The 72089-nt window shown below is 39.0% G+C and overlaps 1 protein-coding gene and 1 non-coding gene across 4 annotated transcripts; one reads left to right on the top strand and one right to left on the bottom strand.

The window, feature by feature from the left end:
* The first annotated feature begins 5366 nt into the window (after positions 1–5366).
* On the top strand, positions 5367–8438 carry LOC114323026 (REF/SRPP-like protein At3g05500). The gene is made up of 3 exons (XM_028270482.2): positions 5367–5686; positions 5811–6038; positions 7739–8438. Exons 1-3 carry the CDS (start codon positions 5648–5650, stop codon positions 8228–8230), a joined length of 759 nt encoding a protein of 252 aa, XP_028126283.2. The 5' UTR covers positions 5367–5647; the 3' UTR covers positions 8231–8438.
* A 41200-nt stretch (positions 8439–49638) lies between these two features.
* LOC114271708 (uncharacterized) lies at positions 49639–70841 on the bottom strand. Of its 3 annotated transcripts, XR_014361181.1 has the most exons (5): positions 69660–70828; positions 68841–68943; positions 68167–68270; positions 67802–67874; positions 49639–50247 (listed from the first exon to the last, which is right to left on the bottom strand). It is a non-coding gene; the product is annotated as an uncharacterized LOC114271708 (transcript). The 3 variants fall into 3 exon arrangements; XR_014361180.1 differs by lacking the exon at positions 68841–68943 and having other exon boundaries at positions 68084–68270; positions 69660–70841; XR_003632409.2 differs by lacking the exon at positions 68841–68943 and having other exon boundaries at positions 69660–70841.
* Between the last annotated feature and the right edge of the window lie 1248 nt (positions 70842–72089).

Below are 72089 nucleotides of genomic sequence, written 5' to 3'. Positions count from 1 at the left end.
CACCTAAAGTATGTTAAGGCAAAAATGTGGCATTACAAGACATGTATGCAAAGCATGCAAGGTGTGTCCAAACCAACTGAAAAGCGGAGCTATATTATGACATAATAAGCACAAAAATCAGCTAAGGCATGGCCAACACACACTTAGACTAGATACTCACTAAAGAGGCAAAAATGGCCCTTTTCAAGGACAACAAGGAGAGGGGGCCCTCTCCTTCCTAGGACCTCAAGGCATCATCCTCACCTCTAAAATCCCTCAAGATTTCAATGGTGAGGAGGCCCAAACACAATGGTCCCGGAGTTCAACCGAAATGGCACAAAACAAGGGCCAAACAAGCCTTAAGAGGGGTCAAACAACCCCAAACCTTAAAACACCCTTAACAAACTATTTAGAGCACTAAAAATCATAACTTTTATATGTTATACACTAAGCTCAAAAACGGATGCAAGATAGGAAAAACAAGCTATGAAAACAAGACTTAAAAGAGGTAAAAGCTCACCCTTGAAGCACAGCAGCAAATCAGCAACTTTTGGACCAAAAAAAGGCTTCAAATCACCCCAAAAATCACCTCCAAGGACCTCAACTCAATAAAGGGAGTAGAGAACTAGGTGTTTGTATGCAAAAGTGTAAAGAAAATGTACTTTTGAGCACAAACAAACCCTAAACCTTAGAGAGAAAGGCAGAAAATGTAGAGAGAGAGAGAGATTTTTTTTGCTCAAAGTTGTATTTCTCTCTTGTCATATGATGAGAGAGCTTGATTGATATAGATATATATCAATCTGCAGCTCATCAGAACACCCACGTCCAGGTATGGGCTAGGATATGGCCTGGAATGACAGCTGCCAGCTGTCTACAAAGATATCTGTTGAAAACCACACTTGGCCGGCCGGCTATCAAAGTGGTCGACCGGCAGTCAAATTGGTCGGCCGGCCATCACATTTGGCCGATTGATAATCAAGGTGGCCGGTGGGCAGTAGACTTGGTCGACAGGCTACCCCCTTCCCTCGGAACACATCCACAAGCTCTTGGTACAACCAAGCACAAAACAGAGAAGTTAAGAGATTCTAAGGCAAGGCGCGCAGTCAAGACTTTTCGAAACTCAAAACAAACACAAACATAAATAATCATCGCGTGTTCAAACGATGACGTCCAAGCCTTGATGACGGTAAAAAATGGGGTGTCTACAGTCACCTTCCGTGTTGTACACCCTTTGTTATGCTCTTGTCATGTCATTCAGTCACCTTTTTAAGGAAACCCAATCCGGTAGTGCCACATGTCCCAGCAGAGGGTTAAGTCTACTGGCAGTAGAGAAACCCACATAATTTGTCATATCTTTGCCTTGATAGAGAGATAAGCTCTAGGAAGTGAGGAAGAGGAGTTCTTAAGAGAAAAGTAGATTTCCAAGCTTGATCTTCACACCTTGAACCGTTAGATCCGTGTTTTGAGGTTAGATTCTTGATCTACTCTTGTTATTCTTTATGTTGATCCGATCACATTGCATGATCTAGCACGATTCATGAGCCATGCATTGATTTAAAGGTTGTTTTAGAAAGAGAAAATGATGTTCTTGTGTTCTTGAAATAAAACCATATTTTGATCCGAAAGTTTGAATCAAGATCCATGTTTTTGTGTTTGTTTTCATAAGATCTTCAAGTATGGGTACCCAAGTCCATGTTTTTGAACTCATCTCATGAAATCTCAGATTTTGAATAAAGAAGTTATGATTTTAGCATTCATGTTCTTCAAGGGGGGAAACCCAGATTTCCAGACTTCATTTCCCTAGGTGTGATCACCGAGACCACTCTTGCCTAGATCTCACACCTAGGCCAAGCATCGTATCTCACCTTGGCCTATCTTGCATGATCACTTGCACCTTAGTCTATCTTGCATGCACACCTAGGCTAACCACTGCACACCTAGGCCGACTATGGTACACCCTTGCCGGCACCTTGTAACACCTCGGCAGACAGCTGCACACCGTAGCCTAGGTAACCACATCTCGGCCAAGAGGTGTGGAACCTCGGTCAAGACCCCCCGGGTTCACCCAGCTAAGTCATTTTTGCCTAGATCATTTCTGTGCATCCATTCCAAGACCTGGTTAGTACCCAGCACATTTTCTCTAGATAAAAAACAGTGTTTTTACACCCAACATGTTTTCCCTAGATGAAAAACAGTGTTTTTACACCCAGCATGTTTTTCCTAGATGAAAAACAGTGTTTTTACAACCAGCATGTTTTCCCTAGAAGAAAAACAATGATTTAACTCCCAGCATGTTTTGCTTTGTCTTGACTTGGTTTTGGAAAGAAATGCTGGGATCATTTTCATTCATGTAAAGTTTGTTTTTAAGAATGCATTGCATAGCCATCTTTGAGCATTCTTTCTTGTCTTCTTGAAATGCATTCAATAGACTTTGCCATGTATTTGTAGGTCTGGGATCCTTGCCTTAATCCCTACACCCGAAGAGCAATGTGAGTGGTATTTTTAATAAAACTATGTTATAAAGTTTTGATAAAGCTTTGCTTCGTTTTGGAAAAGTATTTGATCAAGCATGAATGATTATTCCTAGTTTTTGTATCAAGTATTATCTTATTTTGATGACATTCTTGGAAAGTCCTTCCATGCTATGGGACTTTAAGCCCATGTAGCACCATGTTTGAGAGATCTCTGCCATCAACGGTCTTGTACGGATGGCCCCACCGACGGCCTTGTGCGGGTGGATTTGTCTAATCGATTTCGGGTCGATTATTCCCTTGTTTTGTCCGGAATGTCATCCCCCATGTATTATGTAGATGTTATTAAACATTCCAAAAAGATTTGAAAGATTTGATTGATGAACTTGATTCGTCTCATGTTTTGTTACAAGCTATGATTATGTATTGTTTTGATAAAGATCTCGGATATCATTCATTTAAACCTTTATTACTAATATCATTCACTGAGTATCCAACCTCACCCTCCCCTTCATATATATGTAGGCGGCACACAAGAAGGCGGTGAAGCCTAAGATGTTATTTGCAAGTTGTTTTGGATTCATTTTGCTAACCTCTTGAAGATTATGTTTCTTAATTTTAATTCACTTCTTTTGTATATGTCGGCTTGAGAAGCCTTTTGATCAAGATGTAATATGTATTTTATTTTATTTGTATTCAAGTTGTAAACCATGTTAAGATGTATGTCATTTCATTTGATCTATGCACAATTCTTATAGACTACTTAAATTTAGATTTATTACTTCCGCACATGTAAGCCCCATATGTATACTCTGATTGTGTGTGAATCTTTGTAAGTTAGTCTTTGGTAATCTCGGATTATTGGCTATCACGGCACCATTCTACTATGGGCGGAATGGGGTCGTGACATTACCTTTGTTCTGTTCGCAGCGAGTCAGAGTTTTGTTAAAAGAGACAAGTTTGGTAGCAAGGCGTACGGAAAGCGACAGATTTTTCCTCCCCGTACATATTATAATTGAAACCATCTACCCATTATTTCTTTGGTTGCATCACTAGCAATTTATGTTCTTTCCTTATCTCTTTTTCTTTTTTTTTATTATTATTTTTTAACTAATGTTATATGTATTAATTAGTACAGTAACTAGTGTACTAATTGATGATGTGATATAATTTAAAATATTTTTAGTATTTATAATTTATATAATGAGTGGGATTAATAATAATGTCATAACTAATATTAATACACTAATTAATACAGGTAACACACTCTTAATTTTTTTCCTTTTTTGTCACGAAAATTGCTATGGCTGTCTCGGAACCAAACTAGGTAGGAAGACCACACATGGCTATATATATATATATATATATATGTGTGTCTTCTGCGACTATGCTCAAAATTAAAGAAAAATGTGAGAGAGGAGATAATGGGTACTGACAAGAAAAAAAATAGAAGGAAATGGTAGAGTCGGTTGACTGCTATTGTACAGCAATGAAAGGCAGAAGAAAAGAAAATGAAAAGAAAAGATAAGGATAAAAATGTCATTTTATCAATTTAATTTGGACCCAATATTTGCCCCCATGCATTTAAGTTAACAAGCACAGTTAACTTAGCCGGAATCCGTTACTTTAGACTTTACCCCAAATAACAAGAGAGTTAAGTGGCCTTGCTCAGTTTGTTTTTCAAAAAAAATTTTGAAAAAAACTCTCCATAAACAAATTTTTAAAAGTTATCAAATTAAATAATTTTTTTTAAAAAAAATTTTAAAATTTTTTTTAATTACTTACTTTTCAAAATCACGCATTTTCTCTCATATACATTAAATCAATCACTTTTTTTTTAAAACTCTCTCCTCAAAATAATTTTCTAAAATCATTTTTGAAAAAAGACAAACTAAACAAGTTTTTATACTTTTTATTTCAAAAACTATTCTACAAACACAAATCAAAACTATAAAGAGATAAAATGTAATTAATTCAAATAAAAAAAGATAATTCTTAAGTGTGTAAGTGCATACTATATATATTTGTGTACGTTTTTACACACATATAAATATAAATAAGTTATCTCAAAAAATTATATAAGTTTTCACAAATATACGTAAATTAACTTATAAAACTTTAAAAAATCACAACTTATATATATTTGTGAGACTTACGTGGTTTTATGAGATAGATTATATACATTTATAAAATTTACACAAATATATATAATAGGTGTCTTACATACTCAAACACTTCTAAAAAAAAGAAAAAATACTATGAGTTCTAAATTTCTATCAAATAAATAATCAAATGTCAGATAATTATTCAGTAATTCCGAAGTATGGACACATGGTATTCGATAATATTATGATTGGTGGAGAAGGTGGGTATGTGAGATATTGTATTGGGTGATTGTGAAACATGATGGGACATATTGAATACTAGTTAGTTAGGAAGTACAGACACATGGGGTGTGTTTGGTTTAATTTTGGGAGAAAAATTTTCAAAAAAGATTTTAGGGAGAGAGTTTAGAATTTTTTTAATTTGTTTAGTTGTATATTTTGGAAATAATTTTGGAGTATGGAAGTTTGGGATGATTTGATATTTTGTTGTAATTGAGTAGATGTGTGTGAGAGAAAAAGTGATTGATTGGTGTGTAGAAGTAAGAAAGTAATTTTGAATTTTTTTTTCAAAATCACTAAACCAAACAAAATTTTAAATTTTTTTTTTTCAAAATTTATTTCTCAAAAATAAACCAAACAAGGCCATTATACTCTAAAAATATTTAATAATTTTACCCAAATATCTTACATACATGTAAAGTCTACAAAAATACAGACCGTACACCTATATAAAATATTTAATCATTTATTAGAATAAAATTTGATATCCTAGCATGCAATTCATTTCCACGCGAACCCTTAGAATGTGAGTGGGGGCCATAATAGGGCATAAGCCATGGACAATGGCGTCATCGTTTCGAGATGGTGTACTAAAAGTAAACTTAACGGCGAAGTTACCAGCGACTGGACGTTGACTCCAATTTTGTCGTCCTCCGTATAAATCGTGTGATTGGTCACACGCTAGCCGTTCCTTCTCCCTCCTATATAATACACACCCGACCAGATTTCTTATCGTTCCCATCGAAAAACCCTTTTCATTTCTATATCGTAACCTTTTCTAAAAGCATCTTTTCTAAAAACATATTCGCGTTCATGGCCGAATCAGATCTCCCAAACATTCAACCCCAAATGGTACGATCAATCATCCCTAAATTCAATGATTCGTTATCAATTTGATCGATTTCGATTTCTATTTCGATGTTCATGCTTTTGTTGATTAGATTTCTGATTATGTTGTGTTGTTGTTTGTATTTAGGGTGAGAGAGAGGAAGAAGAGAGGTTGAAGTATTTGGAGTTCGTGCAAGTTGCTATGATTCACGCTTTGATGTGCTTCGCGAGGCTGTATGACTATGCCAAGGACAACTCTGGGCCTCTGAAGCCTGGTGTTGAGACCGTCGAAGGCACCGTCAAGACTGTCGTTGGACCTGTCTACGATAAGTTCCATGACGTCCCTATCGAACTCCTCAAGTTCGTCGATCGCAAGGTTCGTGATTTCCCTTTTCTTCTCTTCTTCTTCTTTTTTTTTTTCTTTTTATTTTCTTTAATTTTTTTTTTTTATGTTGTGTGTTGGTATGATCGATTCTGGATAATTGGAGAATTACATTAATGCCTAATATCTTGTTACGAATAATAGGATTGATTATGATGATGATCATTTTTTTATAAATTTAAAAAAAAAAAAATTAATTTAAAGTTTATGTTGCGATTTAGTCAGCATAGAATTCATGCCCTCTGTCCGGGATTGGAGGTTCTAATTCAAAAAGTTCAATTTTTATTCATTGCTAATTCAACATAGAATGAGCCATTCATTAATCTTATGAACGCTGGAGGATGACATATATTTGAATGTGGTTAACCTAGGAAGTATAGACATGGATACGAGACACAGAAAATTTTTAAAGTGTAACATGTCCCAAACAATTGTATGTTGATATTATATTATATAGTTATTTATTTGAGTAGATCTTGCATCTAACAATCATATAATTGCAACATTTTTTAAGAGTACAAGATATTTTTTTCAAATTCTTTAACTTTGAATATCATACGGTAGCAAATGTACAAGAGGTGCTAATCTCATGTTTATATTTTAGTGATTGACATGGCCAAGAAGAGACGGACATGTCGCAAAATGAGTATCAGATACATATTCAAAATTAAGATTTTTTTTTCAAAAAAATTATGAACGCGTAAAAAAGATTGTCCAATACGTGCCCAACATGGACACGTCACCTTCTTAGAAGTGTCCGTGCTTCTGAGATTAAGTCATGTTCTACAGGATACACATATTGATAAATTCCACATTCTTTGAAGTGTTCGCGCTTTTGAGGTTAAATCATGTTCTGCGAGATACTCATATTGATAAATCGACAATTATTAGATTGTATAGTTGTTACGAGATCCAAATATTTCTTTACTTAAATGATCAAATATGATAACAAGTTCATAATATTTGGGAGCAAAAAACTGAGATTATGGTTACTTTGGAAAGGTCAAAGGCCAAAGCTTTGTTACACAATTGTTGTTACATCGAAAATTCGCTTATTATATTGTCTTACATTAAGGCCAATGCATTAGTTAGTAAATTTATGTGATCAACCTTTTGATGTGTGTGAATAGAAACAGAAGGAGCCTATTTGTGCAGTTGCTTCTATTGCTATGATTGCTAGGCTTACAATGATTATATTAGAGCTAAACCCCTTTCCATTTGGCTGGGGTGATTTGAAGAGAAAAGAAAATAAAACAATATCTTCTCCCAAATTACTCTTTTGGATGAGAGATTTGGAAAGGAAAGGAAAGGAAAGAAAAGAAGTTAATAATTACTGCCTTTGACCTTTATTTCTATGAGAAGTGATTCCATTTTTGTCATTCTTACCCATCATTTTCTCTTATGGTGTGTTTGGTTGAGGGATTTGGAGAGGGATTTGGAAAGGGAAATAGAAAAGGTGTGTGAAACTATGTGAAATATAGGCATGATTTATTCACATTTCACCTACCTTTTCCATTTCCCTTTCCAAATCCCTCTCCAAATCCCCCAACCAAACATAGCATTAATTTCTCTCTTAAATTATCCAAATGAGGAGAGAGAACAGTTCATTCGTTTTTTTCTCTTCTGCCCAATCATTTCTTTTATTTTCTTTCCTTCTATTCCATCAGACTTAATTTCATTTAGCATTAATGCAGGTTGATATGTCTGTGAACGAGTTGGATCGCCGCGTGCCACCACTTGTGAAAAAGGTTTCAACCGAAGCGCTATCAGCAGCTCAGAAGGCTCCATCGGCTGCCCGAGCTGTGGCTTCAGAAGTCCAGCGTGGCAACGTGGTTGACACTGCCTCAGGACTCGCAAAGAACATGTATACCAAGTATGAGCCTGCTGCCAAAGATCTTTACACCAAGTATGAGCCCCTAGCCGAGCAATATGCTGTGTTTGCTTGGCGTTCCCTCAATCGTCTCCCTCTCTTCCCTCAGGTGGCCCAGGTTGTGGTTCCAAGGGCTGCTTACTGTTCTGAAAAGTACAATGAGACTGTCCGTTGTAGCGCAGAGAAGGGATACAAAGTTGCATCATATCTTCCATTGGTGCCCACGGAGAAGATTGCCAAGGTGTTCACTGCTAACAATGATGGAACCGGGCCATTAGTCACTGGCGCAGGTGAAGGACCTGTTGATGCTCATTGATGGCTTCTGTTGTGTTGATGTGTTTTGTTGCTAGGTCCATCCAATATCCTATATATTTATATACAGATTCACAAGTGAAAACATAAGGATTATAATCTGTTTGACAAGGTTACTTCTTTTTTATATACATAAGAAAACGTAAGGATTATAATTTATATACAGATTCACAAGTGAAAACATAACAAAAGGATTATAATCTGTTTGATTATTTGAAGCTTTTCCTTTTTTCATTCTTTTTTTTTTTTTTTTTTTTTTTGCTAGAATGCAAAGCAATTATTGTCTTATGTTTGATGAACTGCACTCTTCAAATTCCTTGGTTACAAGGTTTACTTCTATGTGTATTTTTGTTGAATCTTTCATTGATTCTCATGATCCTAATTTATTGCAGTTGGTTTGTAGTGTAAAATTAGTAAAATGATCTGACAGTGCATTTTGATGGAAGAATTTGCAGAGGAAGAACAAGAAAAACTAATTACGTTTGATAGTGTAGCCAAGTTTCATTTTCTTTCACAGTAGAAAACATGAAAACATGAAGTTCTAGGTTATCCAAAAATATGTTATTTGTGATTTAGGGGAACTGTGAGAAGAGGGGAAAAGGCAGAGAGAATGAGGGAGAGATTGAGTGGGGTTGATAAAGCTTAAAAGCTATGTCGAGCTTATCAAAGAACTTATCAAAGGCTACGGAGAATAGTAGGTTTGGGATGTTAGCGTTCAACACTCTGAGAATGAGGGAGAGATTGGATCGGTATTGAATGGATCAGTGAAGGTGCATTTTGATGAAGGTAGGGCTGTCAATTAGAGAACACCATGGTTTGGATAAGCGCCTGAATTGGAGGAGTGGTTTCACTGGTAGTCGGAGTGGTTTCACCGGTAGTCGAGAGAGTATGTTGGCGATGATCTCCGACGGAAGGTCCACCATTGTTCTTTGCTTTTCACCGGTAGTCGAGAGAGTATGTTGGCAATGATTTCCGATGGAAGGTCCACCATGGTTCTCTGCTTTAGGGTTTTGTGGAGGTTTTGGAGAGATGGAGGAGCAATCTAGTGTTTGTCACCGGATAAGAGCATGAAATTAGTTAAGAATTAGGTCAAATTACAATGGTAGCGTTGTATGTTGCCCTTGTGTATTTTACCCTTCTCTAATTTTAATTGGTTTAATTTTGATTCTGAATTTATAATTTTGTTTTAATTTGATTCAATTGATTCTAACTCTTACCCATTTTTTTATAGAAAATATACGCATAAGTGTTATGTGTCATATTTTTAACCGTATAATTATAAACTTACTCAACTTAATGGATTAATCTCAACAAATTTAATGATAATTTTTTTAAAAAAAAAAAAACACTAACAATATTATCAAGAGAAAATTGATAAAAAAAATCCACTCTACCGATTGTCTAAGGCTAGTGATTTTATTTTATTGATGAAAAGTTCACACTTTGTAAAATAATTTGGTGAGAAGTTTTAGAAGACATTTTGTTTTCAATTTTAGCCCTTGACTTTTTTTTATCTGTTTGACTTTTCGTTGACCTTCTGTTCAATTTTTTTGTCTATCTGTGTAAATTTTCTATCTATCCAAATTTTATCTGTGCAAGTTTTCTATCTGTACAAATTTTATTTGTCCAATTTTTATTTGTACTAATTTTCATTTGTGTATAATTTTATCTGTACAAGCTAAGTAATCTTCCATTATATCTTTTCTTTCATCCTTATCTATTCAACACAAAAACAAAATAAAAAAATTACTGTTTCATCATCATCAACAAGAAGATCTTGGTGGAGTGAGAAACCCACAAATAAACATAAATCAAATTAACCAAATAAGCATAAACCAAAATAATGCAAAGCACAAATAAACACAAATCACGTCTGCTAAACGACAGATAAGCACTTTAAACATTTTCTAAATCAAAACCCCCCATGAATGAAAAAGTTAGAGAGAGAGAGAGTGATCGATGTTTGTATTTTGTTGTTCTATACAAATACACAAGCATGTATGTATATGATTTGCATACAGATCTAACAAATCTCTATTTTGGTTGAAAGCTTTCTTAAAACTGCTTCATCAGATTGGGGTGGTGATTGCGGTGACGTAGTCTATGTGCTACAGATCTAGATCTCGCGGCGAAAAAGGAACGACAATGGAGGAGGAGGATGAGTGACAGAGAAAGAGCAGCGATGGAGGAGCAGCAACAATCGAGAAGAGAGAGGAAAAGAGAGAGAGAGAGAGAGAGAGAGAGAGAAGCTACAGATCTAGATCTCGCGACAGAGAAGGGCGGCGAAGCAGCAACGGAGGAGAAGCAGTAGCAACGGAGCAAGGCTCCTGAGTTTTCGGGGGCCTAAGGCGAAACCAAAACGGAGGCCTATATTCATAAAGAAAAAAAAAATACCCTGTTTAGTATCGCTACTGTCGATTGATACCAAAATAGATATCAAAATGTATTCATTCTAGAGTTCCAAAAAAAAAAAAAAAAGTTACCAAAATTAGAAAAACTTTATTCAATAAAAATGTATTTGGATATGTATTGAATTAATTATTGTTTACTGAATATGTTTTTTACGAGTGTAGTTGCATTATTATTTATTGAATATGTTGTTTATGAGTGTGACTGAGATTGAATTAATTGTTCTACGTTCAGCTTCTTCTTTCTCTTTTCATTTCCAGAACTATACTTCCTAGGAAACATATGATAGAATCATAATACAATCCACAAATCACAATCCACTAATTATCTTGTGGGAACGTATTTTGTGAGGGACAGCACATGACCAAGGTGACGCCGGAGTGTTAGCCAAGGTGCCACGTGACCTGGTTCTGACGCCAAGGTGATCTCGGCTAGGCCGAGGTTATCTGCGGAGATATCGAAATCCGGGATAAGCGGATAAGGGACAAGAGTCCTAGAACATGGAAGGATCTTAGTCAGGATAAAGATAAAGCTCTTAGGGAGTTTGTCCCTTTCTAGTTGAGTGTCCAATATGAGCATTGAGCCTGAGTCCATAGGAGTGAGGCTTCTGCAAGGATCAAGTTAGTGCTAACTATAAAAGTAAAGCACCCTCATAGGTCTCAGGTATGTGTGATATACTATAAGCAGTAAGTTCTTTCTTGTGAGTTAAGCACAATTGGCTATCTTTGAGACGTAATTGCTGACTTGATCGTCGGAGTACCCCTTGGTGAACGAACCACCGCCAGATTCTTATCTTTCTGTGACATGTTATTCAGACTTAATCTATTCTGCTGGTGCTCTTCTGCTGAGTTTCCCTGTTTAGTTGTGTGGTCAAAAATCAACACCCACAATTTGGTGGCATCTGTGGGAACGTAAGAAGAATAGATGGCCAACGACGGGCAAAAAGAAAAGATCGAAGACGACATCCCTAGTGGGAGTGGTAAGCATGTTGACCCAAACATGGAGGAAGAAAACCATAACAAAGGAACACGGGATCAAAATCCCGGGGAAAAGGACGTTGGGAAAAGGACGTTGGCCAAGATGTAGACGCACCGAAGAAATCAGGCCGAGACGAGTGTTACAACGAAAGCGACGTCCAGGTATGGAAAGATAGATGCCTGAGAAGGGACGGCGAAATGAAGGGAATGGAAAACAAGTTGGCAGACCTACAATTGGTTGTCAACTTCATGATGTAGAACAACGTCATGCAGCCACCGTTTCCATTGAAGGACACGTCAATTCCAGCGGCCAAGAACGACGCCCAAAAAAGGAGGCAGAAAGTAATCCCAGCAGTCCTTCAGTATGACAAGGTGAAGGAACGTTCACATCGGCCTTCGCGGGATGCCGGGCGAGCAGAATCAATGAGAGGAGATTCTCAAAGGATGCCTCGTACCAAGGGAACTTATGTCAAGAAACATCGGCACGTTCAAGAGAAAGAACTTTATTTTGACACGGTGAATGAAGAGAAGTCCAAGAGGACGCATAACGACATCGGGAGTAGCGCACCAAAGAGGCTAAAGTCTGTTGACAGCTGAGCTCCTGATCGGACTAAGGAGGATTTGAGGACTACCTCTAGAGGAAGCGACAGAATGCCAAGGTCACATCACCCGTTAAGTCGAGAACACCATTCTCAGTAGAGTTAGATAGGTTTGAGGTCCCAAAAAGGTTCCATATACCGAGGTTCCAGATATATGATGGTAAGTCATATCCGAACTTTCACGTCGGCTTATACCTGAATTCAATGGCCTTATATACTGGGAATGAACCGTTGATGTGCAAGGTGTTCCCCTCATCCTTTGGGGAAACTATATCGGATTGGTTTCACAAGTTGCGAAAGGAACTGTGAAGAGTTGGGAGGGCCTGGTCGAGATATTCGTGGCCAGGTTTGTCACAAACAAGTTGCAACCATTAAAGGTAGACTCCCTGATGGCTTTGAAAATCCGCGAAGGTGAGAGCCTTAGGGCTTTATGCCAAAAGGTATTATGAGGTGTTCAATCGAATACCAGGATGCAACTAGGAGTTGGCGGTCGTGTCTTTTAAGAATGGCTTGGAGGATGACTGCATGCTTCGAAAGTCACTGGCAAAGACTCTGCCAAAGAGTATGGAGAAATTCATGGCAAGGATCGAGAAATATGCCAGAGCAGTAGAGGATACATCAGGAGCAAAGGCACCAAAGCTTAAAAAGAGAACCAGCTTGCCGAAGTGAGGCTAAAGTAATACTGGATTTAATAGACAAGAAACAAGACTAAGGGCTGCACAGGCAGTCACCATAGTGTTCCGGATCCCGGTTTATAAAGTTCTATAAAGGATTAGGAACTAGCCGTATTATAGAGCGCCGGAGAGGATTCTTGGTGAATATATAGGGAGAAACCTTGGGAAGCATTGTGCCTACCACAATGAGGATGGGCATCTGACTCAAGGGTGCAGAGCCTTAAAGGCACATTTGGAAGATCTGGTCAGACGAGGTCACTTAAAAGAACTAGTAGATGAGGCCAAAACGAGGGAAAAGCAGGCAAAGCTGCATCAGGCACCGACAGCACTACTTTCACCAGCACTACAACAACAAGCAGATGGACCTCGAGCAATCAATGTGATTCACTCGAGGGTCAATGAGAATAAGGTACGTGGAGAGACTCAGGGGGTGAAGCACTTACAGCATGTGTATCAGGTCTAGCAAAATAGGTCTAGGACAGACGGGTGCCAGGGACCAATGGTGTCCTTTACTGAAGCAGACCTAGACATGGTGCAACATCCATACAACGATGCTCTGGTAGTAACCCTCAAAATTGGAGAATGCTAGGTAAGGCGCATTCTAATTGACTAAGGTAGCTCATGTGACATCATGTATGTCAGATGTTATAATGAGCTCAGCCTTCACCGAGATGATTTGAAAGCAGTCCAACAACCCAATGGTTGGGTTCAATGGAACGCCGACATGGCCCCTAGGAGCAACAAATTTGGAAGTGCAGGTAGGCACCAAGAAGGTAAGCATAGAGTTCACAGTAATTAAAACTCCCTCCGCTTACAATGTTATCTTGAGGAAGCCATGGTTACACGCAATGAGGGTCGTTCCCTCGATACTACATCAGCTATTGCGGTTCCCAACGAAGCATGGAATTGAGGAGGTTAGAAGAGATCAAGTGCAAGCAAAAAATTGCTCTATGGCAACAATGAAATCTACCTGCAACGTGCGAGAGGCAGAAATAGTAGAGATTGAAGATGAGGACATGCAAGTCTTGGATGACGTCAGCAAAGAACCAGCCGACAAAAGCAAGGAAGCCTTGAAGAAAATTCTGGTCCAACAAGTGGATGAAGAGCGCTTCTTCCTTCTCAGCTCAGGCTTGGCCGAGGAGGAGGAAAGGGAGTTAGAAGCTTTCTTATAGGCCAACATAAAAGTATTCACCTAGACGCCACACGAGATGCCAGGCATTAACCCCGAGGTTACGTGTCATATGCTCAATGTAGACATGTCGGCTAAACCTATCATCCAGTGAGCGAGGAGGCCGATGTTGATGCATGTTGAGGCCGTTGAGGAGGAAGTGGACAAACTGCTGGAAGCCAAGGCCATTTGCGAGATGAACTACCCTACTTGGCTGTCTAACACTGTGGTGGTGAAAAAGAAGTACGGCAAGTGGAGGGTTTGTGTTGATTTCATCAGCCTAAATAAGGCTTGCTCCAAGGACAGTTTTTCACTCCCCAAAATTGATCAGTTGGTGGACGCCACTTCAGGGCATGAAAGGATGAGCTTCCTAGATGCTTACAAGAGATACCACCAGATAAGAATGTATCCTCCTGATGAAGAGAATACTGCATTTATCACCCCAAAGGGCTGTATTGCTACAGAGTGATGCCTTTCGGGTTGAAAAATACAGGAGCAACCTACCAGAGGTTGATGACCAAAATGTTCAGACATCTGATTGGAAAAATAGTGAAAGTGTACATTGATGACATGGTCGTGAAGACCAAAGAACCTGAGAATCACCTGGCCGACTTAAAGGAAGTTTTTGACATCCTGAGGACGTATCGGCTCCTACTCAATGCTTCGAAGTGCGCATTTGGAGTCAGGTTTGGTAAGTTCCTAGGATACTTAGTTACCAGAAGGGGCATTGAGGCAAGCCCAGATCAAATCAAGGCTATCCTGGACTTGAAAAGCCCTATATCGGCAAAACAAGTGCAGATGTTGACTAGAAAGGCCGTAATCCTGAACAGATTTATAAGTAGAAGTTCAGGTAAGTGTAAACTATTTTTCAGTTTGTTGAAAAAGGCCACATATTTCTTGTGGACAGAGGAATGTGAAGTCGTCTTGGCCGATTTTGAAAAAGTACCTAACAACAGCTCTAGTTCTATCAAATCTAGTACCTAGAGAGGAACTATTCTTATACTTGGCCGTTTCAAAGCACGCAGTGAATGCAGTGATAATCAGATAAGAGAAATGAGAACAAATGACAGTATACTATGTGAGTAAAACTTTAGCAAATGCAGAGACCAGGTATTTATCCCTAGAAAAATTAACACTAGCCATGGTGATGGCTTCGAAAAAACTGAATCATTACTTCCAAGCCCACAAGATTGTGGTATTGACTGAGCATCCCTTGAAGTCCCTGTTGTAACAAAGAGATCTGACAGGTAGGGTGGCCAGATGGGCAGCAGTGTTGGGCCAATATGACTTAGAGTTAGGCCCAGAACGGCAATCAAAGGCCAGGTTCTGGCTGACTTTGTAGCCGAGTTCGCACCCAGTGCCCTCTTACGTTGAGCTTCGGTGAGCCGCGGCTTAGGGTGCCCAGGGAAACAGGAAGAGATCCAGTTGAGAATGAAAAACCCCACAACAGAGCAGAAGAAGGTAGAGAAACCAAAGCCCTGTAACATCTACATCAGCGACTCCTTCTGTCTGTTTGTTGATGGAAGTTCAAACCATCAAAAAGAAGGGGTAGGAGTAGTGTTAGTATCGCTAGATGGGCGGATGTTAGAACAATATATTCGTTTGGGGTTTAAGGCCTCAAACAATGAAGCAGAATATGAGGCACTGATCGCAGGGTTGAAGTTAGCAGCAGTAATGGAAGCCGACAAGGTGGTAGTCTTCTACGACTCCCAACTTATTGTGAACCAAGCAACAAACGAGTATGCAGCCCAAGATAAAAGAATAATAGCCTATGTCAAAGAAGTTGTTAGACTGCTAGCCTTGTTTCAGGATTATCGACTACAGTAGGTTAGCCGAGATGACAACAGCCATGCCGATGCCTTAGCTAACCTGGCTAATACAATGAAATTAGGGGAGGCAAGGACAGTAATGGTTGATTATTTGTCAGGCCTAAATGTGGAACCACTAATCACAGAGTATGAAGTAATGTGTGTGGAGATGGGTCCAAGTTGGATGGATGCAATAGTGATGTTTCTTAGGGACAGCAAGCTACCAGATGATCGTAAAGAGGCCCATAAAACCAGACTGAAGTCGACAAGGTTTAGCCTAATAGCAGAAGGACATCTCTACAGAAGGTCTTTTACTGGTCCCCTTTTAAAGTGTATACATCCCTCCCAGGTTGAAGACTTCTTGTATGAAATACACGAAGGGGTATGTGGAAGCCACGCTAGGGGCAGATCACTTGCTCACAAGGCCATTACTCAAGGGTACTGGTGGCCTTACATGCAGAAGGATACTGAAGCCTATGTTAGAAACTGCGAGAAGTGTCAAAGGTTCGTACCTTTGATACATCAACCAGCAGCAGATTTGAATCTAGTGTCCAACCCTTGGCCATTTGCCCAATGGGGCATGGATCTTGATGGACAACTGCCCTAAACAACTGAGCAAATGAAGTTCCTACTGGTAACAACTGATTATTTCACGAAGTGGGTAGAAGCTGAATCCCTTGCGAAGATTCGAGATATAGACGTAAAGAACTTCATATGGAAGAACATCATCTCCAGGTTTGGGATCCCAAGAGCAATAATAGCAGACAATGGTACACAGTTTGACAGGAAGCTAATCCAAAAACTTCTGTGCAAAGTACAAAATCAAGAACAACTACTCTACTCCAAGTTTCCTTTAGAGTAATGGTCAGGCAGAAGCGTCTAATAAGACTATCTTAGATGGGATCAAAAAGATGTTGGAAGCAGCAAAGGGAAAATGGGTAGAGGAGTTGCCCAATGTACTATGGGCATATCAGATTACGCCGAGAAGATCAACTGGAGAGTCTCCATTTGCCATGGCTTATGGCACTGAAGCAGTTATTCCACTAGAAGTCGGCATTCTAGGGATCAGAACCCAGGGAGTGAAAAATGGTACTAATGAGGCATTTCTAGCCCGAGATCTAAACCTATTGAAGGAGAAAAGAGATAGAGCAGCAATTCGGCTAGGGGCATACAAGCAACAACTTGTTAGGGGTTATAACAAGAAGGTCGACCCAAGAGAGTTCAAAGTGGGGGACCTTGTGCGGAGGAAAGTGGTCGGCAACAAGAAAGATCCTAGAGATGGCAAGCTAGGCCCAAATTAGGAGGGGCCTTATAGAATTATCTCGGTCGTCGGTAATGGAGCATATTTGCTTGAGGACAGTGATGACAAAGAGTTGTCAAGACCCTGGAACACTTGTAACTTGAAGTTTTTCTATCATTAGATTTTTTTTTCCCGAAGTTTATGTCATAATTTTATTAGCCGAAGTAATAATATAATTTTAGTTTGATGAATTTGAAATTTGTGTGATAGGACTGACCAGTCCCATAGCGATGTCTCTGAATGAAACATGACGAATAACTTAGACTTATTATATAATAGAGTTGAACTAAGTTGGCAATGTTTCTGAATGAAACATGATGAATAACTTAGACTTATTATATGGCAGAGTTGAATTATACTTGTATAAAATAGAGTTGAACTAAGTTGGCGATATTTCTGAATGAAACATGATGAATAACTTAGACTCATTATATGGCAGAGTTGAATTATACTTGCATATAATGGAGTTGAACTAAGTTGAAATTAACTTGGACTTGCCGTATCGGCAGAGTCAAACTCAGAATGGAACTAAGTTCATTAACAGAGAAACCAAGGTTGAAACATCTTGGGAAGTCTTTGTTTGAATCTGACTTCGGCGAAAGACCATAGACACATGCTTAATGTGAACTTAAGTGGAACTTAGGTTTACATTAGAGGGCAAGGAGCTAGGAATGATAAATAAACTTAAGAGCTTGGGACTTGTTGAAATTTTCAGAGAATTTTCAAAAAAAAATTTACAAATTGGAGTTAGCCGAGGTAATTATGAATAAAGTATCCGAGATACATATTACACGAGGTAACCAACCAAGTTGTCCAAGCTTGGAAAGGGTGAAGTCTTAATAGAAGATAGTATATGAAGGTAAAAAAACAATACTGAATAACACTTGTAAAAATATTTTGATATTTTTAAAGTGTTAGCCGAGGTATGCTAATGGTTGGCCGAGGAAAACATTCAAGGTTTATATTCGAGGTATTATATCCAGAGTTATTATACAGTTAAGGTATACTTTAAAGAAATACAAAAATATTATAAGTATGGAAGCATGAAAGGCATGAAAGAAAGCAATAAATATACATAGAAGAAAGGAAGGCATACATTCAACACTTGGAAGAAAATATAAGACTTGCATTCAGAAAAAGACAACTTGTTCAAGTACATAAGTTGGCACATCGGCCCGACAAAAACAAACACTATTCAAAACAAAGGAAAAAGTACAAACAAAGAAAATATTCTAAACAGACTATTCTACATCGGCAATTGGCTGTGTTTCGGCCTTAGTAGAAAGCTGAGAGAGCTTCTCGACCTTGATCTCGGCCTCGATCTCTAGAAGAATCTTGTCAAGGCTCTTCTCGGCGCTTTCAACCTTGGCTTCAGGCGTGTTCTTGGGGGCTTCGTCCTCGTCGTCCTAAGTTAAGTCCACGGCTTGCTTATTCAAAGTTGGGGACTTGGCCCCAGCAACTTCAGTCTTCCCAACCTTATTGACCTCAACTTTTTCATTATCCTCAGCCTCATCCTCAGATTGTCTTGGAATGAGAGGGAATGGCATGACAAGTCGGCTCTCGTCCCAGAGGGGCGAGTCGTTAGGGAAAGTCAACTCCTTCAATCCAACCAATTGTGTAACCTCTGTTGCATGCCTGTTTGACTTGCTTTTTATATTCATCACGGACGTTGGCTGTCCCTTCGACATAGGCTTTCTTATCTACCTCATTTATCTCAGCCGCCTTGGTAGCAAGCGTCGCTTACAGCTTGGTCTGGGCTTGAGACCCCTTATCTTTGGCCTCTTTTGCCTCAGCCTAAGCAACCTCGGCAACATTTTTCGCAACCTCGGCGCGGTCTTCAACTTTCTTCAGGGTCGATTCAATAGCCTTGGCCTGATCCAAAAGACCTCGGATATGAGCCTCGTCTTTGTTTAGTGAGGTAAGGAGTTTGGCTGCCTTCTTCATTTTTTGGGTTAGTTCTTTCTTGAACTCATTGGTCTTGACTGCAATGGAGTGACCCTGCTGGATAGCCTGCAAGAATGCGAAGAAAATTCGTTAAGTATGAAAACAGGAGTTGAAATTAGGCTAAAAGTTACAAGTGTTGGCACTTACTAAGATACAATGTTGCATCATCATCGCATAATTTTCGTACTCCGAAAGCTCGGCCATTCGATTGATGTCGGCTGGGAGTAGAATGGCGGTGGAAATGGCAGCACCGACTTCCAGACTGTCGAGAGCACTGTCCCCAGCTACAAAAGGTCAGTCTCCGACGTTGATAAATGGAGTCCAGGGAGAGTCGGTGCGAAATCCAGAGGGTTCAGAAGACCCGCCGGACCTCGGCTTTTTTTATTGAGGTTAATCTGATGCCTTGACCTCGGCAGGCCTCTTCTCGACAGACTTCTCTACTTCAGCCTATTTTGAAATTGGCACTATGTCTTCTGACTCTACCTCGGTGGCACTAGGCTTGGCCTTGGCCTTTTTAACCCTCTTCGCTTTGGGTTTTGGCTGCGATTAGGAAGGACTAGAGGAGTTGACTAACACCACGCCTGGGATGTCGGCAAGAAGATCATCCGGGATGATTTTTACACGACCCATTTCTTCGGCGGTAGCGACAACGGTAACTTTGGTACCGAAGCGGATTGCTAGTAGTGCAGTAGGTGGGTTTGCTTGGTCGTAAGCCGATGCCTCAAAGTTTTGGCGTTTACGGCTACAAGTTTTGCCTGTAGGAAGGAAAATTGGAGCTCGGCATCAGCGTTGGCATTGGGATGGAGGAATTAGTTGAGGGGTAGAAGTGGTTGGCTGCTCAATTGGGTCAAAGGTGGAAGCCTGGTCTAGCCTTGGAGATGAAGCTGTTGGAGGAGTTGAAGCAGATGAGGAGTCTTGTTGCGCTTAGGAATGTCGGGTAGAGCTGACTTGTATGTGGAGATATAGTTGAGTAGCAAGGGAGCTTTGTGGACGTCAATAGGCAGGCCCAGTAGCCTCTTCAAGTCTTTGCTAGGGAAGAAAGATTGGCGGAAGTCCTTTAATGGTTGGGGAAAAGCTACAAAAGGTAGAAAATAGACATTAGAACAGATAAAGGGAATAAAGTGGTAAAGTCTTAAACAAAGAAGTTGACACTTACTTCTTACCCTTATCCTATTTAAACACTAATCAGCGCAGAGGGAATAGATGAAGATCATCATCTAGAACAAATTCCCAATTACTCGAGACTATCAAGTAATCATCTCCAGCACCCTTAAGGTAGTAAATATAGCCTTTTTCAGACTTTAGGCCACACATAGTATAACAAAATTAGATGTCAGCTAGTGTTATCCTAGTGTTTTCTCGGTGAGTTAGGGCAATTATACCATTAATGACCCTATAGGAGTTAATGGCCAGCTGCATAGGGTTGAGTTTGTAGTAGTGGAGGATTTCCCTAAACAGGATGTCTAAGGGAAGCCAAAGTCCACACTCGATAAATGCTACCACAGGAAAGGGCATGGAGTCCCTAACTGGCATGATAGAGTCTTCCTCTCTAGCTAACCTGATCTGAACGTCGACTGGAATGGAAAACTCTTACCTAAAGTACTCCAGCTTGGCAAGGGTGTCAACTCTCCACCTAAACATTTCCATGATGTTAACTTAGGGAAGATTGGTACAAAATTTCAAAAAATATATATATATATATATATATTTGGTATGGGTTTGAAAACCTTGGCTAAACCCTAAACTGGCACTAGAGCTAGGATTTTGAAGATCTAAAGGGATCTTGTTTTAGTTTTCCTAAAGAACAAGGTTCTAAATCAAATCCCAAGCCGAAGTCTATATAGAAACAAGAATCAAAGGCAAGAATCTAGAAACAAAGCAAGAAAACCAGAAAAGAAATGTAATTCAGAAATCAGGGGTGAAGCAGAAAAACAGATGTGTATATCCAAAACTTCAAGACACTGAGTGAGTTTGTGAAGAACAGTGTGCAAATGTCTCAAGCAAAAAACATGATTGACATTTTTGAAAGACTAAACAGATTCAAGATTCAAGAATAGGAAATTGATTCATACTCAAAGAAAAAACAGAGTGCAACCATGAAAACAGATTCAATAGCAACATAATAGACATATGGTAAAGAAGGAACACATTCAGAATAATGGAGGGCTGAAACTGAAATTGAAAGAAACTAGGAACTCACCAGTTGGGTCCGAGGTCGAGGACACCTGTTTGAGGTTTGCCGGAGTCAGACGATGGAGACAAGTGGAGCAAGACAGTAAATGCTTCGCCGGAGAAGGTGAACGGAGCACGGTTGCAGACAGCTTTGAAGGTATGAAAATGGAGGTTTTCGTAGAGAGAGAGAGAGAGAGAGAGAGAGCTTGAGACAAAGAGGGAAATCAAAGTTGTAAAGTGAGAAGACGAAGAGAGAGAGAGAGAGTTTTGTTGAAACTCGAAAAGGCGACAAAAGGAAATGAATATGCCTTGGACGACGTGTCTGTTAGGCGGCGTGCGCAGAAACAATGCGACTTGATGGCGCGTGTCAAGTACGGACTAATGAGAGAATGACACGTGGCGGAAACGGTTGAGAAAACCGTGCGTGACAGCTCATGAGCAGATAAAACTCTTAGAGTTCTTGATTTGTAGTGACCCTAATTTGCTTAAGTCATTACTTATTATTATTGTTATTACTTTATTTTGCTTTTGACTTTATTAATTGTGTGAATACATGGGAATTTAATGTGATATTTAATTAATTTAATGTGTTATTTAATTAATTTAATGTGTTATTTAATTAATTTAATGTGTTAGTTAATTATATATAATTAATCTGAATATTCATATTTATATATTTTTATATATATATATATATATAAAAAATTATATAGATTTTATATAAGATATTTACATTTATATATGTTGTATCTTGGTTGAATTTGAAAAATATAGTATAATATAAGAAGTCGATTAGGTTTAGAAGTTCACTTAGATAATAAGGAAACAAATAAAAAAAGAAGAAGGTGGTGTGCTGTGAGGCGGAGAGCAGCCAAAAGAGAGAGAGAAAGAGAGAGAGAGAGAGTGATCAAAGGAAAAAAACAGAGAAACAATGGGGGGAGAAAAAAAGAGAGAGGAGAGAAAAGAAAGAAAAAAGAAGAAAAGGGTTAGGGTTTTGTTTTGGTGACTTCATTAATTCTCTAAATATTTCTTTGATCTTCAAAAAATTATTGTGAGTACAAAACCTACTTCCTTTGATTTATGTTTAATTCGTTGTTTTTATTTATTTATTTGATGTTGCTTGGATTTTGTATTTGTATGTAGATGATAGATTGATTTTAATTATTTTGATTAGTTCTGTATGTTAGGTTTAAGGTTTTTATGTGTATTTGGTATTTGTGTGAAGATGATGGTTTGATTTTAATTACTTTAGTTAGTTGTGTATGCAAGGTTTAGGGTTTTTGTATATATTTATTTTGTAAATGTAATCACACTCATGAATATATGAAATTAAAATAAACTTAGAACCCATAGATAAATTCCTTATACTCTACCATGACTGTATGGATTGTTGTTTTATTTGAGTGTTGGTGAAAAAAAGTGTATAAAAAAAAAGTGAGGATTATGAGATTTATTTGAATGCCTTAGGCTTTGCATTATTATGTTTGTTCTCATGGGTAGATGAGAGATTGTGTGTATATATTGTTGTCTCGTTCTCATGAGTGGACGAGTGCTTTGATTTACGTATATGCTAACCATCCAGGGCGTGTGGGTCAAACTCGGGACGATATCCCCGTGCAAGTTTGGCTTTGGAGCGGTGTTAGGTATACGGGAGGCACATAGGATATATGTGTAGGCCGGAAGTAAAGGGCCGAAGTGGTGGAGTTAAGGTACAAAGAATTTAATTATGAGTTTATTGTTATAGTGTGAATTGTATTGATTTGTACATCTTGAAAAATAGTAAATGGCCTCAATAAATTATGAAATTTGAGCAGATGCATGTATATATGAGTCTAGACAACTTATGTGTTTTAATTTTTTATTAAAAAGATTGATTAGAACTTATAACCGGATGATCTTGGTTATACTAGTTTTGATTCATTTTAGCAATGAAGATTTTAGAAGCTGTTTTAACTCACGAAACGGGCTCATTTTTATTGGTTTCGAGTAAATTAAAGTAAAAAATTATTCTGAACACTTTTCATGTTTTGAACTTTTCCGAAAAAAATCATCTTACAGCAGTTTCTTTTTGTTTTCAGTTCTAAATTTTTCGATCGAATTTCGTTTAGGATTTTCTATCAAGTTTTTCTCTCAACCTGTTCAGTTTCTACTAAATTTGTTTGCATTACCTTTTAGGAAATTTGATTCTGTACAACTTTTATTCTTTGAGTTTTGGTCATTCGAATTATTTAAGTATGAGACGGTGCATTTTTATACTTATTCAGCAAGTTACTTATGATTAAATTATACTAACTTTGTTTTTTTTTTTTTTGCAGAATGATGGGTCTTACTAACTTTTTATGCAAGGCTGACCTATCATATTTTTATTTCTATTTTGTTTATTTTATACTCAATTTATATTTCGTTGTGTACAGATGGAACTACTTGTCTTGTCCCGTAACAAGAATTAAATGTATTTTGTTTGTGTTTGGTGGACACGTAGGTGTTAAATCTTGTACTCATACCAGTATACCTGTATACTGACTCGTTTTGTCTCTTGGCTACTCGGGTGCGTTATGTTTGAGCACAGTCGAGCTTTCTTTGCAGGATTAGTTGGGACTACGGTGGTGAAGAGAAATAACTAAAATTATTGGACATGTCGTTTGGACTTCTTTTATTTTCTTGAGCTTGGAGCTGATATTAGTTTGTGTATTTATTATTTTTTTTATGACCTTAGTATTCTGATAATTTGGCATGATTTGTAACTTTACATTATTTAAGTTATTTTGACTATTTATTACTACTTTAATGTTGGAGGTATTGGACAGTTATGAATTTATGATAGATAGTTTGGTTGGCGTTTTGTTAGTTTTTTTTTTTTTATCCCTTGTAATATTTTGAGTATGGAAATTTATTTAAACCTTATGGAGACGAGAACGTTTAGTTTTTTTTTTGTTTCACCCCTAGGATTTGGATGATGGAATATTGATTGGAGTTTAGTCATAATTTAATATTTAATTGTCCAGATTTTGGGGCGTGACATGATTTAATAAAGCAAAAACATTAGTTAGAGGAACGATCTTAATTAAGATACTTAAAGAACTTGGTTCTTGGTTCTTGATCCCTGATAAAAATGGACAGTTAAGTTGGGTACTTGAAGCTAACGAATAATGATCTTGGTCCATCGGAAGGAACGAATTTTAGCCGACATAATATTTGAACAAACGATGTAGATTCCATCATCTCAGGATGTCGAGGTAATAGAACCTAAGGGGCAGTTGTGGGGATGTGTTTTGTGAGGGATGACACGTGGCCAAGGTGACGCCGGAGTGTCAGCTGAGGTGCCACGTGGCCTGATTCTAACACCAAGGTGATCTCAGCTAGGCCGAGGTTATCTACGGAGATCTCAGAATCCAGGATGAGCAGATAAGGGACAAGAATCCTAAAACATGGGAAGATCTCAGTCTGGATAAAGATAAAGTTCTTAGGGAGTTTATCCCTATCTAGCTAAGAATCCAAGATGAGCATTAAGCCTGAGTCTACAGGAGTGAGGCTTCTGCAGGGATCAAGTCAGTGCTGGCTATAAAAGCAGGGCACCCCCGTGTGTCTCAGGTATGTGTGATATATTGTAAACAGTAAGTTCTTTCTTAGGAGTTAAGCACAATTGGCTATCTTTGAGAGATAATTACTGACTTAATCGTTGGAGTGCCGCCGGGTGGACGAACCATTGTCGGATTCGTATCTTTTTGTGACAGGTTGTTCAGGCTTAATCTATTCTGCCGGTGCTCTGCTGCTGAGTTTCCCTGTTTGGGTGTGTGGTCAAAAATCAACACCCACATATCTCATATATGATAGCAAAGAAATTATCAAACACAATTTAATAAAACAAAATTAGGGCAAAAAACAACGAAAAAAGTATTCAATTAAAACTGATACAGACCTAGGTAAAAAAATTGCGAAAAAATTATTAATTCCACTAAAATCTGATAAATGGAATAAATTAGGGAAAATTTTTTCCCTAAGTGCTTCCGATTGAGATTGAATAAATTGTTCTACTTTCAGCTTCTTTTTTATCTTTTCATTTCCAAAACTATATTTCCTAGGAAATATGACTATAATCACAATTCAATTCACAAATCATAATCCATTGATTATCTCATATCTGATAGCAAAAAAATTGTGAAAAACAATTTACTGAAACAAAATTAGGGCAAAAAACTTAGGGAAAAATTATTCAATTAAAACTGATAAAGACCTAGGTAAACAAATTAGGGTAAAATTATTTATTCCACTAAAATCTGATAAAGAAATAAGGTAGAAAAAAAATAAAGCAAATTTATTTATTCCATTAAATTTGATAGTGTGCGAGAGAGAAAGAGAGAGAGATAGTGGACTTATTGTGACAGAGAGAGATTTGAGAGCTCAGTGCTTGGTCTACTTGTTTTGCTCAGTACTTGGGTCATAATTTCCAATTTTTGGCTGCTGCTTGCTTTGCTCAATGCTTGCATGGTCTGCTTCCTTCGTGTGAGAGAGAGAGAGAGCTCAGTGTATTTGTATGTAGTGTTCATCTCATTCAAGGCTACTAACAATTTTGTATATATTTTAATTTTAATTGGGTCAAACCACACTTATAAATAAATATGGGTCCAACAGAATATCTTGGAGCCCTTTAGATTGGGCCTAAAATAACAAAAGTAATTTGGGCATATTTAAATTTGTAATATACATAACACGTTACTAAATTTGGAGGCCCTATTTTGGGCTATTTTTTTTGGGCCTTAGGCATAGTCCTCAATGGCCTTAGCCTAAGGCCGGTACTGCGGAGGAGAAGTAGCGAAGGAGGAGCAATGGTGGAGAAGAAGAAGCTGCGGCGACAACGAAGGAGCTGTGAATGAGAGAGAGAGAGAGATATTCAGTTACATGTAGTGTAGCAATGGCCGATCAAATAACATTTTATCTACATATTCAGTTACATGTAGTGTAGAAATATGATGATATTATTGGGTGAAAAGACTGTTTTAATCTGTTAAGTTATTTAAAGATCAACAATGATTCATCCCCCTTTTCCCCCCACCCCCTTTGACCCCCTCTCTCTCTCATTGGTTACATTTTCTTTTTCTTTTTCTTTTTTTTCCTGCTCCTCCAATCACCACCCGCCACGTGGCAAGGGGGGTGAGGGGGTGACCCCCAAAAGGGGTCCCAAATATTATTCTTTAAAGATTGGGGAAATAATTGCAGGCATTGTTGGATTATCCCTGGCCATTTATAGCATGTTGTGGTGCTCATGCTGCAGTGCAGAGGCCTGAGTGACTGATGGTCTGCTTCTTCCCAGTCTGGTATGCTGTTTGGATGCTCCAGCAGAGGGTTTATTGCTGTGTTTGTGTAGTATTTGGGCTGGGTTTTGTATTTTTCTCTGTTGGTTTTGGCTTGTTATGGATTTTGGTTGTTTATTTTTGGTATTGGTTTGGGTTTGTTGATTGTGGTTGGCTTCTCACCAACTCACCATCTCTTGGCGGTGTGCTAGCATATGATTGGGCGTTCTCAACACTGCCAACCTAGTTGGGATTGTTTTGTTTCGCTATGATGCTCTTTGCACTCCCTTTTCCCCCTCCCCTTCTTCTTTATTGATGTATTTCTATTTTCGTTTTCATCAATAAAGTTCCCTTTTCTTCGTTGATCAAAAAAAAAAAAAAAGATTGGGGAAATAATAATGTAGGGTAGAAAACTAAAAAAAAAAATGGTAAAATATGAGGGGTGCAACTCTGAATTGCATCCTTCCATCTCTGTGTAATTTTTTTTTTTTTATCTATTTCACTAGCATGTGATTCCTCCTTAAAATTTTCCATTTGTTTTGGGTGGAGAATGTTTGACCCAAAAGTGTACATTTTTACTTTTCAAATTTCTTGGTTAGAGCAATTCCAACACAAATAGCTATTTTATCTACCAAAAATATATCAAAAAGTATATTTTATATTTTATCTTAGCGATTTGTTTAGTGTGTAATTCAACAATAATTTATACTTAAAATTGATTTGTCTAGTTTTCAAAACTCTTCAAATATAGTTATCAAACCGATGATAAGTTAAAATATTTATTCTGATGTCTATCTTGTTAGAGCCCAATCTGTATTGAAACCTAAGTAAAATGTCTAAAATACTCTTAAATACCTCACTTGTTGGAGAAGCTCTTACAAAATTACTTCTATGAGTATTCTGTTTAATCTTGGGATTATTACAAAAAGAAATAATTGACAATTTAATTCACTTAGATGATTTAAAACCATAAAATTAGATTAAGGTCTACCTATAATGAATTTGTTTACAAAGAAGTCAAAATTTTCATTTTGGGTAGTCATATTATCCCTTCTTTTCTCTCTCAAAAAATCGATTAGTTGACTGGTGAGAAGTTTATATATATAAGAAGTTTTTTTTTTTGCTCCAATCATTTATTCCTCACGGAATATTATATAAAAGTTCGTTGTCTGAACCTATTTTTAAGACCTACTGATATGTAAAAGAGATGATTGACAAATAATTAGAGAGAGAGAGAGAGAGAGAGAGAGAGAGAGAGAGAGTTGTCTAAGATATTGGCTCCGTTTGGTAGAACTATGGAAAAGTAATTATAACTTATAGCCTAACAGTTTATAACTTATAACTGTGAACATAAGCTGATTTTTGACTTATAAATTAAGCTTCTCCTCCCCCACTCAAAGAATAAGTTGATTTTTTATTTACAAAAAATTATAAATTGTATTGTTAAGGTAAGCCAAACATATCAAAATAACTTAAATTAAGCTAAAAGCTGAAATAAACTAGAAATAAGCCCTACCAAACATGGTCATTCTAATAGTCTATCACACTATTGATTTTGAAAAGTAAGTTTAACTTTTGGGTTAAGGTAGCAATACTTATTTCTCAAACCCAATTTCCAAAGAGGAGCAATTTAATTTGATAAGAATTCTTGGTAGTAAATTCTCTTTTTAAGTTCAAAAATCTGAAGAAATGATTTATTTTCAACTATGAAGTAGGATGGATCTTGAAAGAATAAGTCTAAAAGCACAAAAATATATCATAGAAATGAATACAAAATATATACAGATGAAATTTTTTTTCCAGATGTTGATCCTTTTAATAAATTTTACAAAATCTTATCTACTCATTTATATTATGTGTCTCATATAAATCTTATCCATTTATGTATATTATGTGTCTTAATCTATGATCGATTTATGTGTTCATAATAAAACTTATTTTAAACTTTTTTTTTTTTTTTTGGTGAATGTGAAGGATCTTATGCCAAAATAGTCTTAAGTTTATCCTCTCCCCCACCCCAAAATCAAGAATAGATACATAATATTGAGAAAAAAAAAGTACTTAAGGGATTGTCTGCGATGTCCTAAATAAGTACACTTTTGACTTTTTAGACTAAAAAGTTGAGGAAAAAAATATGGTTGTTTGGGTTAATTTTTTGACTTTTTATGGAAAAATGTGTATTAAAAAATTGTATAAATTAGTGTGTAGGGAAAAATTAGAATGGGGAGTTGTGCAGCCGTAATTTTTGACTTTTGGTGAATAGTGATAACTTTTTAATTTTTTGAGTAATTTTGTGGCTTTTTGACTTTTTGGCAACTTGCCAAACTTGGCCTAAATCTTGATTTTCAGCTTACTTGGTTAGGTTTTTCAAAAAATTATACTTTCTTATTTTCTATATTTTTTTGTTTTTACTGATTTTTTTTAATATTTTATGTTTTTTTTTTTAGTTTTTAGACATACCTAACATAAATATACCTAAAAAGTAAAAAATTTGTGAAAAAACCTTTTAAAAATTTATTAAATACCAAAAATACAAAAAAAATACGAGAATTCAGTATATTTTTTATATTTTTATGTATTTATTAATTTTTTAAAATATATTTTCACAAATTTTTTGCATTGAATTGTTTTGTTCCAATTTGGGCGATCCAGTCTATACTTGTATGCTGTGCGCATCACGTAGTAAGTTAGCTAAATAACCGGAACAAGAACACATGTGTTTTCAAAACAACATATCATGTTTAGTAGAAGCCGATCCTTTGATCGGGCGAGCGGGGGTGCTCATTTCAGGACCTTCCCCTCTCGTACCTAAGTTCCCGAGCCGAGGCAACTTTGGTGATGACAGACACGTGGCCTTAGGCACAAGTCAGGATTTCCTAAATTTTCCAAAATAAAATATTTAGGTGGCGACTCTAAAATCTGGCAAAGCAGTCCATGTTTGGCGCTTTTTGATTAAAATCGATTTTCCAAAACAATTTGCCAGATTTGGACTCTTTGATGATTTATCAATCTTACATTGCACTTTGTGAGATTAGATTCGGAACTGTGACAAGAGTCCGAATTGTAGTAGCTAGAACCACAATTCGCGCCCTCGCGTGCGGAGCCTAGTTCGGGCGGTCTACACACTCCTAGGATTTGGATGATGGAATATTGATTGGAGTTTAGTCTTAATTTAATATTTAATTGTCCAAATCTTAGAGCGTGACATGATTTAATGAAGCAAAAACATCGACTAGAAGAACGATCTCAATTAAGATACTTAGAGAACTTGGTTCTTGGTTCTTGATCCGTGATAAAAATAGATAGTTAAGTGCTGGGTACTTGAAGCTGACGAGTAATGATCTCAGTCGATCGGAAGGAATGAATTTTTAGCCGACATAGTATTTGAACAAACGATGTAGGTTCCATCATCTCATGATGTCGAGGTAATAAAAGCTAAGGGGCAATTGTGGGGACGTGTTTTGTGAGGAACGACACGTGACCAAGGTGATACCGGAGTGTCAGCCGGAGTGCCACGTGGCTTGGTTCTGACGCCGAGGTGATCTCGGCTAGGCTGAGGTTATTTACGGTGATATCGAAATCCAAGATAAGCGGATAAGGGACAAGAGTCCTAAAACATGAGAGGATCTCAGTCTAGATTAAGATAAAGCTCGTAGGGAGTTTATCCCTATCTAGCTAAGAATCCAAGATGAGCATTGAGCCTGAGTCCATAGGATAGAAGTGAGGCTTTTGCAGGGATCAAGTCAGTGCTGGCTATAAAAGCAGGGCACCCCCATGGGTCTCAAGTATGTGTGATATACTGTAGGCAGTAAGTTCTTTCTTATAAGTTAAGCATAATTGATTATCTTTGAGAGATAATTACTGACTTGATCGTCGGAGTGCCCCCAGATGGACGAACTACTGCCGGATTCTTATCTTTCTGTGACAGGTTGTTCGGGCATAATCTATTCTGCCGGTGCTCTGCTGCTAAGTTTCCCTGTTTGGTTGTGTGGTAAAAAATCAACACCCACATATCTCATATATGATAGCAAAGAAATTATGAAACACAATTTAATAAAACAAAATTAGGGCAAAAAACGACGAAAAAAGTATTCAATTAACATTGATACAGACCTAAGGAAAAAAATTATGGAAAAATTATTAATTCTACTAAAATCAGATAAATAGAATAAATTAGGGAAAAATTTTGCCTTAAGTGCTCCCGATTGAGATTGAATTAATTGTTCTACTTTCAGCTTCTTTTTTCTCTTTTCATTTCCAGAACTATACTTCCTAGGAACTATGACTATAATCACAATTCAATTCACAAATCACAATCCATTGATTATCTCATATCTGATAGCAAAGAAATTGTGAAAAACAATTTAATGAAACAAAATTAGGGAAAAAAACTTAGGGAAAAATTATTCAATTAAAACTGATAAAGACCTAAGTAAAAAATTTAGGGCAAAATTATTTATTTCACTAAAATCTGATAAAGAAATAAGGTAAAAAAAAAAATTAGAGCAAATTTATTTATTCCATTAAATTTGATAGTGAGGGAAAGAAAGAGAGAGAGAGAGAGTGAGAGTGAACTTATTGTGACAGAGAGAGATTTGAGAGCTCAGTGCTTGGTCTACTTGTTTTGCTCAGTACTTGGGTCATAATTTCCAATTTTTGGCAACTGTTTGCTTTGCTCAATGCTTGCATGGTCTGCTTCCGTCGTGTGTGTGTGTGTGTGTGAGAGAGAGAGAGAGAGAGAGAGATTGAGAGATTGAGAGCTCAGTGTATGTGTATGTATTGTTCATCTCATTCAAGGTTACAAACAATTTTGTATATATTTTGATTTTAATTGGATCAAACCACACTTATAAATAAATATGGGTCCAACAGAATATTTTGGAGCCCTTTAAATTGGCCCTAGCATAACAAAAATAATTTGGGCCTATTTAAATTTGTAATATACATAACACTTTACTAAATTTGGAGGCCCTATTTTGGGCTAATTTTTTTGGGCCATAGGCATAGTCCTCAATGACCTTAGTCCAGGGCCGGTACTGCGGAAGAGAAATAGCGAAAGAAGAGCAATGGTAGAGAAGAAGAAGCTACAGCGGCGGCGGACGAGCTGTGAATGAGAGAGAGAGAGAGAGAGAGAGTAATTTTTTTTTTGTTCTTCAAAACCGACTATGTGATATATATATATAGGGGTATTTTGATCATTTTATCTAAGCTTATCTCTTTGGACAAAGTATTCTAGTACTTGGATCTTCGGTCAAATAAAATTGAGATTTTGACTTTTGGCCCGAGTGCCCTATTATCAATTGGACTACATTGACCCAAACTTTAAAATAAAATATCAAAATTGAGCTAATTGAAAGTGTAGGGACCAAAATGACACAAGAGATAAAATATAGGGACCACTGGTGTAATTTGTTCTAAAAATTAATTACAGTAAGGTCTTGTTTGGAGAGTGTTTATTTTAGCCTAAAAGTCAAAAGCCTTTTAAAATAATTATAAAAAAAAAAAGTCAAAAAGTCAATAAATATCAAAAAGTCAAAATTTTCTTTCCATTCACTTTAGTTTTTGTACATCTATTCGTAAAAATAAAAAAATTATTCCAAATATATTAATTTTTTACATCTCATATTTTAATCAAAAAATAAAAAATAAAAAAATCACTAAAAAGTGCATTTCCAAACGGCCCCTAACTATTAGTGGATATCATCACCTTGTCCTTCTTATTTATGAAGACATATTAACTTTGTCAATAATGAAAATTTTACAAATACACCACTTTTAGAAGGGTCTACAGGTAAGGATGGTCACTAGTCAGGTTTGGAACGTATTTGTAATAACCTACCCCGACTCCGTATCATATTGGGGGCAAGGCAAATAAGGAGGTGGCGGGGCGAAAGCGAGAGACAAATTAATTTTGTAAGTTAAAGAATGAAAATATTAATAAAAAAATTTAAATATATATATATATATATGGGGTATATTATGGATAATAATTTATATTTAATAAGAATTATAAGATATAAAATAAAATAAAAATAAGTAAAAATTAATATTTTAGTGTTTTAATTTTATTATAGTGAAAGAAAAATTAAATTGTATATTACATATATAAATATATTTAATAAATATAATCGGGATGGGGACAGGTGGAACGGAGCGAGAAATCAAAACCTGTCCCAGCCCCCACTTTCTTAATAGGGCGAGGGAAACGTAGACGAGGCAGAACAGGGGATGCAGGGACGGAGCAAGATGGGAGAAAATGACTATCCCTATCTGCAGAGGTAAAAATGATACGTTTTTATAGTTGAAAAAAGTTAAAATATACGAGTTCATAAATAAAGACAGTAAAATAATATTCACTAATAATTGAGGGGTCTTGATGTAAATAACCTATTAACTAGAGTTTAGTCAAATTTAGTTAAAAACTTTTTGTTTTAAATCAGCTTTATAAAATAGGGCCTTTCTTTGTTAAACACTCTTCTTCTTCTTCTTCTTCTTTTAATTCTATTTAAATAATTTTTTAATGTATTTTTTTGTTTGTTTCTTTTACGATAATCATCATTCTATCCTTGTTTGGAAATTTGACTATTTTAATTGATTATTTGACTATTTTAGTCCTACTAAAAAAGTTATATTTGAAATGATGGTTGCCTTTTTCTTTATAGTTGATTTGATGATTATGTGATAAAAAATAATTATAGTTTAGATACAATATTTTAGGGGAGACTTATTTGTAAGTCTCTTTTCAGACACTTATGGTAGGTTAAGTCCTGTATAATTTATTATAGAGTCTCAAGTCCTATTTAGATAGGAATATATTCCACAAAATCCTACATAAACGTAACGTGACGTGACACTTACATAAACGTAACGTAACGTGACACCTACATAAACGTAACGTAACGTGACACCTACATAAACGTAACGTAACATGTCACGTTATGTTTCGCAAACTTAATGAGTTTTTATTTTTTTAAATTGAATGTGAAAATGTTACTGGTTTAGGTTGGTGTCACGTTACGTTTCATATAAATATGATCTATGGCAACATTCGATTTCTTATATAGGAAATTAGGAAATTGAATGTTGCCATAGATCATAGGTATCATGTTACGTTTATGTAGGTGTCACGTTACGTTACATTTATATAGATATGATCTATGGCAACATTCAATTTCCTATATAGGAAATTGAATATTACCATAGATTATAGGTGTCACATTACGCTTATGTAGGTGTCACGTTGCGTTACATTTATGTAGATATGATCTATAGTAACATGCAATTTTCTATATAGGAAATTACATGTTATCATAGATCATATGTGTCACGTTACGTTTATGTAGACGTCACGTTACGTATAGGTATCACGTTACATTTATGTAGGTGTCATGTTACGTTACGTTTATATAGATATGATTTATAGTAACTGTGTGGGTGATTTTCCGACCACACTGCCCGCTTAGTAATCAGCTGGAGAGCACTGGCAGAATAGATGGCACCTGACTAACCTGCAACAGAAATATAAGAATCCCGCGGTGGTTTCGACCACCCGGGGGCACTCTGACGATCAAGTCAGTATATCTCTCAAAGATAAATCAAATACTAAACTCACAAGCTTGAGTATCAAAAAACATACCTTAGACCCATGGGGGTGCCTCTTATTTATAGCCAACTCAATCCTAGTCCCAATAGAAGCCTGACTTCTATGGACTCAGGATTACTGCTTATCTGGGACTCCCAGTGGAGTTAGGACAAAACTCTCTAAGAGTCTTATCTTTACCCAAACTAGAGTCTTCTCCCAATCTAGGACTCTTGTCCATATCCAGGTTGAGTTCCCTCTTCATTCTAGGACTCTTATCTCTTATCTGCTTATCTCGGATTCCGATATCTTCGGAGGTAACCTCGGCCTAGCCGAGATGACCTCGGCACAATGACCAAGACACGTGGCACCTCGGCTGACACGTCGGCGTCACCTTGCCACGTGTTGGTACTCAGAAAATATATCCGTAGTTAAGATCCAGAAGATTCTTAACCCGAAGTTAAGATCCAGAAGATTCTTAACCCGAAGTTAAGCCAAGAAGATTCTTAACCCGAAGTTAAGACCAAGAAGATACTTAACCGTAGTTAAGATCCAGAAGATGCTTAACCGTAGTTAAGACCAAGAAGATGCTTAACCGTAGTTAAGCCAAGAAGATTCTTAACCCGAAGTTAAGACTAAGAAGATACTTAACCGTAGTTAAGATCCAGAAGATGCTTAACCGTAGTTAAGCCGAGAAGATTCTTAACCCGAAGTTAAGACCAAGAAGATGCTTAACCGTAGTTAAGCCAAGAAGATTCTTAACCATAGTTAAGCACAGAAGATGCTTAACCGTAGTTAAGCCAAGAAGATTCTTAACCCGAAGTTAAGACCAAGAAGATACTTAACCGTAGTTAAGATCCAGAAGATGCTTAACCGTAGTTAAGCCGAGAAGATTCTTAACCCGAAGTTAAGACCAAGAAGATGCTTAACCGTAGTTAAGCCAAGAAGATTCTTAACCATAGTTAAGCACAGAAGATGCTTAACCGTAGTTAAGCCAAGAAGATGCTTAAACCGTAGTTAAGCCAAGAAGATTCTTAACCCGAAGTTAAGACCAAGAAGATGCTTAACCGTAGTTAAGCCAAGAAGATTTTTAACCGTAGTTAAGCCAATTTGGCGCCGTCTGTGGGAAAGAAAGAAAAATAGATGGCCAATGGCGGACAGAAGGATCAGATTAGAGACAATGCTTTTGCTGGGAATAGGAGATCTATCAACCTCGACGTTGAAGGACAATAGCAACACAGAAACTTGTGACCAGAGTCACGAAGTGAAAGAAGCCGGCTAGGAAGGTGACGCACTAAAGACAACAGATCGAAGCAACGAAGACAATCTCCAGGTATGGAAGGATAGATACCTGCGGAGGAACGAAGACCCTTCCAGAAGGGATGCAAAGACAGGGGGCATGAACGCTCCCAAGGAGATAACATTCAAGTATAGAAGAACTCATCCTGAGTGAGCAGATCCCGGATTCCAAATCCCGGATCCCAGATCCCAGAAGACATAATCTCGGCCTAGATAAGTAGGTCCGAGAAAAGAAGAGCTCAACCTGAGTGAGCAAATCCAAGATTCTAGAAGATAAGATCTCGGCAACTGAGTCCGAGAAGAGAAGAGCACAGCGAACAGATCTAAGATCCCAGAGGATAAAAAGGAAACACAGAAGATCAGACTAAAGTTGGCCGGGTTGAAAACTCCGGCTTGAATCCAAGAAAATGCTTAACCGTAGTTAAGACCGAGAAGATTCTTAACCGTAGTTAAGCCAAGAAGATGCTTAACCGTAGTTAAGCCGAGAAGATTCTTAACCGTAGTTAAGATCCAGAAGATGCTTAACCGTAGTTAAGCCGAGAAGATTCTTAACCCGAAGTTAAGACCAAGAAGATGCTTAACCGTAGTTAAGCCAAGAAGATTCTTAACCATAGTTAAGCACAGAAGATGCTCAACCGTAGTTAAGCCAAGAATATGCTTAACCGTAGTTAAGCCAAGAAGATTCTTAACCCGATGTTAAGACCAAGAAGATGCTTAACCGTAGTTAAGCCGAGAAGATTCTTAACCGTAGTTAAGCCAAGAAGATGCTTAACCGTAGTTAAGCCAAGAAGATTCTTAACCCGAAGTTAAGACCAAGAAGATGCTTAACCGTAGTTAAGACCAAGAAGATGCTTAACCGTAGTTAAGCCAAGAAGATTCTTAACCCGAAGTTAAGACCAAGAAGATACTTAACCGTAGTTAAGATCCAGAAGATGCTTAACCGTAGTTAAGCCGAGAAGATTCTTAACCCGAAGTTAAGACCAAGAAGATGCTTAACCGTAGTTAAGCCAAGAAGATTCTTAACCCGAAGTTAAGACTAAGAAGATACTTAACCGTAGTTAAGATCCAGAAGATGCTTAACCGTAGTTAAGACCAAGAAGATGCTTAACCGTAGTTAAGCCAAGAAGATTCTTAACCCGAAGTTAAGACCAAGAAGATACTTAACCGTAGTTAAGATCCAGAAGATGCTTAACCGTAGTTAAGCCGAGAAGATTCTTAACCCGAAGTTAAGACCAAGAAGATGCTTAACCGTAGTTAAGCCAAGAAGATTCTTAACCATAGTTAAGCACAGAAGATGCTTAACCGTAGTTAAGCCAAGAAGATTCTTAACCCGAAGTTAAGACCAAGAAGATACTTAACCGTAGTTAAGATCCAGAAGATGCTTAACCGTAGTTAAGACCAAGAAGATGCTTAACCGTAGTTAAGCCAAGAAGATTCTTAACCCGAAGTTAAGACTAAGAAGATACTTAACCGTAGTTAAGATCCAGAAGATGCTTAACCGTAGTTAAGCCGAGAAGATTCTTAACCCGAAGTTAAGACCAAGAAGATGCTTAATCGTAGTTAAGCCAAGAAGATTCTTAACCATAGTTAAGCACAGAAGATGCTTAACTGTAGTTAAGCCAAGAAGATTCTTAACCCGAAGTTAAGACCAAGAAGATACTTAACCGTAGTTAAGATCCAGAAGATGCTTAACCGTAGTTAAGCCGAGAAGATTCTTAACCCGAAGTTAAGACCAAGAAGATGCTTAACCGTAGTTAAGCCAAGAAGATTCTTAACCATAGTTAAGCACAGAAGATGCTTAACCGTAGTTAAGCCAAGAAGATGCTTAAACCGTAGTTAAGCCAAGAAGATTCTTAACCCGAAGTTAAGACCAAGAAGATGCTTAACCGTAGTTAAGCCAAGAAGATTTTTAACCGTAGTTAAGCACAGAAGATGCTTAACCGTAGTTAAGCCCAAGAAGATACTTAACCGTAGTTAAGATCCAGAAGATGCTTAACCGTAGTTAAGCCGAGAAGATTCTTAACCCGAAGTTAAGACCAAGAAGATGCTTAACCGTAGTTAAGCCAAGAAGATGCTTAACCATAGATAAGCCGAGAAGATTCTTAACCGAAGTTAAGACCAAAGATTCCTTAAGACTTGTTGAAATTTGTAGCAATTTACAAGTTGTTAAGCTGACAAAGATTCCTTAACACTTGTTGAAATTTGTAGCAATTTACAAGTTGTTGAGCTGAAACCATTCCTTAACACTTGTTGAAATTTGTAGCAATTTACAAGTTGTTAAGCTGACAAAGATTCCTTAACACTTGTTGAAATTTGTAGCAATTTACAAGTTGTTGAGCTGAAACCATTCCTTAACACTTGTTGAAATTTGTAGCAATTTACAAGTTGTTAAACTGACAAAGATTCCTTAACACTTGTTGAAATTTGTAGCAATTTACAAGCTGTTGAGCTGAAACCATTCCTTAACACTTATAGAAATTTGTAGCAATTTACAAGTTGGAGGTAAGCCGAGATCATTCCTTGTCTATCGCTTGTTGAAATTTGTAACAATTTACAAGATGAAGATAGACCAAGTTCATGGAGTAACACTTGTTGAAGTTCTGTATGAATTTACAAGTTGGTAAAAATGAGATGATAACCGAAGTTAAGCCGAGGTTAAAGTGAAATCTGGTTTTATACTTGTTGAAAAGTTTATAAGTATATATGCTTGTTGAAACTTATAAAAAGTTTGCAGATCAGTATCTTGCCAAAGTAAAGTTTTGCAGGACAGTTTCTCGCCGAAGTAAAGTTGGTAGTTAATATACCCGAAGTTTGTAACCCTGAGACGATTTTACAAAGGGGGCAAAATATGAAAGACACGCTAAATATTCTAAGTATAGAATCGTGCAATGGCAGTCAAGAAAACACAAAGGCACAAGCATTCAGAGAAGGAAAGTCGAATTAGACATCCAAGAACAAGGAGGCACATCGGCCATATGCAGAGCTTACATTGTCTAAAACACAAAAAGGTACGCAATTAATGTTTTGAGCATTAAAGTTAAACTGAGATGATGCTTAAATGAAGTTAAGCCGAGATAATGTTTAACCGAAGTTAAGCCGAAATGATGTTTAACCGAAGTTAAAGCGAAATGATGTTTAACACTTGTTGAAATTCTGAGAGAATTTACAAGCTTAAGAGTGCACAAAGTTAAATGTCGGCAAAAGATTCGCCAGAGTCAAACGTCGTTTTGATTAGAACCACTAAGTGCACGCCATAAGTGGTGACCAGAATTGTGAAAGGAATAAATGCTTCAAGAAACAGGGATGATAGTTTGCAAATGCCAAGAGAAAGAGGGTCTAAAGGGGGTGAATTAAAATACCAGAAGTTTAATACATCGGCAAAAGAAGAACACATCAGGTCTGTGACCACGGTACGAAGCCAACTTCCCTAAAGTGATCCTAAGTGCAACTTATGTTCACATTAGGGGGCAGGGAGAAGGTACATGGGGAATGAATGATAATTAAGGAGCAAGGAATGTTAACACTTGTTGAAATTTTTGAGCAAAATGCAAGATGAGTTAACCAAAGATTATGAAGTCTACCACTTGTTGAAAATTTACAAGTTTGGTATAGCCGAGATAACACTGAAAGGCGTTTCCGAGATATGATCATCCGAGATGGCCCACTAGCTTGTTAAGAGCTGAGAAGGTTAGCAAGTACAGAAATGAAGACCTTAAAGAACTAGGGACTGAAAGCAAGAACGTCGGACTGATCTACTTCAACGGACGACGATGGTTCAGCCTCGGCAGTCAATTGGAGGAGCTTCTCTACCGTTATTTCGGCATCAATTTCGAGAAGGAAGCAAACTACTCGGCATCGGCGGCAGGTTGTGTCTCACCCCAAAAAGACAGTTGGAAAGAACTTCTCAACAGCCTTCTCAGCCACGAGCTCAGCATCAATCTCCTGAAGAGTTTGATCAAAGCTCTTCTCGGCAATTGGCACCTCGGAGTTTTGAAAGCAAGGATTTAAAGCAAAAATCTGGGAAAAGACACAGAAAACAGAAACAAGAATGTAATTCGTAAAACAAAAATGGTGGTGAAGCTATCAAGAAATCAAGACAAAAAGGTTGTACAGGTGTGTCAAGCCAAGAACAGTGGCAGAAATCAACAAATATGTGAAACAGTGTATATTCAAGAAGATGATGATTTGGAAACAACGGGTAAAACAACAATGGTGGATTAACAATAAAGCAGAGCTTCTTGGAAAGCAACAAGAAATAAAACCAGGAGGAGAGGTGGCTTACCAGAAAGAGGAAAGCCAGAATGAGAATTGCCGAAGTTTGACAATGGACGCGAAAATGACAGAATGACGTAAGCTTCACCAGAGGAGAGAAACGAAGACAGTTGCAGAAGCTTGAAAGCTTAGAACAATGACGGATTCAAGCAAAAGAGCTAGAAAGAGAAAAAGGCAGAGGATTGAATGAAAAAACAGAAGTCAAGAAGATGACAAAGTTCAAAGAATAAAGCCAAGTACACAGGCACTAAGTAAGTATGTGAAGAACAAGAAAGTAATGACCCAGGCACTATGCTAGCAACAGAAAGTAGATATAACGAAGAACAGTGCCAGACATTCAAACAAACTCAAAACTTGAAAACGGAGGAAAAAAGAAGACAACAAAGGGCAAGTAAACGGATTCAGAAGAGTTATGAACGATTGAGCTTAATAAAAGAGTTTATGAAACTACCAAGAGAAATGAATGCCGATATGAAGATCGCCGGAGTCAAATAGATGACTGGAAGTCAGGAACCCATCAAGAATGTGAGTGGAGCAGTTGTAAAGCTCTTGGAGTTTACGAAGTAATGGAACAAGAACCTCGGCTAGGAGGTATGATCTCGAGCGGCTTGGAAAGCATGAAGCTTGATACTTGAACAGAAGTGGACAGTAAAGTCCAGGGAACTTTGAGGTCGGCGAGTTTTATCTCGAACAAAGGGGCACAGATGAACGAACAGTGTAGGTTCCATCACCTCAGAATGCCGAGGTAATAGAACCTAGGGGGCAGTTGTGGGGATATATTTTCTGAGTACCAACACGTGGCAAGGTGACGCCGACGTGTCAGCCGAGGTGCCACGTGTCTTGGTCGTTGTGCCGAGGTCATCTCGGCTAGGCCGAGGTTACCTCCGAAGATATCGGAATCCGAGATAAGCAGATAAGAGATAAGAGTCCTAGAATGAAGAGGGAACTCAACCTGGATATGGACAAGAGTCCTAGATTGGGAGAAGACTCTAGTTTGGGTAAAGATAAGACTCTTAGAGAGTTTTGTCCTAACTCCACTGGGAGTCCCAGATAAGCAGTAATCCTGAGTCCATAGAAGTCAGGCTTCTATTGGGACTAGGATTGAGTTGGCTATAAATAAGAGGCACCCCCATGGGTCTAAGGTATGTTTTTTGATACTCAAGCTTGTGAGTTTAGTATTTGATTTATCTTTGAGAGATATACTGACTTGATCGTCAGAGTGCCCCCGGGTGGTCGAAACCACCGCGGGATTCTTATATTTCTGTTGCAGGTTAGTCAGGTGCCATCTATTCTGCCAGTGCTCTCCAGCTGATTACTAAGCGGGCAGTGTGGTCGGAAAATCACCCACACAGTAACATTCAATTTCCTATATATGATTTTACTATTATTTATGATATTAACAACTAATATTGAGGGTAAATGTGTCAATAAACTTCCCACAGGACTTATGGGAATATAAATTTTTTAGTAGGACCATATGTAGCATAAGTCTCCCTAATAGGACTTATAAATAATTTTCCCTTTATTTTATCTTATTGACTATTTTATCGTATTTTGTCTTTATTGGATTTTATTCTTAGAGCAGAAATAATTTATAAAATACTTTTTCATTTATTTTTATCAAAATAATTTCTAATCAAATTTTTTATTGGGTATTTTTCTAGTGATCATTTTTTTAAGATAAAATTCACCTTATCCTCTTACTATTTAAGGTTGAAACATTTACTCTTATGAATTCAATACAGACAAAGTCCCTATATAATTTTAGACTAAATTATAATTCCAACTTTGTTAATGATGCACCAGAAATAACCTTAACAAGCCTTTGGTTCTCTGCCTCGTTTTTTTTCTTCTCTCATTTGCATCATATGAAAGTTGAAGTGATACACCAACTTGATTTTTATTGACTAAAATAATAAAATTCAGTAATTTTTGTTTAGACAATCACACTAGTATCCCATCATAAATGAAGTGGAGCAATGGCCGATCAAATAACATTTTATCTACATATTCAGTTACATGTGGTGCAGAAATATGATGATATTATTGGGTGAAAAGACAGTGTTTTAATCTGTTAAGTTATTTAAAGATTGGGGAAATAATAATGTAGGGTAGAAAATTAAAAAAAAAATGGTAAAATATAAGGGGTGCAACTCTGAATTGCATCCTTCTCTGTATAATTTTTTTTTTTTTATCTATTTCACTAGCATGTGATTCCTCCTTAAAATTTTCCATTTGTTTTGGGTGGAGAATGTTTGACCCAAAAGTGTACATTTTTACTTTTCAAATTTCTTGGTTAGAGCAATTCCAACACAAATAGCTATTTTGTCTATCAAAAATATATTAAAAAGTATATTTTATATTTTATCATAGCGATTTGTTTAGTGTGTAATTCAACAATAATTTATACTTAAAATTGATTTGTCTAGTTTTCAAAACTCTTCAAATATAGTTATCAACCGATGATAAGATAAAATATTTATTCTGATGTCTATCTTGTTAGAGTCCAATCTGTAATGAAACCTAAGCAAAATGGCTAAAATACTCTTAAATACCTCACTTGTTGGAGAAGCTCTTGCAAAATTACTTCTATGAGTATTCTGTTTAATCTTGGGATTATTACAAAAAGAAATAATTGACAATTTAATTCACTTAGATGGTTTAAAACCATAAAATTAGATTAAGGTCTACCTATAATGAATTTGTTTACAAAGAAGTCAAAATTTTCATTTTGGGTAGTCATATTATCCCTTTTTTTCTCTCTCAAAAAATGGATAGTTGACTGGTGAGAAGTTTATATATATAAGAAGTTTTGTTTTGCTCCCATCATTTATTGCTCACGGAATATTATATAAAAGTTCGTTGTTTGAACCTATTTTAAGACCTACTGATATGTAAAAGAGATGATTGACAAATAATTAGAGAGAGAGAGAGAGAGAGAGAGCTGTTTAAGATATTCTAATAGACTATCATACTATCGGTTTTGAAAAGTAAGTTTAACTTTTGGGTTAGGGTACTAATGCTTATTTCTCAAACCCAATTTCTAAAGAGGAGCAATTGAATTTGATAAGAATTCTTGGCAGTAAATTCTCTTTTTAAGTTCAAAAATCCGAAGAAATGATCTTTATTTTCAACTATGAAGTAGGATGGATCTTGAAAGAATAAGTCTAAAAGCACAAAAATATATCATAGAAATGAATACAAAATATATACGGATGAAATTTTTTTTCCAGATGTTGATCCCTCTAATAAATTTTACAAAATCTTATCTAATCATTTATATTATGTGTCTCATATAAATCTTATCCATTCATGTATATTATGTGTCTTAATCTATGATCGACTTATGTGTTCCTAATAAAACTTATTTTAAACTTTTTTTTTTTTTTTTTTTGGGTGAATATGAAGGATCTTATGCCAAAATAGTCTTAAGTTGTTCCTCTCCCCCACCCCAAAATCAAGAATAGATTCATAATATTGAGAAAAAAAAAGTACTTAAATCTTGATTTTCAGCTTGCTTGGTTAGGTTTTTCAAAAAATACTTTTCAAAAACTTCTACTTTCTTATTTTCTGTATTTTTTCTGTTTTTATTGATTTTTTTAATATTTTATGTATTTTTTTTTTACTTTTTAGACACACCTAACATAAATATGGGGAAATCGGTCTAAGGTCCCTATCCAACTTTTAGTAATAGATTAGGTCCACAATCTGTTCTTTTGTAGTCTAAGGTCCCTCACCCCATTCCCACTTCTAAACTCACCCATCTTGTCCGGATGCATCCGAACCCTCCCGCCTTCACAAATCGAGCTCCGCAACGTCTCACTGTAGAAGCACCGAAACCAGCCTCCAGTCCGGTGATCGGAGAGCTAGGATTTGAGGAGATCGATCCGGCGAGTGAAGCCGTTACCGAAGTAGGATTCGCAGGATCTGAAGGGGACGTTGGGGTTGAGAGACCATGGGAGGTACGACGGAAGAATTGGCCATGGTTTTGAGAGGGAGAAGTTGTGGGTGTTATCCGTGAGAGTGTGGCCGTTCCCGGTGAGAGATTGGTGGTTTTCCGATGGGGGAGTGGTCGGGGTGGAAGGATAAGTACAGGTAGAGAGAGATTGAGTTGAAAGCGAATAGGAAGATGAGGAGTCCAAGCTTCGTTCTGCTCATATTCTTTCTTTCGATGAGGAAGATTACAATTTACAGTCTCTCTCTCTCTTTCTCTCTCTCTACTCTCTCACTACATTACAGAGCTCCGTTCCGGTGTGTGTCTTTGTTCAGATAAATTTCATTTTTCTCTAGAGAGAAGGGAAATTTCTCTGGATTGGAGAGGAAGAATTTCTCTAGTTTGGGTTGGAAATGGAGAATTTCTCTGGGTTAAGTGAATTTCTCTGGATTGGAGATGAGAATTTCTCTGGTTTTCAGTGAATTTCTCTATGCAGTCCAGAATTTCTCTGGAATTTTTTTTTTGAGAAGTTGCCTTTCTTTCTCACCTTTGAGAAGCAAGGAAGTGAGTTGAGGTAGGGGAATTCCTATGTTCAAAAAAAAGAGAGCAGAGAAATTTAGAAAGTTTAGGGAAGTCCGGAGAAATTTTCAAAATTTTTCTAGACCAATTTTCTCTGACTTGAATTTTCTCTGGACCAATTTTCTCTGATTTGAATTTTCTCTGGACCAATTTTCTTTGGATCAATTTTCTCTGGATTGATGTTGAGGGACCTTAGACATCATGAAAATATTTGATGTCCTTTATAATGTAAAATCATAATATCAGGGACCTTAAAAAAAATACCCCCATAAATATACCTAAAAAGTAAAAAAATTGTGAAAAAGCTTTTAAAATTTTACTAAATACCAAAAATACAAAAAAAAAAAATGAGAATTCAGTACATTTTTTATATTTTTATGTATTTATTAATTTTTTAAAATATATTTTCACAATTTTTTACTTTTTAGATACATCTAAGTAAGGTGCATCTAAAAAAATTAAAAAAAATGTTTAAAATTTTAAAAATATTCACTAAAAACAAAAAAAACACTTAAATCAAAAAACTCAATTTTTAAAAAATTTAATTCAAAAAACTCAAATTAAACACACTGTGGTATCTGGGTTAAAAGCCAACTTTTTTGAATCACACCACCTTTATATTTTTTTACACGTTTTTTTTACAAAAAAGTTACAAAAAAAATAAAAAAGTCAATTTTTAATATACTTTCCAAAACAAGCCAATTGACCATCCAAAATGAAATTTTTGACTTCTTTGTAAATAAAATCTTAATAGGAAAGCCTTAAACTAATTTTAAGCTTTCTAAATGAAAATGGAATTAAATTGTCCGTTATTTCCTCGAAGTGTAATAATCCCTTGAATGGTCTTTGATTCATTCATTCTCGTGATCTAATTTATTGATTGCAGTAGTTTTTCTGGTGTAAAATTATTCAAATTATCTAATGGTGCATTTTGATGGGAAACTTGCATAGAAAGAACTAGAAAAACTAATTATGTTAGAGAGCATAGCATAGCCAATTTTCATTTTTTCACAATAGAAAACCTGAAAACATATCTTTGTTACTTCCTTTTTTTTTTTTTTTTAAAAGAAACAAAAGAAAATAAAAGAAAACAGGATAGGTATTTGACACATTATGTGAAATTGGGGGAAAAGTTAGGTAATTCAAAAATAAGTTAATTGTGTTTTTGCGCGAATTGTGAGGTGAGGGAGAAAGGGAGTTGCCAAAAGGGAAGAATTGTTGGAATTGTAGAAGGGGAGAGTTGCCGAAGAAGGGGGGAGAGTTGCAATGGAGAGAAACTTGTTTCAAAAACAAGTGAACTTTTATTTTTTACCATTCAAAAATTAATCATTGTAACTTTTTAACAGCAAAACAGTTACCAAACATGTTTCATTTCATTTTTCAAAAAATAAAAAATAAAACAAATACAAGAAAACAGGAAACAAGTCATCTAACAGGAAATGAGAGGAACTGGACTTGATAAAAAATTTGATTGTTCCTCCATTTACTATTATTTGCAAATTTAAAGTCACAAGAAATATGTAACCATTTTCCGAGGAAAATATGGACAAATGACTGCATCTTATTCGACCAACAGTCACATTGAAGTCCCTTCCTATCTAATAATTTTTTGTCTTATTGGACTCGAATGCCAAAAAAATAAAAATAAAAATAAAAAACTGGACAATTTTAAGAAAACAACACAATCGGTGATCATGAAGGCAAACCGAAACTTTTCCTGAAAAAAAATAATGAAAAATTAAAAATAGCACTTACATGGAGTCATGCAGAAACACATTGGAGAGGGTTTAGAATTTAGTGTGCAACTTCTTTATATGCTTCAGAAGTAGACACCATTCTATAGTTTTTCCTTGTTAGAAACCCAAGAAGAAAAAAGAAACATGCAAAATGATAAAGGCGATAAAAACACCAGCAAAATAGTTGTTATTAGGTGATCTAAGAACCATTTCTCAGCATTATGGTGCTCTTTCTTTACTTGGTGATGCTTGGGCTATTACTCACAGTTGCCATTCAAATGTCGTTCTCTTCTAATGTTAAGTAACTCGGTTTCTATTTAAATCTCTATTTAGCATGATAAAAGGCTGCAAAAGAAGAAATTACAATAGGCTGCTAGTGAATAGCCCACAAAGTTGCCGCCTTGCCACCTCTCTCCTCTTGAGAGCAACTCTCTCTTGTGGTTCAGAGAGTTTCCATTTGTGTTTGGATCAAGAAGTGTTTTTCTGTTCATTTCCTTTGGATTTAGCATTCGATTGTTTGTTTCTTTTTGAGGGTTGATAGGGAGAGGTAGTTGGTGTTGGTAAGTGGTGGGGCTGTATCTTTACTTTCTTCTTCTGGCATTGTCTTCATTCTGTCCTTGGAACTTTGCCTAGTTTGGGTCTGTTTGTTGGTGGATAGTGTGGTCCACTGTACTGGTTTTGTCGAGTTAAGGCAGAAAGGTACGAGGGTCTCGCCATGAAGGGAATTGGACGGATAATAGTGATGCGGGAGGTAGTGAATATTGAGAGGAAAGATTGCTTTTTTACATCTGCACCATTTTGTTCCTCCCCAACAGGCCAATGTGAGGAATGGTGTCAGCATGTACATGCAGGAGGCAACTTGGGAGCTCGGGGAGCAGGATTCATGGAGGTGTTTGGTGGGGTTACTCCATGATAAGAGGCAATTTGTTTCTTACATCATGCAACATTTTGTGGATGAGAATTGGGGTGTAGATGGCACTGTTAAAGTTTACGGACGCAATAAAAAGTTCTATCTTTGGGCATGAGCGTGACATGCACAAGGCAGCTTCCAATGGTTCATATGTTTTTGATGGCGCTTCGCTTACTGTGGATTATTGGCAACAAGGTCTGGTCCCGGAACATTTGTTTATTGAGCACTTTGCGGTTTGGATTCGACTTCATGGGCTGCCGTTGGAATGTTATACTGAAGAAGCTGGGTTTTGGTTGGGTCAAGCGGTTGGAGAGGTTATCTGGATCGATCTAGATCTGGTATTACAAATGAATATTCACTTTCTACTCTGGATTCCAATGGAGAAACCACTAATACGAGGTTTTTTCTTAAAATTCTGGGATGGTAGGCATCGGTGGATTGCATATAGCTATGAACGGGTATATGAAGTCGCAATTGTGGTAAGATTGGGCATAAGGTGTCGCAATGTGAGTTATCATTTGAGGACACTGCAGCCTTGCTCGATGGAAAAGTGCAGTCAACGTCTGGGTACAGTAGTGTTAACTCAGGCCAGTCAACCCATGTACTCATCCTTGATTCATGCCTTTGTGCATCGTCATAGTAGGCATACAACGCAAATTCAAAATGCTCCAGCCCAACGTTCAATACCGGAGATGGTTTTTGCTCAGGAACAAGAAGGTTTAGAGAGACTCAAATTCATTCGTGGATTCTTTTGTGGAAGATTAGGATAGGAGTTGGGACCAAAGCCTGGAAAATGCCCAGGTTGCGAGTGAAGATGGCAGTCTGCATAAACATGGGGTGGAACATGATACGCCGGCGGGGAAAGGTGAGTCTGGGCAGCCGGTAAACAGAGGCTTAGAGTCCCTGTCGGATGAGCCGGTCTACTTGGTAGGTGAAATGGAATTATTGTGGATCATATGGGCAAATAGACTTCAAGCTTTGGGAATTACCGCAGGGCAGTTGGTGATGGACCCTAAGCATAGTGAAGTGATGGACTAACTGCGTGGGGTTAACTCCTTTGAACGCATGGATATTGTAGTAAGTGGTCAGAACTGTCTTGTGGGGGTTGAAGAAACAATTGGCGTAGAAGATACTATAAACACCATACGGAGAATTGGGCTGGGCCGTAGGCTAAACATCCCCTTGAAAGAGAGTCTGATTCGACAAAGGGCTTTGTCATTCATGAGCCCATAAGTGAAAGCCCAAACAGTCCAGGACTTGTAGATGGATCAAATTGGTTTAAGGAGTTAGTCGGCCCAGTCGGGCCGGTTCCAAGTGAAGGCAGTTCTTTGGGATTCACCTTTTGGGCCTCTAGTTAAAAGGCGGTTCATGGGAATGGGCCAAAATGAGGGGTGCTCAGGTGGGTTGGAAAACTAATTCCAAATCGTCGGGTCCTCCTTGGAATGGAGGTTTAGGATCCTTCTTACATGACGGAGGTGCCCTTCGGACTCAGTAGTGATATGCCATTAATCATGTTTCTTCCAACCACGAAAGTCAAGGTGTCATCATGTTGGGGGGAGAGGTGGAGAGGATGAACGAAAAAGAGGCATCATTTCAGATCGGAAAGAAAAAAAAAAAAAAACCCTGTCCGGCACATCAGAGTGAAGGGACTGTTTGGAGAAAAGGGCAAGCAGACAGCCTTGGCAAGGGGAAAATTAAGGGATTGGGGTAAAGGATCAGGGGAAGGCAGTTTAAGAATCCGAAAATGAAAATGCGAAGTGGGTAACAATGAGAACTGCTCTAAGACCTATATTTCAAACTCGGGGTATGATTCAAGCAAGAGTTCTCCAGAAAGTCAATAAAGGGATTTGTCAGTAGCCCCGAATTGAGCTGAGATGGAGCGGTTTTACGTTGAGATGGAAACAGCTAAAATGACGGATTGGTATTGACGCCACAACATGAGCTTATCCAAGGGATTTCTCATGACATTAGATTGTCTCACAACAACCTCCTCAATCGCCCTGAGAATTCTAAGCCGAAACTACAGGGGTTTTGGGTCTCCCCCCTAACAGTTCAGTCAGCTTGTCAATTGACCCAGCTCCATCATCCAAATTTGATTTTCTTGTAGGAAACAAAGAAGGCAGTGAAAGGCTTACAATGGTTTGGTATGACCTTAGGTTTCAAGAATTGATGTGGTTCTGATAATAGGGGATTGAGTGGTGGCCTTTAGGTGGCATGGGATGATACTCAAACATCAGGGTGGTGCAATGTCTATACAAGATCATTCTTTTGGGGATTGGGAATGTAACTGAAGGGATATGGTTTTTATTTTTAGTATATGGTGATTTAATGGTTTCTTAGAGAACAAATGTGTGGACTTTGGAAAATTCATTCAGTGGGCTTCAGGCACCTTGTGCAATCATGGGAGGTTTTAATCAGGTGTTGATTAGAATCATCTAAAATATGTCAAACTTCACCTCTCATTTTCATGTGGTTGAGAGAGAGAGAGAGAGAACAGTTTGTTTCACAAGATTCGGCATCACTAAGCAGAACTAGCATATGAAATTTTTAATCAAGAATGGCATGATTACATGACAACCATGTAGTGGAAATTCATGAATTACTAACCATGCTCAGAAAAACAGACTTCCTATCGTACGTTTTACCAAATTACAAATTTTTTGACACATGCGGAAACCTAGTGAAACCTTACCAAAAAAATCTAGCAACGCATATTTACGAGCACATATATAGGAAAATCAATTCTAACATAAATCGTCACTTAAACAATAGACCATGCAAAATTGATTCAACTTAAGATGCTAAAATGGATTCAAGCATGCCATCATTTATGCTGTGTTTGGTTGAGGTTTTTGGGGTGGGATTTGGAAAAGGAATGAGAAATGTAATCCTATTTATGTTTGGTTATAATAAAAAATATATGGGAAAAGAAAGGGGGTGAGAAATAAATAAAGAAATAGGAGACCTTTTAGGACATCAATTCTATTTTATAACCAACACAACCAAACATAGTTGGGATTTGGAATTCTATTAATTCTTTCTCTTTTTCCTTTCATTTCCATTTCTCTTTCCATTTCCCTTCCCAAATCTCCCAACCAAACACAGCAAGGTGGTAGGAACCATAGTAATCTTAGCTTTCAAAACATAAGGAGATACAGTTACGAAAGCATAATAAACTGTTGGGAACCATAATAAATCTCAACTTTCAATACAAAAAGAGAAACAGGAATTCTTTTATTAGAAGACATAACGTTGCTTTCTCCACAAATAAAGCTGCGACAACATAAGAAGCACCTTCTCATTCTTTCTGTTTTCTCTGAAAATTTATTATCTAACACAGAACTACTCTCCCATTGCTTCAGCATCAATCCTGAAAAAAATAAGGTCTGTAATGTTAGAAGTAAAATGTGCCAGGGTAATAAGTAGTTAGGCTCCGTTTGTATTTATGGATTTGAAATGCATTCATTTAAGGAGAAAGCAAGACAAATAACTCAAACTTAGATTTGAAAGTTTTTCCAAGTATCTAAAGATTATATTAAAGAGCTTTATCATGATGAATTTGAAATACCTATGCAAAAGTAGTTATTTGAAATTATGCTACGGATTCCCCTTTTAGCTACAAAGATGCTACTAAAATACATATTTTCTAATTTTTCTATCCACCTATAATAGGTATATATTTTTATAAAAACCAACCTGAAATCCCTAAATTTGAAATCCACATCAATCCAAACAGAGCATTATAGACCATAGATGACAGTGATTTTGCAGGGTAAAAAGAGGAATTAAAAAAAAACGCACAATTTTTTCACATGCTCAAAGATTGCCTCGTGTCCCTAGCATCAAATTGAATAACTCAATATAATCTTTGCTAATGTAACCACAATTCATCCATACATGAATGTCATTGCACAAATTAGCCAAATTTGGTCAAATTAGCCAAATTTGGTCAAATTAGAGATGAAGTATGGGCTGTCGATTAGAGCATTCCATGATTTGGACACACACCTGAACTAGAGGAGTGGTTTCACCAGCAGTCTCGACAGTATGTCGGCCATGACCACTGACAGAATGTCTGGCATCGTTCGATGTTTTAGGGTTTGTCGCGGTTTGGGCTGTGAACAAACTAAAGCTCGGTCAAATTTTTGTTAAAATATTTTTATATTATCTAGTCCAGTGTTATTAAAGGCGATAGGCGCACCAAGGCGCCAAGGTCTCCTGGGGCCTAGGTTCAAGGCAAGGCACATGCTTCACTGAAGTGAGGCACTGGAAAAAAATATATAATTTAATATAAGTAAATAATTTAAAATTCAACATAAACAATATGAAACGTTAAACATTGTAAGAGGGGCTAATTTGAGCCCACTAAATTATTTAGGCCCAATAGCCCAAGATTAGTGGGCCCGAATTTATCGCAAGTCCAAGACTGGCAGGACCAGATTTATCACCATCAAACGGGCTAAATGGCTCTAAGCCTCGAAAGGGTTCGGATCCACGAACCTAGAGACTTACTCGGCCCCGGACTCGAAAGGGTATTAAGCAAACCTAGAGATCCGAGGCACTTGGACTCGAAAGAGTTCGGATCCACGAACCTAGAGGTCCGAAACATTTGGCTTCGAACGGATTCAGACACAATCTAGAAGTCGCTCCGTTAATGAGTCCCAGAACACTTGCGGGCTCGGAGCTTTCCAGGATCTACGTACCAGAACTATGGGCGTAATGGAGTCCGAACAAAGGACCCGATCCTGAGGACGGTGAGTGGAGATAAATTCACTCTTCGGTTAAACTAGCCTATACCCGGGTCGAGGTGGCACGACCCCAGGGGGGTCCATGAGACTCGGCAATATTTTGCGGCAGGACGTCCTCTGGGACTACCCCTGACCCTTTGGGATGATTGGGGATCATTGGTTAGGTGTGGCTAAGAAGAAGGGTTCGCCGAGGGATTGATCTCCTCTTCGGGGTTTTCTCATCCTCGGAGAGGTCACCTCCTCGGACAAGGTGGTTAGAGAGAATATCCCCCATGTGCCTTGCACATGGGCTCCATCCTACATCATGAGGTGTCTATAAATAGCACCCACCCATAGCTTTACAAGGGATGGATTTTGGAGATTTTTTTGAACTCTTGGGAAAGAACTAATTTCCCTTCTCCATTATCAACCTTGAGAGTGAAAATGGGAGATCCATGGGAGAGCCTTGCCATTATTCTATTCTCTAGCCATTTTGCCTTCTTCTTCACCCAATCTCTTATCTCCATCATCTCCTTTGTTGTTGTGTTCCTAAGTTGAGATTATTGAAGAATCTAAGCCTCTCATCATATTCTAGAGAATTCGATTTTCGAATTTTCCAACTCCTTTCTTGAACCCTCTCCTACATTTTGGCGACTCTGCTGGGGAGGCGGATTGGTTAATGGTCTCAACGAGATCTGGAATCCACACAACTCCAACTAGGATGGCGGGAGAAGATGAAGTTCACCAACAAGGATCCTCTAATGGTGGTGATGACAGAACCATGGCTCCAGATCAACCACTTTTGCTTGAAGCCATTCAAGGACTTCAAAATACTCAGCAAGAGATTCTTACCACTCTTCAGAATCTCACTCACACCATGTTAGTGATGAGTTCTAATTTTGCACCGGCGCCAAACGGAAATCAAACGGGTGGTGGAGTTATTCCCGCCGGAGCGCAAAATCAAATCCAAGGAGAAGCAGGCCCCAATCAACCTGTGGCTCATGGCAACACAGCCACAGTAACACATGCTCAAACCACAGTAGGCGGCAGCAGTTTGCCCATGCCCGGGCTCCATGGCGTGCCGAGCCAAGATCCAATGGTGACTAGGGGAGTTTCTGGTGTAATGAATGGCACTCCAACGACTGCTGGTGTCCAGGAAAACATAAGGAGCATGATGGCGCAAAAGGGAGCTATGCCCGTACCTAATCTTGTTACGCCACCAGTGAATGTTACCCAAGCACCAAGCGGGCCTCCTTTGGTGCCGACAACAAATCTGCAAGCACAACCCGGTATAGCGGCGCCGTGCGGTTGACTCTATGGGCCTCAATTCAATATCCCATCACCAACTGGCTTGTCTATAGGCGCTGATGGCCAGTATCGTCAAATGTCCTCACCAATGATGAATTCGCAGCACCAGAATGGCCAAGACGCCCCTAGCTCAGTCTTCGGGTACATAAGCCAAGTCCCGGGAATACCACCATCAAACTCTCTCCCTCAACAGTTTCTCACTCTCGCCGATGTGTAGGCCATGTTCGATCTCGAACGGGGCAAGAGGACCTTACCCTCTTTGCCTGATCCAGACGTCAAGCCGCCTTACCCCATTGAGATGCTGAGTTATCCATACCCTGAGGGGTATACAGTGCCGAAGTTCATCAAGTTCGACGGCAAACAAGGAAATGCCCGAGAACATGTTGTGCGATTCATCGAGACTCTAGGTATTCATGGTTCAAACCACGTCCTCCGACTGAGAGAATTCTCTAAGTCCCTCACCGACCGAGCATATAGTTGGTATGTTAATTTGGCCCCAAACTCTGTCCGAAGTTGGGAGGAAATGGTTAACAAATTCCACTCCAAGTTCTTTCAAGTGGCGGAGAAGGTGACCACACTTACATTGTGTAAAGAGAAGCAACAAGAAAGTGAAGACATCCTTGACTACGTCAAAAGGTTTCAGGACAAGGCCGTGGATTGTCATGAAGCAGTTGAGGAGAGTTATCTGGTTCAAATTTGTCTAGAAGGGGCATTGAGCAGGTACAAAATGTTTCTAGTTAACCACAAGCTACCCACCTTCTCGGCATTAATAGAAGCAGCTCGGAACATTAGCATTCCTCAGGCTCAGGAGTCCGGATTTAAAGCCAGTTACAAAACTAGTTTCAAGTCATCTCGTGGACCTATCGTTGCTGCTGCCTCTGCCCCGGATACCCGAAATTCACAAGGAGGAGGTCATAGAGGCCAGAAAAGAAAGCAATATAATGGTGAAAAGGGGAATGTTTCTTATCCATGTAGAATCGAGGAAGTGAAAGCTCTAGTTAAAGAATGGGTGGCTGACGGAGAGTTAAAATTGCCTTATGTTGAAGAAATGCCATCAAAAAAGGACCGTGAGAGCCCTGAATTTTGTGTCTACCATCGTACATTGAAACATCCGACAGAGAAGTGTTGGACTCTCAGGAAAATCTTCAGAGATAAAGTCGAGGCAGACGAATTGAGGTTCAAAAAGCGAGGGACTCAAGACATCCGAGAACAACCATATCCTCAACACCGAGACAAGGGCAAGAATGTTGCTATGATAGCTTATGAAGGCCCAATGATCGAGGCTATCGCTAATCTCGATGACGATGACTGTTATCTGGACGACATCCTCGAGCCAGAGGGTGAGCAAGTTTACTATGGAAGTGCTCTCGATCCAGAGGGCAGAACATTTATGACTCATGACGAAGATCCCTTTGATCCAGAAGGAGGAGAAGAATACTATGGAAGAGGAGGACACCATGTTTATGTGGCATCTTATTTTGAGGAGACCGAGGAGATGGTTAACTACGAGCCTCCAAGAGTGGAAAAAGATCTGGATCACTATGCCAAAACCCTGCAAGACTGTGTAAAGTTCAAGCAGTTCTTTGACCAGCTTGGACTTTCCAGGGAGGCAAGAATGGAAATCACCAAGTCTATCATTAATATAGCCGAGGCACACCATGAGGAATGCATGTCGACTGAGGGGTCTATCCCGAGGAAGGCAAAAGAGCAATCTAGTGCCATTACTTTCTCTGAGGCTGATCGAAAGTATCCTTTTTCTCACAATCGCCCGCTTTATGTGACTGTTTTTATTAACGGGGTTGAGTTCAAAAGGGCCTTTCTAGATAGTGGAGCCTCTATCAACATTATGACTCGCGCTACTCTAGAAAAAGCCGGAATCTCTGAAGAACGCATTGTGAAGCAGCCGATAGTCATCACTGGCTTCGGTGGAGAAAGGAGAGTTACTATCGGATGCGTAACAGTTGATTTAGCCGTTGGAGAGATTCGCTCAGCCACCAAGTTCCATATTATCGATTCTGCGGCAAATTATCACATCATTCTAGGGAGGACCTGGATGCATAGATATGGGGTTGTACCATCAAGTTATCATCAGTGTGTTAAGGCTAAATGGGGAAAGAAGACGGTGACAATTCAGGCTACAGAAAGGCCGTTCGAGATCCATGAAGCTCATTATTCTGATGCCATCTACTTCACCGAACTGGCTGTCGAAGAAGTTCCCACCACCTCTAAGCCTCGAGGGGTCAAAATTCCTCGTTGGGAGGATATCAAAGATGACAAGGAGCCGATGACAGAATCAAGTAAGCGGGCGATGTCTAGACCAGAAAGTCCGCCTATTCCTCGGAAGGTGATGAAAGTTCGAGAAGGAGGCAAGATGGTGTATTATTTATGAAGGTGCGGGGAGTCGGTTTCTTCAGTCACCGACTCCGAGTCAAAAGAAGAGCCTCCTGACAATGATATAGTAATAAAGCCTGAAGTGGCTCCAGAATGTATGCAAGATGGGCCGAAGCCTCAGCCCGAACAACTTATCGAAATAGATCTAAGTGATGGACAAGATGCACCGAGGCCGGTATTCGTAAGTTCAAGCCTTAGCCCAGAAAAGCGGGAACAGTTGTTAAAGTTGATAAGCCGATACTCAGATGTGTTTGCTTGGTCATATAAGGAAATGCCCGGACTAGATCCTGACCTAGTCTCCCACTATCTTGATGTGTTCCCAAACTCCAAGCCAATTAAGCAAGCTGCTCGAAAATATCATCCAGATCTCGAAGAGAAGATTAAGGAGGAGATTGAAAAACTTCAACAGGCTGGTTTCATCCGGCCAATACAGTACCCCACGTGGTTAGCAAACATCGTGCCAGTAAAGAAGAAGAATGGCCAAATCAGAGTATGTGTAGACTTTCGAGATTTGAACAAATCTTGCCCGAATGATGAATTCCCTCTTCCCCACATCGACACCCTCGTGGATACTACCTCGGGACACCAGATGTTCTCATTCATGGATGGATTCAGTGGATACAATCAGATTAAGATGGCTGAAGAGGACGCAGAAAAGACCGCTTTTAGAACACCTCTCGGAAACTTCTTCTATACAGTCATGCCTTTCGGACTCAAGAATGCCGGTGCAACTTACCAAAGGGCTATGACTGCAATCTTTCATGACATGATCCATCATGAGATGGAAGATTATGTTGATGATCTAGTGGTGAAATCCAAGAAAGAAGAAGACCATCTCCGAGACCTTGAGAAGGTATTCAAGAGGTGCCAGAAATTCAAAATGAGGATGAATCCTCTCAAATGTGCTTTCGGGGTGACGGCCGGGAAGTTCCTCGGGTTTCTTGTACATAGGCATGGTATCGAGGCAGATGAAGACAAGGTCAAATCTATCAGAGCAATGCCTCCCCCGCATTCTCAGAAGGAGTTAAAGAAGTTCCTTGGGAAGGTGTCTTATATTCGGAGGTTTATCCCAGCACTGGCAGAGATCTCTGCGCCTTTCGGCTCTTTGTTAAAAGGAGATGCCAAGTTCGAGTGGAACCAAGAGCACCAAAAGGCCTTTGAGAGAATCAAGGCGGCCTTGACCTCGCCTCAGACCATGATAGCCCCGCAGCCCGGGGTGCCTCTAATGTTGTACCTAACTTCAACCCCCAAGTCCATAGGGGCATTATTGGTCCAAGATGTAGATGGAGTAGAACGCCCGGTGTATTACATCAGTCGGAAGATTCGAGGAGCAGAAGTCCGATATACTCCAGTAGAGAGACAATGTTTAGCTTTGGTATTCACTGCCCAAAAGCTCAGACATTACTTCCTAGCACATCAGATTCAGATTGTTACTAGAAGTGATCCAATCCGATACCTCCTCAGCAAGCCTGCTCTAACCGGGAAGGTGGCAAGATGGTTGTTAGCACTGGGTGAATTCGAGATCACATGTGTAGCCCCCAAGGCGATCAAAAGCCAAGCCTTAGCTGATCTCCTTGCCCAATTTCCAAGTGGTGACTATGAACCAGTGAATGAAGAATTAAGAGGAGAGGTGCACGCAGCTATGGTTTCCGAGGAAAGCTTCTGGACATTGAGCTTTGACGGAGCAGCAGCCGGAGGGAAGGGAGGAACCGGGATAGTCCTTACAAGCAAAAGTGGGGAAAAGTTATATTTGTCTTATAAACTGGATTTCCATTGTTCGAATAACGAAGCCGAGTATGAGGCTCTTATTTTAGGCTTGATAACAGCTGAGAAGCACAGTATCAAGAAGATTCGGATCCGGAGGGACTCAAAGCTGATAGTGAAGCAAGTTTCAGGACAGTTCGTCTTAAAGGAGCCTGCCTTGGCCACATATCAAACAACAGTGCAAAGGCTTCTTGACAAATTTCAGAAGGTCGAAATAGAGCATGTGCCTCGCTCCGACAACAAGTTTTCAGATGCCCTCGCAACATTAGAGGCAAGAGTTGACATTCCAGAGGAAGAGGCAACAATTGTTATCAAGAAGATAACAGAACCTTCAATAATACCCGAAGACAAAGGCCTTCCGGAGGACTGGAGAGGAGAAGTTCTCGAACAACTCAGAAGCAAAGTTGGAAAACTGACTATGGCCAAGCTTGCCCAATTCACAATTATTCAAGGTGAGCTTTACTTCCGAGGAGGTACCGGATTCCTAGCCCGGTGTATTGGCCAACAAGAAGCAAGCTTCCGACTACAACAGATCCATGAAAAGTCTTGCGAGGATGGGGATATCAGTCTGTATAGAAGAATCCAAAGACAAGGTTATTATTGGCCCGAGATGGAGAAAGACTCGAATCAATTACAGAAGGAATGCCCCAAGTGTCAGTCATACATCCGGGAGGATGAGAGTTGCTTTGAAATTGATACCCCTGACTGGAGGCAAGTCTACATTGACTATCTCAAAGAGGGAACACTACCTGAGAGCCCGAGGGACATTGCACACCTCAAGAGGAGAGCGAGGCGGTACTTTCTTGATCAGGACAAGCTGTATAGAAGAAGTATTGAGGGCACTCCCCTGAGATGTCTCTCTAAGGAGGAGTCAGATCTAGTCCTCGGAAGAGCCCACGAGATTGAACATCAAGGAGGGGCTCAGCTGTTCGAGCAACTTATACACCTTGGGTATTACTGGCCGACCATGGAGTCAGATGCATCCCATCACGTGAAGAGGTGCCAGACTTGTCAGAAACACGGAAATTTGATCCATGCTCCAGCTGTAGACCTGCATAGTATCCGAACGCCATGGCCGTTCCATACCTGGGCTTTTGATCTGATAGGGCCCATCTCCACATCTTCTAAGGGGTACAAGTGGATTCTCGCAGCCACAGAATTGAGTACAAAGTGGGTCGAAGCAATTCCTCTGAAGAACGCTACGGGGCCTGCAGTTGCGAACTTCATCAAGGAGAATATCATTTGCCGATTTGGAGTACCAAACACCATCCTCTCGGATAACGGCACTCCCTTCATAAACAAATATGTGAAGAGCCTCCTAGAGACTTACCAAGTGAAGCATCACAAATCCACACCCTACTATCCAAAAGGGAACGGGCAAGCGGAAGCCACAAACAAGACACTGATAAGGATTCTGAGCAAGATGATGGATAAGTTTGGGGGGACTTGGTCCGAACAGTTGATAGTAGCCCTATGGGCGTATCGCACTTCGAAGAGAAAGCCAACTCAAGCAGCTCCTTACTCCCTTGTGTATGGGTCCGAGGCAGTGTTACCTATAGAGTTGGAAACGCCATCTGCTCGAATGGCTCTCGCCTCGGGGATGGTGTTGGAGCCTCGAACCACCAGATTGGAAGCATTAGAGGAAAAGCATGACAGAGCTGCAAAAGTCATGGAAAGGTATCATGAGTCCATCGCCCGAGCCTATAACCAGACTGTGATACCAAGGAAGTTTGAAGAAGGTGATCTAGTATGGAAGATTGTAGACCCAATCATGCGAGGACAGCCTTTGCCCAAGTTTTCTCCAAAATGGGAAGGGCCCTACAAGGTGGTTTGGGCGAGCTCAAGCGGGTACTACAAACTTGTAAGGGTTGAAGACGGCTTCCGAACTGGCCCGCTCAACGCAAAGTTTATCAAGCATTACTACCTATAGTTGGACTCATCTATGTTGAAATTCATTTTCACTTTCTTACTTTGTCTAAAAGTTGTATTTCCCTTACGTTATGAAGAAGCTGGTTTTCTCTATGGTATATGTTTTATCCCATCACTTACAGTGAATCTATTATACTTTTGTCAAGAAAGTTGAAGAACTAATGAGAATATTTCAGCTTTTATAAACATGTGCATATGATTGTTCTTTCCATTGTATCATTCGAAATAAATATTTTATCAAGTAGAATGAGAAAACAATGCGAAAATATCCAAACAACAAAAATTTTGTCATTTCATTGCATTGTCCTAGATAAAACATTTTTATCAAGAGGGGCAAGAAAGTAATGATAAAAAAAAAAAACTCAATCTTTCCTAAAGACACCCTCGAAGAAGCTGCCCGTCACATCTACATCTGGAGGACAAATAGTAGAGTGTGCCTCTAAAGTCTCCAAGGCCCGAGCATAACCCGACTCAAGTTCACGAAGAGTTGCCTTTATCTCATCTATAGAGGTGCGATAAGAGGCAAGCACAGACATAAGTTCCAGCCGATGACTGGCGTTCGAAGCTATATCCAGGCGCTTCCGAAGCCATGATAAGTCCACTTGGTGACGCTCCATGTCAGAGATCCCCTGATACGCCGTCTCGACTACTTTCCCATTAAGGTCACACAACCGTTGCCTGTCCAAGCTATATAAGATAGTGGCAAAAGACTCGAGAAGAGCAGGCTGAATGAGTGGACACTGGCAAGCAAATGAAACAAAGGTCTCCGGGTAACTTGAATGCACAAGCTGTAGAACTGAAGCAAACTCAGGAGCTACCCAATAATGGAGAAATGATACTTTGCCAGAAGCTGAAGGAGGAATTGGGGCCGGAAAGTTGCTAGTCTCAGGAATCTCCCCAATGTCTATCGGGTTAGATGAACCACCCGGAGGGGCAACTCCCGGCAGAGGTCCCGAGCCTGAGAATGCCGAACGATAAGGGGAAAGACCAAAAGCATCACTATCAATGTGAAAATCACTGAGATTCAAATCCAAAATATTCGAAGGCACTGACGATGAAGAACCTCTGGCAGTCATCTCAAAGGCAGGTGTTCCCCCTTGAGAAGGAGAACCGTGAGGAGTTACAAAGAGAGTCGGAGTAGAGTCCGGGGCAGGTAAAGACGGGACCACGGTAGCAGCTAACACTGGAGCAGAGTCTGAGGCAGGTGAATGCAGGACCCCGGTAGCAGCTAACACTGAAGAAAAAATAAGGAAGCCTTATTAGAGGTAGGGAACAAGAAAGCCATTTGAGTAAAGATTTCTCACAGATAGAAGTAAATGACAAACTTCAGAAAGAAAGATTACCAGAGGGAGAATCAATATGCAAAGCCGGAGCAACTGAAGGACTCCTAGCATCAGCAAGGTCACTTGGCCGTATAGAGAGCACCTGATCGATCTCAATGTCTGACGAAGCCTGAACAGTAGCAGTCATCCCTGAAGAAGGAAGGAGGGCCGGAGGATGAGAATCACCATAAGTGCCAGAGCGAGTCTCAGAGATTTCTAGCACATCCACCTCCACACCATTCCCAGAGGCGCACCTCGTCTCTACATTGATTCTAGAAGCATGGCCTACGACATCAATTTCTGTGGCATCAGTCCCTCCAGTAATCTCAACATCAGAACGGTGAGCCCCAATAACCTCGTCACCAAGATAGCGCTCCTCCTCAGCTACGGTAGGGCAGTGACGACGCATGCGTGGAATAAGGTCACAAAAATGGTCGGAGGACTCGGCCTCATCATCGTCATCATCTATAACTGCTATACGAGAGGTGCGCATCTTCACAAGTCTTGCAGACAAAGGGAGGGTGTCGTCCAAGTCTGAGTCCGGCCTGGGGGAGGCAGCATGGCCAGGAGCCACGGTATTGAGAACGTCAACAACCGCAGGATCCTACACAACATGGACAAATAAAAGTTTTCATTTTAGAAGGTATAGTCGCAAAAAGGAAAGTAGCTTCAAATCAAAAATTTCGGGTACCTCATGAAGCCTTTTGGAAAGGCGAGAAGCGGAAGGACTGGCATCAGAAGTCCTCTTGTGAGCCATCTTCTTAAGGCGGGTCGTCCGAGGACCAGAGGCCTTATTCAAAGGGACTGGCTCCGGAGAAGTAATTGCCAAGCTAGAAGCAGATGCCCGAGCAGAAGGGTCAGTTGGAGCAGATGAGGTGAAGAAACTCTCGTACATGTGGTCAGATTTTCGGCTCTCGGGTAGCCGAAGAGAAGAATCCTTCTTATAAATCGGCGGAGGCAAACATACGGTCGGTCTGCTCTGGACAAATGCAATAAACGCATCGATATTCTTCTGCCAATACCGCCTGAAAGAGGAGGTGAAACCCCCTACTCGACTCAAGCCTGGCATCGTCAAAGAGCCGGATATGGGAAGCACGGTGTGTACAAGCCCGCGACTGAAGCGCCCGTAGCTCGCTGAAAATGATAATGAAGGAGGTGCTGGCCCCGGGGCACATTGATCAAACCCGAATTGATATGCTACGCGGTCAGGCCTATAAACGGCACTATCAACGCCTTCCTCATGCCATACCGGTAATGAACTCGGACAGATCATAATCAACATATCAACAAAGGGTGCAGGGATGTTCTTCGGCAAAGGAAAGGACACCGAGCGAGAGGAACCATGATAGATAAGCGGTGTGGCCACACCCACAAGCGGGCATACATACGGCCGTGCCACAAAGCGTCGGGGATCATCCACTAGAGTATTCAAGGATAAGGTGGAAATGGTACGTGACCAACGTGTAATCAACGGCTGGCAAGACTTCGCTTTCCCAAATGTCCGAGACCCATCAGTATCGAGCACGGGGATGCCATCTTTATCCACTATCTCCCAAAGAACCTCCGCCTCGAATACAGTCGGAGCAGGGGCAAATTTTGGGAACCTCTCGAAGAAGAAACAAAGCAGGAACTGGCTGTGAATAAAGGAGACAGGCTCATATCGACCCACAGAGCGAACCATATCTCGATGTAGTAGATCCAGCCGATAATAGAGATTCCCAAGAAATAGGGGAGCCAAAGGGATCCGATCTCCTCTGAAGAGCCTGACTGCCAAGGGGAAGACGAAAGGATTGAGGGAATCTGGAGGCGTGCTCGGAAGAATGAAGAATGAAAGGAAGCAAGCCAGAAATCCCAAGAAATAGAGCCTGGAGTCATACATCGGACCGACCTCATACTCCCGAGAGTTAGGGTCAGCATCTCTGGCCAAGGGCTGAAGATCTTTGAAGAAGTGGCGGATCCATGCAGTATAGGAGGCACGGTCCGTCCTTACTCGACTAGTCCTCCTCGCTGAACCATCAAAAACGGAACTCCACCGACCACAAGTTTGAAGATTTAGCTTCAGAGATTGGATCAAAGAATCATCTTTGGGGGGTGTCTGCTCAGGGTCGAAGGCATCAGGGCCGGTTACTTCCAGACGCAGCAACATGAACACATCCTCAAGGGTGGGCCCCATCTCGTGCTGGCCAAGTATAAAGGTGTGTGTCTCGGTGCTCCACCGAAGAGCCATGGCTTCCAGGCTAGCATTGTTGCGACGGATGGATAGGGATCGAGATATTTTCACTAGGATCAATAGGCGGGCCTCTTGAAGCCGCTGACAGAAGCTCTTGTCCGAGAGAACATCATCGACCCACTCCTGCCAACCAAAAGGAGGGTTTGAGAAGGCCTTGAACTGAGGATAACAGTATGGAAAGTCCCCCCGCTCAATCCGAAAGCGCAGCACCGAGGAAGGAGAAATGAGGGCCTCGTGTCCAGAGTCAGTGTCCTCAGTGAGACATAATAGAGTCCCCTTCGGAGATAGAAGAGAAGTGGTGGAGGTAGCCGCCCGCCAGAAGGGGTCCTTCCGACCAAAATAAGGAGATTTCCTCCACTCAGATGCCGGAGGTACATCCCTCTCTTTCATGAGAGCCGGTTCTGATGACCCCGGAGCTACGGGTTTCTTTTGAGAAGACATATGGCTGAAATAACCGGTATAAATATTAAAGAGTTGACCGTATTAAAATTCAGAATATTGTTACATGCAACATGATGGGTTTATCAACAAATTCAACTTCGGACGTCATCAACAATTCATTTTCTCGGATATTCTTCAAGCTCAACAAATTTTAATACCAATGGGTGCATCATCAACATATAGATTTTCGTCTTCTATCATCAATAAGAGGTGCAATGTCATAGGTCGCTTCATGATGAAGTTCAATCGGGTCAATTTCTTAAAGTCACTATGTTCCATATTAAAGGTCCAATTTATACGGGGCTCAAAATTTGGACAGAGTGAAGTTCAATAGTAAATTTCAGGCCCGAGATCCGAAGTATATTACATTGCTTATCAGTAGCAAGATTCAATGGATCATTATGCAAATTACAAGAATGTCCTTTCCAAAGTTCATATTCATAAGTCCAGGGTTTTCTCTCTCCATGTCAAAAATGGAGCTCAAATACTAGTCAACAAGTTATATTCGGCCTTTCCTCGGTGATAAAGTTCAACAAATTATGTTCAAGCCAAGCACCTCAATAAGGTTTCAAGTGCTAGTGCATGTTTCCGTATGGCCAAAATCACGGTGTTTGAGCTAAAAAAAAAAAAATATCATTGGGATTGCCACAAAAATTGAGTCCATATTCAGATTCAGTTTTTATTTATTTATTTTATTTTTATTTTCATCAGATTGCTTGAGCCCTCTACATTGCCACAAAAATATATTTATATATATTTAAATATATTTATATTCGGAAGAGGGGGTCGAATGTCATACTTACAAATTTGGGCAGTTAGAGAGGTGAAGTCCGAAGCCGATACTGGAAATTTAAGCTGAAATCGGAGAGGCTTTACAGACTGTAATCAACAAGACTGGGCTAGGCTTGGGCAAGACCACACACGTTGTGTTGAGAGGGCGAACGTGCGTGGTCAACGTCGGATAAGCTGAAGCCGGAAGCAGCGATGTGGAGCTAGGTTGGGCAAGACCACACACGTTGCGTTGAGAGGGCGAGCGTGCGTGGTCGACGTCGGATAAGCTAAAGCCGGAAGCAGCGATTGATTGTGCACAAGCCAAGGCTAATGTGGGTAATCCGAGCTCTAAACAAAAAAAATATATATATATATATATATGATAATCAATATATATATATATATATATATTTGCCCAAAGTTTGTCAAGCAACAAAGAAAAAGGAAGAGGGCTTTGAGCAAAGATTCAACTAGATCTTGAAGTCCAAAGATCAATAAATCCAAAGCAATGAAGAGAATGAACTTTGTTGAATCAAGACCAAAACCCATCAAAATGAGGGGTTCAAAAAATGGGTTTTCAGCAAGTGCTTAACTCACAGATTCAGGGGCAGCATAGTGAGGAGCCGGGTTATCAATCACAAGCGGTGTAGGCCGAGAATGGCGCACGAAGCAGTAGATGAGGAAGGAAGCTAGGCAAACCGACGCCGCGTTGAGTCGGCGACGTGGTCGGCATTGATTAATCACGGTTAGAACCAATGGTGGTGGACTTCAGTAGATGTGAAAGTAGGACTGAGATCTGTGTGTTCGGAGCTCTGAAAAACACGGCTGAAATGGGACATCGACGATGAGTGGAGCTGGCATTGATACGAGCTAGCCATGGTTTGAGTCACTGCATCGCCTGTAATCGGAACTGTTGCAACCAGCGGACAGAGGTACGGCGAAGGTCGAAGGCGCAGGACACGACGGGTGTGGGTGGTGCTGGACAGCCGAGGCCGGCAGTAAAGTTACAGTAGAAAGGATGGTTTCTGGTTGGTCATGGTTGGCTCACGGTGTGACAGTATCTGTAGCAGCATCGTCCGCCACAGTGCCGTCTATAGCAGTGTCTGCAGCCTGGGTCACAACGTCTGTAACAAGCAGCAACCGTGGCTCATCTTCGGCGATGACGACGGCGCTCGGAGTTGCACCAACGAGCAGTGAGCTAGCGGCGGTGGCCCTGTGGTATTACAGATACGGAGCTCCTTTGAAGAATATGAAGTTTGGGTTGGTCTTGGTTGAGAGAGAGTGTCAGCCGAAATGAGTTTCAAAAAATAAAAAAAGAAAGGAGAAGAAGCTTGGTCCCTCTGTTTAGTGAGAGAAAGTGTATGCCACTGGTTTCAAAAAAAAAAAGAAAATAAGAGGAAGGAGAAGGTTGATCGGTTTCGGCGGCTGAACAAAAGAAAAGTTGTGAGGCTTAGGGTTTTGGACCCTTTGTTTAAATAGAAAAAAAAAAAAAGGTGTGATATATGAAAAATGCCTCATATATTCTGAATATATATATATATATGCATATATATAAGAGGCCAACTTATTTCCAAGCCAAAAAAAAAAAAAAAAAAAAATTGATTTCTTATCTTAATTCTTATTTCTTTTACTTGGAGTAAAAAAAAAAAAAAAAAAAAAAGTTTTGTATTTTTCAATACTTGGAGAAGTGAAAAAAAAATAAAATAAAAATAAAAAATAAAATAAAATTTTTGCTTGTCAATTTTTTCTGTAAATTGAAGTGCGTCATCAACTTTATCCATAGGCTCTGTCGTGACAAAATGTTTTTTTTTTTTTTTGGGAACGTGATGCGAAACAGGGTCGAAGAAATGACAGTATGCATGTCTGAGAAATTTAAAATTTCTCATACACGCAAGGGGCAAATGTAAGAGGGGCTAATTTGAGCCCACTAAATTATTTAGGCCCAATAGCCCAAGATTAGTGGGCCCGAATTTATCGCAAGTCCCAGACTGGCGGGACCAGATTTATCACTATCAAACGGGCTAAATGGCTCTAAGCCTCGAAAGGGTTCGGATCCATGAACCTAGAGACTTACTCGGCCCCGGACTCGAAAGGGTATTAAGCAAACCTAGAGATCCGAGGCACTCGGACTCGAAAGGGTTCGGATCCACGAACCTAGAGGTCCGAAACATTTGGCTTCGAACGGATTCAGACACAATCTAAAAGTCGCTCCGTTAATGAGTCCCAGAACACTTGCGGGCTCGAAGCTTTCCGGGATCTACGTACCAGAACTATGGGCGTAATGGAGTCCGAACAAAGGATCCGATCCTGAGGACGGTGAGTGGAGATAAATTCACTCTTCGGTTAAACTAGCCTATACCCGGGTCGAGGTGGCACGACCCCGGGGGGGTCCATGAGACTCGGCAATATTTTGCGGCAGGACGTCCTCTGGGACTACCCCTGACCCTTTAGGATGATTGGGGATCATTGGTTAGGTGTGGCTAAGAAGAAGGGTTCGCCGAGGGATTGATCTCCTCTTCGGGATTTTCTCATCCTCGGAGAAGTCACCTCCTCGGAGAGGTCACCTCCTCGGACAAGGTGGTTAGAGAGAATATCCCCCATGTGCCTTGCACATGGGCTCCATCCTACATCATGAGGTGCCTATAAATAGCACCCACCCATAGCTTTACAAGGGATGGATTTTGGAGATTTTTTTGAACTCTTGGGAAAGAACTAATTTCCCTTCTCCATTATCAACCTTGAGAGTGAAAATGAGAGATCCATGGGAGAGCCTTGCCATTATTCTATTCTCTAGCCATTTTGCCTTCTTCTTCACCCAATCTCTTATCCCCATCATCTCCTTTGTTGTTGTGTTCCTAAGTTGAGATTATTGAAGAATCTAAGCCTCTCATCATATTCTAGAGAATTCGATCTTCGAATTTTCCAACTCCTTTCTTGAACCCTCTCCTACAAACATTTAGTTTTTTTTGGAGATTATGAATTAGGGCTAATTATGCTTCTATCATTGATTTGGGGTTGAATGTCCAATATATTGGCATCTATAATAAAAGTAGGGATCTTCTGTAGCTACACCATATTAAATCAATGATAAAATTTTAAACAAAATCAATTAAAACAACAATAAAAAAAAACCCTCAGGACGCAAGCCTTGGGCCAGTCAAACACCTTATCACAGTTGCCTGGCTTGGAACACTACAAGGCGCAAACCTTAGGCCTGGACGGGACTTGCGCTTAGGCGCGCTTTATCGAAGTCACCTGGCCTAGAACATTACAAGACGCAAACCTTGAACCTGGATGGGACTTGGGCCTAGGCGTCTAGGCGCGCCTTTAGTAACACTGATCTAGTCACTTTCTTAAATACATTTTTACCCAACTCCTTATTTTTCTCTAATCCATTTACGTAATTTTAATTTATTTTTTTATTATGTTATCCAATCATCAATTTTTTAAGAGTCGTCAAGAATATAACGGTGTAAAGTGATCATTTAAAAAACAATATAACTGTTTAATAAGATCAACAAAAAAAAAGTATGATCATCATTACAAAGTACAGTCGCTAAAGAGGTGGCTGTTTCAAAATAAAAAATTTAATGTAATTTAAATTGTTTTCAAAACTAATTTAGTATCAAATTATATTTAGAGATCGTATTTTCATGACTGTTATATTAAGGTAAGGTGTTTAAATTTTTAAGTTTAATTAGTTTAATCTTAATTTCAAGAATTAAAATATGTAACATAATGCACCCCAACACCTTACGAAAGATAATGTTGTTCAAAATAATAGCTAAACCAAGAAAACAAAAACAAAGTGATCGCCCAAATCAATTTGAGAAATCTGTAGTATGGGTCTACATTTACTTTCACAAGCTCAAAGACTGTATCTAGCATCAAATTAAATAACTCCATCCAATCTTTGCTAATATAAAATTCATCCATTTATGAATGCCATTGCACAAACTAGCCAAATTTGGTCAAATCAAAGATAAACCATCCTTACTTGGCAGTTCTTTAGAAGATAATAGATGAAATTCATTATCCTACCTCAACACCTTCTTGCTCCTTCTAGCAGTGGCTTACAGCAGCAGCTTGAACCTCTTTTGACAGGAAATCATAACTAAGAGAAACAAAATCCAACATACAAAAGATTAAGTGACACGAAGCCATATAAGAAGAGCATTAGTAAAATTCTCACGTTTTACTAGAGGCAATAACTCTTTAAATAGTTTGTGTTAGTTGTCGTGATATTTGTTGTGTTAAATTTGTGTTCTTCATTATGAAATTAGTTTATAATATTTTTGTGATACACATTAAAGTTATGATTACCAGCCTTTCTATCTTGACACTTTTAGCATTCTTTAGATTTCAGATTGGAAACGATGTCTTTCTACTTCTGTTATTTCTTTTACCATTCAAGGTGAATCACAATCCTTCATTTCCATCCATGCATATGTGTTCTCTGTTTCTTCTCTTCATTCCATTTTGTACGAGAATTTCAAGAAGGTTTTACAACCTGAAACAAAAAACCTAACCCATCTTAAAAATTAAAAAAAAAAACAAAACAAAACAAAAATTCAAACTCATCTCTTGATCTAAAAGTCATATAATATGATCTTCTCAGTATTCTAATATGTTGCTTGCTGAGATGTTGCCGATCTGGATAAACCCAACATATACAGCCATCATCATCATCATCTTCAATTCCAGGAATAAGGAAGACTAGAAGAGGAATTTGAGAGAGATCAAAGAGGGGGAGGGGATGAGGGAGATCGGGAAGGAATAGGGTTCAATTGGTTGATCAAACGGAGGGGAGTCACTGGTTGCAATGTTGCAGATTGTAGATGAGAGAGAGAGAGAGAGAGAGATGAACAGTCTAGAATGAGATAGAGACTGAGAGATATGTAATAAGCTCGTAATCCCAACCTCATACAATTTTCAATGCACGTGTACATTTATTTGAATAAAATATGTTTCGATCGGTTCAGTTTTGGCGGGTGAAGATTTTATAAACCCGAAACCAACCGAAACCTGAAAACAAATTAAATTCACAAACCTAGCCAATCATATACCGCATCAAAATCACCTGTAGTGCCTCAGATCGAGTTGGTTCGGATGGGTGAATCAGGTGCATGAACAACCCAAATTGTTTTGTACTTGGTACTTGAAGATAAGGAGCATAATTCAAGCTATTAAAAAAATCAAATGCAACAATAATCTTAGTCATGGTATTTTACAAGTTTCAAATGGATTAAATTTGAAAGTAGAATGTTATAAATAGAATACAGACAAATTTTAAAATGAATTTGTTCCCTATCAATGTTCAAACAATATTACCATGTCACTAGTAGTTATAAATACAGACATTGATGTGTGCATTTTTTTCTCTACAAAATAGCACTTTCTTAGAAACCACAATTCTAAGTACTTGGAGCTTAAATCAATATAACAAGTCTTTGAATTTTATTTACGCACATGTGAAGTTAATATTTCACTTTTATGTTTAGTTCTTAAAAACTTGTCAACTTTTTTGAGTATATGTATTGTCTAACTCCTAAGATTTTGTATATTATGAACTTTGTTTAATTTGTATGATTTGTATGTATATAAATCTTCTAAAATTGCTTTCATTTAACGTTGCATTTACATTTTTATGAAAACACTATGTTGTAAACCTCTTACTAAAAAAATGTGCACGCCACAGGCAAGATCTACCGTGCAACACACGGTGCCATGAAACTAGTATACTATATAAAGAAAATCTATTTTCATCCAATATAATATATTCGATCATGTCATTAAATGAATCATAATTACATCTACGACAAACAATGCCAAGCAAAATTTAGCACCATTTACAAAATAGCACAAGCAAATAAGGCACAATGACTTAATTTTTGTTTACCTTCTAATGACCTTTCCTTCTTTTTGTCTTTTGTTGCTTGGTCCTTGCTATCATCCGGACGACCACCATCAAGTGAGACAAGGCTACCCAAGCATACAGTTGTTCCGAAATGATCTGGCTCACCATTAATCCCAACCATCTCAATTGTCTTCTTTTCTAAGTCATACCAACGAAACGAACGAAAGTCATGTTGGAGGAGAACCTTCTTACCATTCTTTGAATATGCCAAGGGCTCCAAATAAATAGCAAACCTTATATTCGATTGCTCAATGTAGATCAATTTAGTCCAAGATTCCTTCACTCCATACTCCTTCATCACCCATAAATCAACACCCTTCTTGAGATAATAGTGAAGCACACAAAGGCATCCATTCAAGACTTCAAACTTCAAATAAAAATCAACAGCCCCACACTCGGGGTAGGGACACCATTCGGTATTCCTCCGCCCCAAGATCGAATGCAATAAGAGCGTGAGGTCCATCCTCACGCAACATTGGTTTTGGATTCACACTCCAATGCAAAGCTCCACCAACAAGTAAACCAGTGCAAAGATCAAGTTCAAGGTGACGAGGAAAATCACCAACTTTCCTCCAATAATTCGATTTTAAACTATAAACCCTAACTTCGGATTCATAATGCACAAATCTATAATCATTAATCCGGGCAATCCTCATCACCTTGTAATCATCACTCACTGAGTCGTACCCAAGTCCATAAAGATTAACCAGCACACCACGGAAATCCACAGGGGTTTCGGTCAGCGAGACCGGCAATTCCAAATGCTTTCGAGTTGATGGGTTCCACAAAATAGCTTGTCCCTCTCCGAAAGACAAACAGAGCAAGCCATTGCAGGAATTCCAAACTTTATCCAATCGTTTCTCAAACATGAGTGGTGGACTGAGCTTAAAAGCTATGTCGAGCTTATCGAAATCTACGGAGCATAGTTGGTTTGTGAAGGGTGCGTTAAACTCATTGAGAATGAGGGAGAGATTGGATCGGGATTGAATCGATCGATTAAGATGCATTTTGATGAAGTTTGGGCTGTCGATTAGAGAACGCCATGGTTTGGATACGCAACTGAATTGGAGGAGTGGTTTCACCGGCAGTCGAGAGAGTATCTCGGTGATCACCTCCAGCAGAAGCTCCGGCGACAGTCGCTCCTGATAGCGAAAATATGTGATTCCACGAGGAAATCTATTGATCTGAATAAAAATTAATGTGAAAAAATTAAATTAAAAGTAATATAAGAATTTTTATGTGATTTCTTTAATGTAAGGTATCGGGATCGAAATTCGATTCGATTATCAATTAAAAAGTTTCTAAATAATTATAAACGAGGCACTAATGATTTCATAAAATCACCCTTAAGTGAATTCTAAATAATTACAAATAAATAAGAAGAAAGATCTCACCAAAATAAATGAACAAAAATCTTCAAAATCAGAGTTGAAGAAGACCCAAAATAATAGACCCAAATTAATTCTACCAAAACATCCAACTATAAAGCCAAAACCGAAGCACTCTGTCCCATAAATCAATTAGTTGTTGTTTCACAAAGTAAATCCCACCAAATTGATTTTTGCAATCAATACAATTAGGGATGGCAATTTGAACCCGGCCCAACGGGGACCCGACCCCCCGTCCCCGATAAAAGGGGTTTTTCCCCGAAAAATACTCCCGACGGGCCGGGGATGGTATTAAAAAATAAATCCCCGATGACATTCGAGCCGGGGACGGTGATATATATTTCATCCCGGCCCGCCCCGGCCCCGCCCCCCGCCCCGGTCAGCCCCCCGATTTATATATATATATTATATATATGTTACACTTTACATGCTCTATCTCACACTCTCTATTATATTTATATATTATATTACATATATTTCAACCTCTGTTGAATAACTCAGCGCAGCAACTCTATCTCACTCACACTCTCTTCTCTTCTCTCACTCTCTCTCTTCTCTTCTCTTCTCTTCACACAGACACAGACGCAGAGCCTCCTCCAAGCCACCACCACCTCCTTCTCCTTCTCCTTCTCCTCCTCCTCCAGGCCACTGCAGCCTCCTCCTCCGTCGCCACGGCAGATCTGATGGAGTGTAGCACATCGTCGATCTCCACCGCCGATCTCCTTCGCCGATCTCCACCGCCGCCCTCCTCCGTCGATATCCTCCTCCGCTGCCCTCATCAGCTCAGATCTGTAAGATCTGTTATTCTTTTTTTTATTTGTTATTGATTTTTTGATCTGATAATCTGTAAAAAAAATTTGATCTATTGATCTGTAATTTTTTTTTTTTTTGATCTGTTATTTTTTTTGTTGATCTATGTTGATGATGTTGAGTGTTGAAACAGAGTTGATGGTGTTGAATGTTGAAACAGCTCTATTTTTTTTTATGATCTGTTATTCTTTTTCTTTTTTTTATGGTGTTGAAT

Source organism: Camellia sinensis, chromosome 2 (assembly GCF_055761805.1).
Source record: "Camellia sinensis isolate YWXY chromosome 2, ASM5576180v1, whole genome shotgun sequence".
Classification (NCBI taxonomy): domain Eukaryota; kingdom Viridiplantae; phylum Streptophyta; class Magnoliopsida; order Ericales; family Theaceae; genus Camellia; species Camellia sinensis.
Note: the sequence above shows the minus strand (reverse complement) of the source record. Positions and strands in the feature narration are given on the sequence as shown.

What these genes read in the sequence shown, in the direction of transcription:
- LOC114323026 (XM_028270482.2), top strand. Translation starts at nt 5,648, where the DNA reads ATGGCCGAATCAGATCTCCCAAACATTCAACCCCAAATG. An exon ending in CAAACATTCAACCCCAAATG is followed by an intron (nt 5,687 to 5,810) that starts GTACGATCAATC and finishes GTTTGTATTTAG; the next exon opens with GGTGAGAGAGAGGAAGAAGA. An exon ending in TCAAGTTCGTCGATCGCAAG is followed by an intron (nt 6,039 to 7,738) that starts GTTCGTGATTTC and finishes GCATTAATGCAG; the next exon opens with GTTGATATGTCTGTGAACGA.